The sequence below is a fragment of the Oncorhynchus gorbuscha genome, unplaced genomic scaffold, assembly GCF_021184085.1.
Source record: "Oncorhynchus gorbuscha isolate QuinsamMale2020 ecotype Even-year unplaced genomic scaffold, OgorEven_v1.0 Un_scaffold_2668, whole genome shotgun sequence".
In the NCBI taxonomy this organism is placed as follows: domain Eukaryota; kingdom Metazoa; phylum Chordata; class Actinopteri; order Salmoniformes; family Salmonidae; genus Oncorhynchus; species Oncorhynchus gorbuscha.
In genome coordinates, this window is record NW_025745127.1 from 592 (window position 1) to 69,377 (window position 68,786).

The window sequence follows — 68,786 nt, forward strand, 5'->3', positions numbered from 1 at the left end:
AGACATGGAAGACAGGATGGACGCGACGAAGATGTCGCGGAAGAAGCAGTCGCACAGCGACAGGATTGACGACCTGGGAGACACGGAACGGACCAATGAACCGCGGAGTCAACTTACGAGAAGCTGTCGTAAGAGGAAGGTTGCGAGTGGAAAGCCACACTCTCTGGCCGCAACAATACCTTGGACTCTTAATCCTGCGTTTATTGGCGGCTCTCACAGTCTGTGCCCTGTAACGGCAAAGTGCGGACCTCACCCTCCTCCAGGTGCGCTCACAACGTTGGACAAACGCTTGAGCGGAGGAACGCTGGACTCGGCAAGCTGGGATGAGAACAGAGGAGGCTGGTAACCCAGACTACTCTGAAACGGAGATAACCCGGTAGCAGACGAAGGAAGCGAATTGTGAGCGTATTCTGCCCAGGGGAGCTGTTCTGCCCAAGACGCAGGGTTTCTGAAAGAAAGGCTGCGTAGTATGCGACCAATCGTCTGATTGGCCCTCTCTGCTTGACCGTTAGACTGGGGATGAAACCCGGAAGAGAGACTGACGGACGCACCAATCAAACGACAGAACTCCCTCCAAAACTGTGACGTGAATTGCGGGCCTCTGTCTGAAACGGCGTCTAACGGAAGGCCATGAATTCTGAATACATTCTCGATAATGATTTGTGCCGTCTCCTTAGCGGAAGGAAGTTTAGCGAGGGGAATGAAATGTGCCGCCTTAGAGAACCTATCGACAACCGTAAGAATCACAGTCTTCCCCGCAGACAAAGGCAGACCGGTAATGAAGTCTAGGGCGATGTGAGACCATGGTCGAGAAGGAATGGGAGCGGTCTGAGACGACCGGCAGGAGGAGAGTTACCCGACTTAGTCTGCGCGCAGTCCGAACAAGCAGCCACGAAACGGCGCGTGTCACGCTCCTGAGTCGGCCACCAAAAGCGCTGGCGAATAGACGCAAGAGTGCCTCGAACACCGGGATGACCAGCTAACTTGGCAGAGTGAGCCCACTGAAGAACAGCCAGACGAGTGGAAACAGGAACGAAAAGGAGGTTACTAGGACAAGCGCGCGGCGACGCAGTGTGCGTGAGTGCTTGCTTAACCTGTCTTTCAATTCCCCAGACTGTTAACCCGACAACACGCCCATAAGGAAGAATCCCCTCGGGATCAGTAGAAGCCACAGAAGAACTAAACAGACGGGATAAGGCATCAGGCTTGGTGTTCTTGCTACCCGGACGGTAAGAAATCACAAACTCGAAACGAGCGAAAAACAACGCCCAACGAGCTTGACGGGCATTAAGTCGTTTGGCAGAACGGATGTACTCAAGGTTCTTATGGTCTGTCCAAACGACAAAGGAACGGTCGCCCCTCCAACCACTGTCGCCATTCGCCTAGGGCTAAGCGGATGGCGAGCAGTTCACGGTTACCCACATCATAGTTGCGCTCAGATGGCGACAGGCGATGAGAAAAATAAGCGCAAGGATGAACCTTATCGTCAGACTGGAAGCGCTGGGATAGAATGGCTCCCACGCCTACCTCTGAAGCGTCAACCTCGACAATGAATTGTCTAGTGACGTCAGGAGTAACGAGGATAGGAGCGGACGTAAAACGTTCTTTTAGAAGATCAAAAGCTCCCTGGGCGGAACCGGACCACTTAAAACACGTCTTGACAGAAGTAAGAGCTGTGAGAGGAGCAGCAACTTGACCGAAATTACGAATGAAACGCCGATAGAAATTAGCGAAACCTAAAAAGCGCTGCAACTCGACACGTGACCTTGGAACGGGCCAATCACTGACAGCTTGGACCTTAGCGGAATCCATCTGAATGCCTTCAGCGGAAATAACGGAACCGAGAAAAGTAACGGAGGAGACATGAAAAGAGCACTTCTCAGCCTTTACGTAGAGACAATTCTCTAAAAGGCGCTGTAGAACACGTCGAACGTGCTGAACATGAATCTCGAGTGACGGAGAAAAAATCAGGATATCGTCAAGATAGACAAAAACAAAGATGTTCAGCATGTCTCTCAGAACATCATTCACTAATGCCTGAAAAACAGCTGGCGCATTGGCGAGACCGAACGGCAGAACCCGGTACTCAAAATGCCCTAACGGAGTGTTAAACGCCGTTTTCCACTCGTCCCCCTCTCTGATGCGCACGAGATGGTAAGCGTTACGAAGGTCCAACTTAGTAAAGCACCTGGCTCCCTGCAGAATCTCGAAGGCTGATGACATAAGGGGAAGCGGATAACGATTCTTAACCGTTATGTCATTCAGCCTCGATAATCCACGCAGGGGCGCAGAGTACCGTCCTTCTTCTTAACAAAAAAGAACCCCGCCCCGGCCGGAGAGGAAGAAGGCACTATGGTACCGGCGTCAAGAGACACAGACAAATAATCCTCGAGAGCCTTACGTTCGGGAGCCGACAGAGAGTATAGTCTACCCCGAGGAGGAGTGGTCCCCGGAAGGAGATCAATACTACAATCATACGACCGGTGAGGAGGAAGGGAGTTGGCTCGGGACCGACTGAAGACCGTGCGCAGATCATGATATTCCTCCGGCACTCCTGTCAAATCGCCAGGTTCCTCCTGAGAAGTAGGGACAGAAGAAACGGGAGGGATGGCAGACATTAAACACTTCACATGACAAGAAACGTTCCAGGATAGGATAGAATTACTAGACCAATTAATAGAAGGATTATGACATACTAGCCAGGGATGACCCAAAACAACAGGTGTAAACGGTGAACGGAAAATCAAAAAAGAAATAGTCTCACTGTGGTTACCAGATACTGTGAGGGTTAAAGGTAGTGTCTCAAATCTGATACTGGGAAGATGACTACCATCTAAGGCGAACATGGGCGTAGGCTTCTCTAACTCTCTGAAAGGAATGTCATGTTTCCGAACCCATGCTTCGTCCATGAAACAACCCTCAGCCCCAGAGTCTATCAAGGCACTACATGTAGCACCGAACCGGTCCAGCGTAGATGGACCGACAAAGTAGTACAGGATTTTGATGGAGAGACTTGAGTAGTTGCGCTCACCTGTAGCCCTCCGCTTACAGATGAGCTCTGGCTTTTACTGGACATGAATTAACAAAATGTCCAGCAACTCCGCAATAGAGGCACAGGCGGTTGGTGATCCTCCGTTCCCTCTCCTTAGTCGAGATGCGAATCCCTCCCAGCTGCATGGGCTCAGTCTCTGAGCCAGAGGAGGGAGATGGTTGCGATGCGGAGCAGGGAAACACCGTTGATGCGAGCTCTCTTCCACGAGCCCGGTGACGAAGATCTACCCGTCGTTCTATGCGGATGGCGAGAGCAATCAAAGAGTCCACATCTGAAGGAACCCCCCGGGAGAGAATCTCATCCTTAACCACTGCGTGGAGTCCCTCCAGAAAACGAGCGAGCAGCGCCGGCTCGTTCCACTCACTAGAGGCAGCAAGAGTGCGAAACTCAATAGAATAATCCGTTATGGACCGTTCACCTTGGCATAAGGAAGCCAGGGCCCTAGAAGCCTCCCTACCAAAAACTGAACGGTCAAAAACCCGAATCATCTCCTCTTTAAAGTTCTGGAACTTGTTAGAGCAATCAGCCCTTGCCTCCCAGATAGCTGTGCCCCATTCTCGAGCCCGGCCAGTAAGGAGTGAAATGACGTAAGCAACCCGAGCTCTCTCTCTAGAGTATGTGTTGGGTTGGAGAGAGAACACAATCTCACACTGCGTGAGAAAGGAGCGGCACTCAGTGGGCTGCCCGGAGTAGCAAGGTGGGTTATTAACCCTAGGTTCTGGAGGCTCGGCAGGCCAGGAAGTAACAGGTGGCACGAGACGTAGACTCTGGAACTGTCCAGAGAGGTCGGAAACCTGAGCGGCCAGGTTCTCCACGGCATGGCGAGCAGCAGACAATTCCTGCTCGTGTCTGCCGAGCATGGCTCCTTGGATCTCGACGGCAGTGTAACGAGCGTCTGAAGTCGCTGGGTCCATTCCTTGGTCGGTTCCTTCTGTCATGCAGGTGAAAGAGGACCCAAAAGCGACTTGGCGAAAACAGAGTCTTTAATCCAGTAAAGTAAATACAATCAAAAAACACAACTTTCACTCGAAATGACGAGGACAAACTGGAGACTCGATCTTGAACAGCAGGTGAACAGCAGGTTGCCTCGGGAAGGCACTTGAACCAGACAGACTCAGACACCTGCTCACCACGCAGCATCTGAGGAAAACACGACACGACAGGGCGATACACAAACACAGCACGGTGCATTCTAGACAAGGAACCGACAGGGCAGAAACGGGAAACAAGGAGAGAAATAGGGACTCTAATCAGGGAAAAGGATCGGGAACAGGTGTGGGAAGGCTAAATGATGATTAGGGGAATAGGAACAGCTGGGAGCAGGAACGGAACGATAGAGAGAAGAGAGAGCGAGAGAGTGAGAGAGGGAGGGGGAGAGAGAGGGATAGAAAGAGGGAAAGAACCTAATAAGACCAGCAGAGGGAAACGAATACAATGGGGAGCACAGGGACAAGACATGATAATAAATGACAAAACATGACAGTTAGCTTTAGCGGTGCGGAGCGCCTCCGTGATACAGAGAAGAGCAGTCTCAGTTGAATGACTAGTCTTGAAACCTGACTGATTTGGATCAAGAAGGTCATTCTGAGAGAGATAGTGGGAGAGCTGACCAAGGACGGGACGTTCAAGAGTTTTGGAGAGAAAAGAAAGAAGGGATACTGGTCTGTAGTTTTTAACATCGGAGGGATCGAGTGTAGGTTTTTTCAGAAGGGGTGCAACTCTCGCTCTCTTGAAGACGGAAGGGATGTAGCCAGCGGTGAGGGATAAGTTGATGAGCGAGGTGAGGTAAGGGAGAAGGTCTCCGGAAATGGTCTGGAGAAGAGAGGAGGGGATAGGGTCGAGCGGGCAGGTTGTTGGGCGGCCGGCCGTCACAAGATGCGAGATTTCATCTGGAGAGAGAGGGGAGAAAGAGGTCAGAGCACAGGGTAGGGCAGTGTGAGCAGAACCAGCGGTGTCGTTTGACTTAGCAAACGAGGATCGGATGTCGTCGACCTTCTTTTCAAAATGGTTGACGAAGTCATCTGCAGAGAGGGAGGGGGGGGATCATGCTCAACTCTTTCCTGTGTGTGTCAAGAATGGTCCACCAACCAAAGGACATCCAGCCACTCTTGACACAGCTGTGGGAAGCATTGGAGTCAACATGGGCCAGCATCCCTGTGGAACACTTTCGACAACTTGTCGAGTCCATGCCCCAACGAATAGAGGCTGTTCTGAGGGCAGAAAGGGGGAGTGGGTGCACCTCAATATTAGGAAGGTGTTCCTAGTGTTTGGTATACTGTATCCAATGTATATTTTATGGAAAATGGATGTTGTATATGTTTCTGGACGATGCACAATGCTGCCTTGATGACAGCATGACCGAGTGGCACAGGTTACTGTTCCATTTGTGAAGGGTGCTCCTCCCTCAGCGCTTTTGCCCGCTCATCGCTTTTGCCCGCTCATGTCACGATTCATAGGCCGGAGTTAATAGCACTCCCTCACTGAGGCAAGACTTGCATGAATTCAGCCATGGCATTGGCCACATGGTTTTGCTTCATGAGGGGAAAGCTTTGCCTTACAGTTTCCATGACAACTGCTCTTCTACAGTAGGCAGGCAATGTGGGTCTCTGCATCTGAAAACAGTTTTCAGTGTCTCAAACCTTATACTATTGAACATAGCACACATACTCTTTTCACTGCCCATCTATCTGCCTACCTATAGCCAATGTTAAATTGCACCACAATACTATCTGCGAATTACGACTTAGTTTACATTTCAAATCTGTCTCTTGGGTCGTTCCACCTCAAAAAGACAAGAGGATTTCAGAGGATTTCGTCACCCACCATCTCAGATTGTTCTGAAATCATTTCTGTTGTTAGAAACAGATAAGATAAGCATTCCTGCAACATCATTTTGTTGAAAGACAATTTGAACAATTTGAGCTAATTGATTGCACCCAAATTTGCCATTTAAATTAATAGGATTCATATAATATTTAATAAATATAGTACGCAACAACCGATTTAGACCAAACCTCTTCTTAACAAGGATTAAGACGCGATGACACCAAGCCCACCCCAATGGCTAGTTGTACCAGTTCTCTATGTCTGACAAGTAGTATGAAGCTGCAGATAGGAGTATTGTTTCCTCATACAATGTAATCTATTCAGTGAATGAGATTATGGTTATTTTCCCCTGTTCAGAGAAATGCGTCATTGAAGTTGTTGGTTTATGTACCATCATACAACTTGATATTTCTAGGTTCTGATCACTAGAGGGTGCTGTTCCTGCTATTAGTGGGAAAAAGTGTGAAGAACCCCCCCCCCCTTCCTCAATGTTAATTCAAGATTGAACCTTCAAAAAATTTATAAATGTAGAGTGATGTGTTAAAGTCAGAACAATGTATTTTCCCAAATACATATCAAAGAAAAGTCATCAACAGAGCTGAGGACTACTCATATCTCATTTGATTATTTCACTTTCTTTTCCGTTCATGCATCTTCTATTGCAGTAATGTATCTACATCCCAAGTGATGTTGGCGACCAGTTGCAGGGGTCGTTGCATTAATGGTGAAGATGATGCTTGGTTTTGGTACATAAACATGTGTCCTTTATGTTTGGCCAAGAAAATGACCTTGCTGGATAACTTGGATGCATGAATTTCAACTTTACGTCCATGTTTTCATCATCCACAGCATCTGCAATTCCAATCCAGTACTCATCACAGCAGCAAGCTATAACACAAGAAATCTGCCAGGAACCCGCAACTTCCATCACTTTGTTCCACTCTCCAAAAGCCTCATAGGTGCAAAGAGAGTTTCCAGTGCACATATTATGCCATTAAGTTTGATATGGTCCTTGGGAAATCCATACATGAGCATACAGTGGTGGATGTGTGAGAATCTTATTTTCTAATCAGACTGATACTGTATAATGGCTGTTGGTGTCACGGTTCATGAATCCACTGCCTCCCTCTCTCTTTCTCTCTCTCTCTCTCTCTCTCTCTCTCTCTCTCTCTCTCTCTCTCTCTCTCTCTCTCTCTCTCTCTCCCGTGTTTGTGTGGGCATGGTTCCCAATCTCGGCCTGATTGTCTGCGCCAGCTGGAACCACTTATCTTCCCTTTATATGTTCTGTAACCAGTGTTTCCTGTTGTCAGATCGTTGTTACTTCCCTGAGGTTGTGTTGTTACTTCCCTGAGGTTGTGTCGTTACTTCCCTGAGGTTGTGTCGTGTGTCAGTGCTCATCTCTCGCCGCCCTTGTGTGGATTATCTGCTGTGCTCCTTCCTTCCCATCCGGACACACTCCCCTGGATTTCTCAGCACGCTATCACCAGAGGATGAGCCCTAGTCCCTGGGTTGGATTCCGTCTGAGTACAGTCTGTCTGTCCTGTTGCTGATATAAATTGTATTCATTAAACCATCGTTGCTTGCATCTTGCATCCGCCTCTGTATTGTCACAGAACGATCTGACCAGACCATGGATGCAGCGAGTTCAACGAGTCTGACCGAATTCATTTCCCGCAGTATCACGAGAATGGATCAACAAGAGGAGAACGTCTCCAGCACAGGTCGGGCAGTACAAGCCATTGCGACGCAGGTATCCCAGCTGACCCAACAATTACAACATCTGAGGGGTTCCGCTGCGCCACCTACACCGGCAGTTCATCCCGCCCCGCCAGAGCCGGATTCCCAGCTAGAGCCACGGCTACCGACACCAGAGGGTTATTCAGGTGATCCTGACTATTGCAGAGCTTTTCTTACAAGATGTTCCATGCATTTCTCGTTGCAGCCACGGACCTTCAACCGTGAACAGTCTAAGGTAGCATTCGTACTCACACTGCTATCAGGTAAAGCAGCTCTTTGGGGAACGGCGGTGTGGGCGAACCAGGACCCATGCTGCACCTCTTTCCAGACACTCTCCGAGGAGATGAGAAGGGTTTTCGATCGGGCCGTGGCGGGTAGAGAGGCGGCCAGACTACTCGCTGACCTTCGCCAAGGAGACCGTTCCGTATCGGAATACTCCATCCAATTCCGCACTCTGGCCGCAGAGTGTCAGTGGAACGAGGAGGCGCAGTGGGACATGTTCCTGCATGGGCTGGAGGACCGGATCCAGAAGGAGATTTATGTTCTGGACCTTCCCAGGAGTTTAAATGGACTAGTGGAACTAGCATTGAGGGTCGACGCTCGTCTGAGTCGTATTGGCCGCCGAACATGCCCTAACAGACCGTATAACGACACGGAGGGCTGGCATGCCAGCGGCGGGAACACGGCCAGTTCAGCCTCCACTCACGAACCCATGCAGCTGGGGAGAGCTCGCCTCTCTCGGGAAGAGAGGGAGAGGCGGAGATCCCAAGGACTCTGTCTCTACTGTGGTAGAGCGGGCCATTTTATCCACTCCTGCCCGGTAAAAGATCAGGCCCGGTAGTAAGCATGAGGCTACTATCGGGTGGTGTCATCACAGAGAAGACCTCATCATCTACTCTCCTCCTGGTAAGACTAAGATGGGCCACCCACACGCACGACACCCAAGCCTTACTGGACTCAGGAGCAGAGGGTAATTTCATGGACACCAAGCTCGCTCACAAACTCCAGATTCCTATCAACTCACTCACGCACAAGATATCCGTCAACGCTCTCAATGGTCAAGAACTCCCCAACATTTCTCACACCACTGAACCTATCACACTCATCACTTCTGGCAATCACACTGAGACACTATCATTTCTACTCATGGACTCACCCCTTGCACCATTAGTTCTCGGCCACCCTTGGCTCACCCAACACAACCCCAGAGTAGACTGGGTTCATAAATCTATATCCATGTGGAGTAACAAGTGTCTTGAGTCATGTTTAGTGTCTGCTTGTTCGTCTGTGTCTGATTCTGTGCTTCTAGAGGAGGCAGTGGATTTGTCTAACGTGCCCGTTGAATACCTTGACCTGAAGGAGGTGTTCAGTAAGTCCCGTGCTGCTTCTCTTCCTCCGCATCGTCCCTATGACTGTGCAATAGAATTATTGCCAGGTGAGTCTCCGCCTAAAGGCAAGTTATATTCACTCTCTGTTCCGGAGAGGGAGGCTATGGAGAGATACATCTCTGATTCTCTGGCATCTGGATTCATTCGTCCTTCCTCTTCTCCAGCGGGGGGCGGGGTTCTTCTTTGTGGGGAAGAAGGACGGATCTCTGCGTCCTTGCGTTGATTACCGTGGGTTGAATAACATCACAGTGAAGAATACCTATCCCTTACCGTTGATGTCCTCAGCCTTTGAAAGGTTACAGGGAGCATCCGTGTTCACTAAGTTGGATTTACGTAATGCATATCATTTGGTTCGCATAAGGGGGGGGGGACGAATGGAAGACCGCGTTTAACACCCCCAGAGGGCACTTCGAATATTTGGTCATGCCTTTTGGGCTATCCAACTCCCCAGCGGTTTTCCAGGCACTCGTCAATGACGTACTGAGAGATATGATTGATCAGTTCATATATGTTTACCTGGATGACATACTGATTTTTTCTTATTCTCTCCAGGAACACGTTCAGCACGTCAGACGAGTGCTTCAGAGGTTGTTGGAGAATGGACTTTTTGTCAAGGCGGGGAAATGCATTTTTCATGCACAATCCGTTCCATTCCTAGGTTACATCGTCTCGGCTGAAGGTATTCACATGGATCCTGACAAGGTTAAGGCTGTGGTGGATTGGCCTAGCCCAGATTCCCGTAAGGCCCTACAGAGGTTTCTGGGATTTGCCAATTTCTACCGGCGTTTCGTTCGCAACTTTAGTCAGATAGTCGCTCCTCTTACCGCCTTAACCTCCCCCAGAGTGACGTTCAGGTGGTCCGATACAGCCGAGGCTGCATTCGCCAAACTCAAGAGCCGCTTTGTTTTGGCTCCCATCCTCATAGCTCCCGATCCCTCGCGTCAGTTCGTGGTGGAGGTGGACGCTTCAGAGGTGGGGGTAGGTGCGGTACTTTCCCAACGTTCCTCTTCTGACGACAAGATGCACCCTTGCGCGTTCCTTTCCCATCGGTTATCACCCGCGGAACGCAACTACGACATTGGCAACAGAGAGTTGTTGGCAGTGAAGTTAGCACTGGAGGAGTGGCGCCATTGGTTAGAGGGGTCGGGGGTACCTTTTATAGTTTGGACCGATCACAAGAATTTGGAATATATCAGAACCGCTAAGCGACTCAACTCCAGGCAGGCGCGGTGGGCACTCTTTTTCGGACGTTTTGACTTCTCTCTCTCGTATCGCCCGGGTTCCAAGAATGTCAAACCCGATTCCCTTTCTCGCATTTTTTACCATTCCGAACGCCCATCCACTCCCGAGTGCATCCTACCCGGGACCCTAGTGGTCTCCACACTCACATGGGAGGTTGAATCGAGGGTCAAAACGGCCTTAGAAGGGGTAACGCCTCCGCCCGGTTGCCCGCCTAATCGGTTGTTTGTGCCGGAGGGGTGTCGGTCCGATGTTATTCGGTGGGGGCATTGCTCCAACGTAGCGTGTCATCCAGGAGTCAGCCGCACTAGCTTTTTGGTTAAGCAACGCTTTTGGTGGCCACTGATGGCTCGTGACATTCACAGTTTCGTCTTGGCTTGCTCGGTTTGTGCCACTGGGAAGATTTCTAATCGACCCCCAGATGGGTTACTCCAACCGCTGTCGGTCCCTTCGAGACCCTGGTCCCACATTGCGCTAGATTTTGTTACCGACCTTCCACCCTCCCAGGGCAAGACAGTTGTTTTGACCATGGTGGACCGGTTCTCGAAGGCGGCTCATTTTATTCCCTTGCCTAAATTACCATCTGCCAAGGAGACAGCGGTAACTGTCGTGGATCACGTCTTTCGCTTACATGGCCTGCCGATGGACGTAGTTTCTGACAGGGGGCCCCAATTTGTGTCCAAGTTTTGGAAAGAGTTTTGTAGGTTACTGGGAGCGAGTGTCAGCCTGTCTTCAGGGTTTCATCCCCAGAGCAACGGTCAAACGGAGAGGGCCAACCAAGATTTGGAGAGAGTGTTGCGATGTTTGGTTTCTAAGAATCCCTCTTCCTGGAGTCAACAACTCTCTATGGTTGAGTACGCTCACAATTCGTTGCCAGTGGCAGCCACGGGTCTCTCTCCGTTTGAGTGTAGTTTAGGTTACCAGCCACCTATCTTTCCCAGTACGGAGTCCGAGGTCACTGTTCCCTCCGCTCACACTTTCATCCAGAGGTGCCGTCACGCATGGAGCAGAGCCCGTGAGACTCTTCTCTGGGTGGGGGCGCGCACCAAGGCTAAGGCCGATCGCCACCGGTCGAAGCCTCCGGTATACGTCGTTGGCCAAAGAGTGTGGCTTTCTACTAAGAACATTCCACTCCGATCCGTTTCGAACAAGCTTGCCCCCAAATTCATCGGCCCGTTCAGAGTCACCAGGATCATTAGTCCGGTGGCGGTCCGGCTCAAGCTTCCTCCGGCATATAGGAGAATTCATCCTACCTTTCATGTGTCTAAAATAAAACCTGTGTTTCAGGCACGCATTAACCCGCCGGTCCCGGTTCCCCCGCCACCACGACTTGTTGATGGGGAACCCACCTTTTCTGTCAATCGTATTTTGGACTCTAGAAGGAGGGGACGCGGATTCCAGTACCTGGTGGACTGGGAGGGTTACGGCCCGGAGGAGAGAAGTTGGGTACCTGCTAGGGACATTCTGGATCACTCCCTTATCGATGATTTGAATCGACAGGTAAATTCGCCTGGGAACGCCAAGAGGCGTTCCTAGGGGGGGGTATTGTCACGGTTCATGAATCCACTGCCTCCCTCTCTCTTTCTCTTCTCTCTCTCTCTCTCTCTCTCTCTCTCTCTCTCTCTCTCTCTCTCTCTCTCTCTCTCTCTCTCTCTCTCTCCCGTGTTTGTGTGGGCGTGGTTCCCAATCTCGGCCTGATTGTCTGCGCCAGCTGGAACCACTTATCTTCCCTTTATATGTTCTGTAACCAGTGTTTCTTGTTGTCAGATCGTTGTTACTTCCCTGAGGTTGTGTTGTTACTTCCCTGAGGTTGTGTCGTGTGTCAGTGCTCATCTCTCGCCGCCCTTGTGTGGATTATCTGCTGTGCTCCTTCCTTCCCATCCGGACACACTCCCCTGGATTTCTCAGCACGCTATCACCAGAGGATGAGCCCTAGTCCCTGGGTTGGATTCCGTCTGAGTACAGTCTGTCTGTCCTGTTGCTGATATAAATTGTATTCATTAAACCATTGTTGCTTGCATCTTGCATCCGCCTCTGTATTGTCACAGTTGGGGTGAGCTTGGTGTGGGGTGTGGGGGGTCTGTGGGCAGGATAAAGTTTGGTACAACTCAGATGTTAGGTACTATATTTATTGAATATTATGTGAATCCTACAAATTAATAGGGCCAATTTGGGTGCAGTCAATTAGCTTAAGATCGAATTATATTTCAACCAAATAATGTTACAGGAAGGCTTCTCTTATCTCTTGCTAACTGCAGAAACCATTTCAGAACAATCTGAGATGGTGGGTGTCATGGCTTGCTGAAATGACATGGAATGACCCCCTTCTCACTTCTCTGAATGAGCATTGTACACTACATGTTGATGCTTTTGAAACGTATATTTCACAACCGTGAATCCCCATGGTGAATGATGAAACAGGACGTTAGTCATATTCCAGAATTGTACATTGTACACAAAAGTACCAAGTGTGTATGTGCGGTCTTCAGGGGAGGAACAACTTCTTTTTTTTCTCCAATCTTGTAAGAAATGACTTTAGGGTTTAGCCATGTGAGGTAAAAGCCGTGTGACCTACATATCATGCCTAAGATTCATTTTAGCTCTGCTGTTAGTTTGAAACCCTAGGGAGCTACTCGAGATGGTAGCTGGGGCATCAACAGAAGCAGTACTTCATGCAGGAAGATGCATGGACTGTGTACACATTGTACCTCTAATGTATGTGGCCAAACAAACATTTCTAATGTTGCCTTGACCACCGCCCACATAGCGACATCCTTTCGCCCCAGAGCAATTTCTCTTGTTTCCCTGGATGTGTTGTTTATTTAGCACCTCTGGTTACACATAACAATGTAGCTTGGCTTCCAGTATCAACATTCATTCCACTGCAGCACAGCCAGAGAGTGAGGCAGAGGGAGATGAGCACACCTGCTGCATTTCACATTCCTTTTTTTTCCTCTGCCTTCTGCATACAGTACTTATTATGCAGGCTGTGATCAGTGTGAAAGGGTGTGTGAACAACGTTACAATGCTACTGAGGAAGAAAAGGCAGCCACTAATGTTGGATAAGCAGCTGAATGATGAGAGGTTCTACCTACATCTGCAGGATGAAATAGATAAAAGCAGAGAGGACAGCAGCTGACAGCACAGACATTCCCTTGTGAGAAACACTCTGGGAGAATCGCATTTTCTCACTCCTCGCGTCCCCTCTTCTCGCCTCCTTCTCAAAACCTATTGGATGAGAAAGCCAAGGGTCCCGCCCTCTGACCTTCTCCTCCAATGGGTTTTGAGAAGGAGATGGGGAGAGAATAGAGACGACGCGAGGAGTATACAATTTAGATTCTCCCAACGTGGCGCTGAAAGGAGAGTGAGAGGGGGGAGAGAGAGAGAGAGGCTAGAATAAGCAGGTGAGGGAGCCGAGGGGGTTTCTCTACCTCTCAGACAGGTTCCTTCAAGTCTTCAGTAGAGGCAGCGGCAGCAACAGTGGAAGTTGTGGTGGTGTTTCTGTTAACAGCAGCCCGGAGTTCCTGTTTGTTTGTTTGTTTGTGTGTGTGTGTGTGTGTGTGTGTGTGTGTGTGTGTGTGTGTGTGTGTGTGTGTGTGTGTGTGTGTGTGTGTGTGTGTGTGTGTGTGTGTGTGTGTGTGTGTGTGTGTGTGTGTGTGTGTGATTGATGCAGAGTGAGCGTTAAAGCAGGAGGGAGTGTAGCGATCTGTTGCTCCGGGAGCATCGGTCCTCTGTTCTCTGTCTCTGGGAGTGCTTTAGCAGCATGGAGACCAAGTCCCTCTTCAGCCTTCACAAAGCCTTGGCTCAGCCAGTCAAGATGTGTATGTTTGACTTCCCTGTCAACATACTGGATGATCTGGTAAGAAAGAGCTCATATGTTGTTATTTGATTCAGTCGCAGTATTTTTGGCTGTATGTGTGTATGTGAGAGAAATAGTTTATGGGTGAGAGAGAGGGTGGTGATTCAGAGGAGGATGTGTTTGTCTGTTACAGTATGCTACCACCAGGGTGGTGGTTCAGCTGTTCAGTGTGTCTGGCACACATCCAAGAGCAGAGTTAGGGAACCATTCCCCTGTGGTGTGCGTTTACTTTGATATGTTTTTCTTGTGCATGTTTAGTCATGCCCACTATTGAATGTGGATGTGTTTTTATTGTTTATTACATAGTTATAAATATGGTATTACTTGCTACTTGGTGGGTCATTTTTTTTGTCTGTGTTGGAAATGATTTGGTTATGTGTTGTTGTTATTCACTGAGGTTGGAAATAGACTGTGACATTGGTCTCTAGTTCCTTCTCACTGTGACAAGTCCATCTCTGTGTGTTTCATTGTGTCAGCTGTTTTCCTCTAGTCGTGCTCTTCTTACTCAAACCCTCTTACACTTGATTCTAGAGGAAGTTGCTTTTGTTGTTCCCTATGGTAGCCGCTGGTCTATGATTCATTTCCAATTACATGTTGAACAAATAAGTTGGGAAACAGAATCTTTGCACTAGAGGCATTTCGTAAAACTTTCTGTTCCTGCTGGCAGTCTTGGCCCAAACTCAATCAGAAATACCCTTCTTTTCCCTGCTATTAGATAGGGTGTCTCCTTAAGGTATTGTAAAGCTGCCTCAGAAGGGTTGCAATCTCAAATGGTCCTCAGTTAGCTGCAGGGCAGTTGTCAAAAAGTTTTTAAATGCTAAGACCTACGAGCTAGGAGTGCCTCAGAATGGGCCTGCAGCTCCTTGAAATAATAGTGAGCAATAAATCCATCCGTTCATAAGAGCAGACACTTTCTGTCAGGTAGTTAGGAGGTCTGTGGTTCTCTGTTTGAATGGTACGTTTCGTAGCCCTTTCCTGCAGTAAATTGCCAGAGTGGCTTCATGGGTCGAATGTTATGAATATTTTAATTAATAAACGTTATTTTTTTAAACACACACAAAAAAAGTATGTTGCCCAGCAACAGCCCCAAAACATCACTGCTCTAGAGGAGATCTGCATGGAGGAATGGGCCAAAATACCAGCAACAGTGTGTGAAAACCTTGTGAAGACTTACAGAAAACCAATGACCTCTGTCATTGCCAACAAAGGGTATATAACAAAGTATTGAGATAAACTTTTGTTATTGTCCAAATACTTATTTTCCACCATAATTTGCAAATAAATTCATTAAAAAATCCTACAATGTGATTTTCTGGATTTTTTTTCTCTCATTTTGTCTGTCATAGTTGAAGTGTACCTATGATGAAAATTACAGGACTATTTCATCTTTTTAAGTGGGAGAACTTGCACAATTGATGGCTGACTAAATACTTTTTTGCCCCACTGTATATATATATATATATATATATATATATATGTTTAATGTAGTTCTGTCCTTGAGCTGTTCTCTACTAATGTTCTGTATTATGTCACGTTTCATGTTTTGTGTGGACCCCAGTGTCACGCCCTGATCTTAGTATTCTTTGTTTTCTTTATTATTTTGGTTCCTGATCTTAGTATTCTTTGTTTTCTCTATTATTTTGGTTAGGTCAGGGTGTGACATGGGTGATATGTGTGTTTTTGTCTCATCTAAGGTGTTTATACTGTCTAGGGGTTTTGTAGATTTATGGGGTTGTTTCCATCTAGGTGTTTATGTAGGTCTATGGTTGCCTAGATTAGTTCTCAATTAGAGGCAGGTGTTTATCATTGTCTCTGATTGGGAACCATATTTAGGCAGCCATTCTTCTTTGGGTATTTCGTGGGATATTGTCTATGTTATGTTGCACGTTAGCACATTGTTTATATAGCGTTCACGTTCGTCTTATATCGTTTTGTTGTTTTTGTTTAAGTGTTCTTCGTGTTCTTCATTAAATAAAGAAGAATGTATTCTAACCACGCTGCGCTTTGGTCCACTCCATACGACGATCGTGACAGAATAACCCACCAACCAAGGACCAAGCGTCGTGGTAACGGGCAGCAGCAGCAGCGAACAGAAGACTCCTGGACTTGGGAGGAGATATTAGACAGCAAGGGACCATGGGAACAGCCAGCTGAATATCGGCGTCCCAAGGCAGAGCTGGAGGAGGCGAAGGCAGAGAGCCGCTGGTATGAGGAGGCAGCGCGGCTGGAAGCCCGAGAGGCAGCCCCAAAAATGTATTGGGGGGCTCACACAGGGAGTGTGGCGAAGCCAGGTAGGAGACCTGCACACTGTGTCCCCGGTGCGTGTGCATAGCCCGGTTCGGTACATTTCAGCTCCTCGTATCGGCCGGGCTAGAGTGGGCATTGAGCCAAGTGCCATGAAGCCGGCTCTACGCATATGGTCTCCAGTGCGTCTCCTCGGGCCGGCATACATGGCACCAGCCTTACGCATGGTGTCCCCGGTTCGCCAGCACAGGCCAGTGTGGGCTATTCCACCTCGCCGCACTGGCCTGGCTACGGGGAGCATACAACCAGGTAAGGTTGGGCAGGCTCGGTGCTCACGAGCTCCAGTGCGCCTGCACGGTCCGGTCTGTCCGGTGCCACCTCCACGTACCAGCCCTCCGGTGGCAGCCCCCCGCACCAGGCTGCCTCTCCGTCTCATCCCTACAGGTGCTCCCGCCTGTCCAGAGCTGCCAGAGCATTCCTCCTGCCCAGCGCTGCCAGAGTCTCCCGTCTGTCCTGAGCCGCTAGAGTCTCCCGTCTGTCCTGAGCCGCTAGAGTCTCCCGTCTGTCCTGAGCCGCTAGAGTCTCCCGTCTGTCCTGAGCCGCTAGAGTCTCCCGTCTGTCCTGAGCCGCTAGAGTCTCCCGTCTGTCCTGAGCCGCTAGAGTCTCCCGTCTGTCCTGAGCCGCTAGAGTCTCCCGTCTGTCCTGAGCCGCTAGAGTCTCCCGTCTGTCCTGAGCCGCTAGAGTCTCCCGTCTGTCCTGAGCCGCTAGAGTCTCCCGTCTGTCCTGGGCCGTCAGCCAGCCAGGAGCTGCCAGAGCCGTCAGCCAGCCAGGAGCTGCCAGAGCTGTCAGCCAGCCAGGAGCTGCCAGAGCCATCAGCCAGCCAGGAGCTGCCAGAGCCGTCAGCCAGCCAGGAGCTGCCAGAGCAGTCAGTCCGGAGCTGCCCTTCAGTCCGTTGCTGCCGCTCAGTCCGGAGCTACCCCTCAGTTCGGAGCTACCCCTCAGTCCAGTGGGACCCTTTAGTAGGGTTGCCAGTCCTAGGTTGGCGGCGAGGGTGGCCGTTCCTAGGAGGCCACAAAAGCGGACTAAGACTATTGTGGAGTGGGGTCCACGTCCAGCACCCGAGCCGCCGTCGTGAAAGAGACCCACCCGGACCCTCCCCTTTAGATTAGGTTTTGCGGCCGGAGTCCGCACCTTTGTGGGGGGGTACTGTCACGCCCTGACCTTAGTATTCTTTGTTTTCTTTATTATTTTGGTTAGGTCAGGGTGTGACATGGGTGATATGTGTGTTTTTGTCTCATCTAGGGTGTTTGTACTGGGGTTTTGTAGATTTATGGGGTTGTTTCCATCTAGGTGTTTATGTAGGTCTATGGTTGCCTAGATTGGTTCTCAATTAGAGGCAGGTGTTTATCGTTGTCTCTGATTGGGAACCATATTTAGGCAGCCATCTTCTTTTGGGTATTTCATGGGATATTGTCTATGTAATGTTGCACGTTAGCACATTGTTTATATAGCGGTCACGGTCATCTTATATCGTTTTGTTGTTTTTGTTTAAGTGTTCTTCATTAAATAAAGAAGAATGTATTCTAACCACGTGTGTGAGGTGTATACTTTTGTTTCAAAGTAGATTTGTTTAAGACTACCAAGAAACACTCTTTGACCCTGATTTAGGCCACTGCAGTAAAAGGTTTTAAGGAGCCAACTCTCTGTCTGTCAGTGGGATTTTCCTTGGTGACTTTTTTTGTTCAGGTTGTTCGGCTTCTAGATCACATAACGCCCCATAAAACTAGGCTCTTATGTAACCTTTATAAGAGATGACATAAGAGATGACAACAACGCATGTAACTTATGGTGAACTCATTCACGTGTTTGTCTTGTTGTACTCCACCAAAAGGAAGCTGTGCTAGTGTTGGCACTGCTTTTGGTTTGACTGCCTATGCTCACCATGTTTGCTTTCGGTTTACATTTGTCAGTCCATTGGCTGATTAACTGATGAAAATATAGAATGTTCATAATCTATTTTTGTTAGGCCTTATATACATTTTGCCTCACAATTTCAGCTGAATAGGAATAACCCTGGGAATGTCAGGGTAACATGATGCCAGTGATTTCATTTTTATTTTCTGTTCAGAGAAATGCAGGGCCTTCAGAAAGTATTCATACCACATTTCTTATTCCACATTTTGTTTCGTTACAATCTGAATAAAAAAAAATGATTAAATATATATTTTTCTCTCTCACCCCTTTACACACACCATAATGACAAAGTGAAAATATGTTTTTAGAAATGTTGCAAATTTGACGGCCTCCCGAGTGGCGCGGTGGTCTAAGGCACTGCATCACAGTTGCTAGCTGTGCCACTAGAGATCCTGGTTAGAGTCCAGGCCCTGTCGCAGCTGGTTGCGCCCGGGAGATCCAGGGGACGGCACACAATTGGCCCAGCATTGTCCGGTTAGGGGATGGTTTGGCTGGCAGGGATGTCCTTGTGCTACAGAAACTCCTGTGGCGGGCCGGGCGCATGCACGCTGACATGGTCGCCAGGTGTACAGTGTTTCCTCCGACACATTGGTGTGGCTGGCTTCTGGGTTAAGCGGGCATTGTCTCAAGAAGCAGTGTGGCTTGGTTGGGTTGTGTTTCGGAGGATGCATGGCTCTTGACCTTCTCCTCCTGAGTCTGTACGAGAGTTGCAGCGAAATGTTTTATCCTGAAAAGCTCCCCAGTCCTTAAAAATTACAAGCATACCCATAACATAATGCAGCCACCACTATGCTTGAAAATATTGAGAATGGTACTCAGGGATATGTTGTGTTGGATTTGTCCCAAACATAACACTTGTATTCAGGACAAAAAGTTAATTGCTTTGCCACATTTTTTGCAGTATTGTTGCAAACAGGATGCATGTTTTGGAATCTTTTTTATTCTGTACAGGCTTCTCTCTTTTCCCTCTGTCAATTAGGTAAGTTTTGTGGAGTAACTACAATGTTGTTGATCCATTCTCAGTTTTCTCCTGTCACAGCCATTCAACTCTGTAACTTTTAAAGTCATCATTGGCCTCATGGTAAAATCCCTGAGCAGTTTCCTTCCTCTCCGGCAACTGAGTTAGGGTCTGTATCTTTGTAGTGGCTGGGTGTATTGATACACCATCCAAAGTGTAATTAATAAGTTCACCATGCACAAAGGGATATTCAATGTCAATGCCAATCTACCAATAGGTGCCCTTCTTTGGAGAGGCATTGGTAAACCTCTCTGTTCTTTATATGTGTGGGGTACAGAGATGAGGTAGTCATTCAAGACATTTCAGATATACATTTTTTTATTCATTTGTAAAAAAAATCTGAAAAAAATAATTCCACTTTCACATTATGAGGTAGTGTGTGTAGGCCAGTGACAACACATCTCAATGCAATTACTTTTAAATTCAGGCTGTAACACAACAAAATGTGGAAGAAGTCAAGGGGTGTGAATAAATTCTGAAGGCACTGTAAAGTACCATTTATAGTTGTAATTTGCAATTGAACAATGGGACAGTTTCTTCACTCTTACAAGCTATGAACAGGCTTTTTGGAATCCCTATCATTTTTTAGTAGAAGTTAATATTTTATTGTTCAGTTTCTTGCGTGTTGACACAACTGTTTAAGTAAACACCCACTGGAGTGAGCCTGAGGTGGTTACCCAATCTGTGACTGGGGAGGGGAGAGAAGGGACAGCCGTGCTTTTTGGTTCTCTGTCCCGGTCCGGTTTTATTCTCCAGTCTTATTCCTTGGTTCTGAGGGAAGCAGTGATGTGGTGGGCTCAGTGGACCTGTGGACTGCTGAGGGGTGGAGACTTCTGTAGGACTCAGTCTATGTGCCAGGCTGCCTTCATTACTGTGAAACGCAGAGAGGCAGACCGAAAGGTAGGTATCAACTCTGATACACTCAATATTATGCCGGAAGAAATGTGAGTTTCTTTGATAAATTATATATGCCTGAGCATGTGCGTGTGTGCATACAGTATGTGTGTGTTCCTCACATTTAGCAGTGGCATAATATCCAGTAGCTTGGCTTTGTTGTTTCTGTTCTAAGTGTGATATGATCATACTTCTGTATTTTGTTATAGGTTAGTTGTACAGTTAGTACATGAGCACTTACTGAGAGTAAACCATGTTGGGGTATCTGCCATAGCAGAACAACACTGTTTATTGATTCAAACAGGAAGCCTGACAAATAGAAGAGGGTGGACTGTGGTTCAATCATAGGAGGGCAAAAGGTAGCCAGCTGGTTGCACCTCCATGCTGACAACTCTCCCTCTCCCTACCCCATCCCTTTCACTCTCTCTCTCTCTCTCTCCTCTCTCTATCTGTATCTCCTCATCCCATACAGCTGTTCAGGGAGAGATTTGTGAATCTGAATCATAGCAGCACCAGTAATCTTTATCTTGTGCTGCTGAATGAGGGGACATGGGAGAACATGTGGGCTCAGGAATGTATTGGAGAAAACACCCCCTGTTGTTAAAGCAGATGTTTTCACAGTCACACCTGTTTTGCTCTTCTTTCTCACACTTAGAATAGTGTATGTTGTTGAATATTGTATTTTGCAATGTGCTGTAGTAATGTTTGGTTCTTAAGAGGTTGCAAGTGTGTTCCAATTCTGACCAGTAGAGGGAAGTGTCACTCAAGAGAAATACCATCAAAATTGTCTGTCCAGTCAATGTCGGAGATGACATGAGCACTCATCCACAGAACATACAATTATACCCCTAATGATACAATTATACCCCTAATGATACAATTATACCCCTAATGATACAATTATACCCCTAATGATACAATTATACCCCTAATGATACAATTATACCCCTAAATGATACAATTATACCCCTAATGATACAATTATACCCCTAATGATACAATTATACCCCTAAATGATACAATTATACCCCTAACGATACAATTATACCCCTAAATGATACAATTCCTTTGACCTGCAAACGTATCATCTTTTTTTTTAGATAACCAGCTGTTTTTCAAAAAAGGAGAAAAGTATTGAATGTTACTTGTAGTTGTTGCCTCACCTCAAGATAATCGCTTAGGAGTCATTGCACAATTGTAAAAATACCCCAGCACTAATTGAAGTTGTACTGTTATACTCACCCATTCCCTGGGGGTACATAACGTCTAAAGGATTCACTTGCCTTCAAAATGCTTCACTGACTATGGTCCATCCATTAGATTTATTCTAAGGTTTTGGTGGCCAATATGCTCTAGTTGTTTTCTATCCTTTTATATTTCTACCGAGGTATAATACCTCTGTTGTTGCGCGTTATGGATACATGCAGTGAATACATTTGAACCGGACGAATGTATCAATATACAATACATTCTTTGGAGACGGTTTCCACAGCGACATAATAGTAACAACGATTCCCCGAGGGACGGGTACCGTAAGAAAGGTGGAGCTATGAAGCACTTTCCGTAACTGAGTCATGCATTACCAAGTACAGTAGGTCGATGCGCTTGCCTTTAGTACAGAAGCATACTCCGTCTATGTACGTCCGTTTTTACTGTGTGGGTGGGTCCATGGTAAAAAATAATGTTATTGTAGCCTATCATACGAAGGAACTATGGATGTACGACCAAGATAGGTTGTCACAGCAGCGATTGACTGCCATAATCGTATCCTTTATCAATGGTCCACTTTATGGGGATGTACTCCGATGCGCAAAACATCAAATCAGGATTCCTCGATGAGATGTTTGATGCTGGAACATGGAAGGTGCGAAATATTTGGGATGGGGTAAAGCTGGAGGTTGGCGAGGACGAAAGCCCGGTGGTCCTTCACAGTTTTACCCATTTGGACCCTGACCTACCACTATTTGAGGTAAGCCAGTGAGCTGTGCGTAAAGAACTCTACATCAATACCGAATGAGTAATTCTAGGCTCGTGGCCTAGAGCTAGTGTCCCTAAACTGAACATTTGGGATGTGGTAGTATCCTATTGATTTAGAGTCTTATCAAAATGTATAAAATGTAGGCCTACTGAAGTTTCCAGTGATGTTTCACAGTTTTTATATGGTTGTTATCATGACATAAGTACTGAGTGTCCTGTACTACCCACATTTCAAAGGAAGATTCAAAAGTGGGCTATGTTCCTTCTAATTTAGGCTACTATCTGCTGATGCTCAATACTGGCCTTATAGGCAGATGGGGAACGTGTAAAGAAGTACATATACCTCAGCACATATTATACTATGGGTCTGTACGTTTAACAGTTGTTTTTCACTGAGAGGTTGCCGCAAATAAAGCATTGGGGATGACTAATCAATTTGGTTGGCCTTACATAATGCCTTCTTCGATCAGAGGAGATCAGATGAGGACGAGAGCGTAATTGATACAGTGACTTTGAATGTTGTTAGTTGTTACATCAGATCCAGAATTGGCAGGCAAAACATATGTAATTCTGGGAAAGTGCCTATACACACCGTGTGTGTGTACTTACTGTATGTTACCAGTAACACCACCGTCTGGCATGCATGTTTCTAAATATGTTCAATATCCTTCTGAAGAATAAATGCTGCCTTAAGAGTTTCAACAAGCTTGTGAAAGGAAAGGCTGGAACTCAAACGCTCCATTATTATTAAAGACAGTATGTTTCCTTCATTTGTCACAAGTGTAGAGGGCAATTCAGTCTCCACTCCTACATCTACTAACTCTCTCTCTCCTGTAATCTAATCCTCTCCAGTAACACAATTACCTAATGCTTAATCCCCCTCTTTCATTGGCCTAGGAGCTGCCTCTACAATCACAACCATTCTTCTCCTTCAGCTGAGTCGGCATGGTGAATGTACAGTATTGGAATTCAATAGTTCAGTTGTGTATAAATAAACTCAGTCCATTGAAATGAATTTGACACTTCAGCCAATGGCTGTTGATTGCTTTAGGGCCCCTATAGCCCCTGTAACCCATATGCAGTTATATATCCTTGAGCTGAAATGATGGTGTAGTGAGAGTCTGTAAATAACTCGGGTCTATCTCAGGAGTGCTGTGACACAGGCTTGGCATAAGATTGATACTGTTATGGTCACTCTGTCATCTGAAATATTACATTACTGATAGTGGTACAACCAAGGGTAGAGAGGAGGAGCCACTTTGTCTTGTGGATGATGTCCTCACCCTGTATATGTGTGTCCTTCCTTTGGCCCTTGTCCATTAGCCATGGTTCATAGTCATCTAGCCAATGTACTGTTATGATGATAAAGTACTGCACTTTATAGGTAATTGTTTATTTCGGGTTTTGAGTTTATTAGGTCAATCAAAGAGATTAAACTGGTGATACTGGCACAAATTCTCCTTGGTAAAAGATGGCGGACCGTCATTGAAAAGTGTTATTGTTAATCATGTAATAATTAAAATATGAGGGCTTAAGAATTTAAAGAGTATTTCCACATTATGTGGTAATGAACAAATTGGACATATAATTTGTCAAACAAATAAGTCAATAGCAAATCATACTCTCCCTCCGAAGAGTTAATTGCAGACTTTGTTGTTGTTTTGTGTGTGTGTGTGTGTGTGTGTGTGTGTGTGTGTGTGTGTGTGTGTGTGTGTGTGTGTGTGTGTGTGTGTGTGTGTGTGTGTGTGTGTGTGTGTGTGTGTGTGTGTGTGTGTGTTGAAATGCTCTAAAAATGTCCTTTTTGTGAAGGAGACCATTGTTTGTTGGATCTCATCCTGAAGACTGCAGGCGGAAGTTTGACTGAGTACTGTAATGAGAAACTGTAGGTGGATTTGTAGCTCATTTGAATGGAGACGGAAAGGGAGAGAAAGGGAAAGGGAGAGGAAGGGAGAGAAAGGGAAAGGGAGAGAAAGGGAAAGGGAGAGAAAGGGAAAGGGAGAGAAAGGGAAAGGGAGAGAAAGGGAGAGAAAGGGAAAGGGAGAGGGAGAGGAAGGGAGAGAAAGGGAAAGGGAGAGAAAGGGAAAGGGAGAGAAAGGGAGAGAAAGGGAAAGGGAGAGGGAGAGGAAGGGAGAGAAAGGGAAAGGGAGAGAAAGGGAAAGGGAGAGGAAGGGAGAGAAAGGGAAAGGGAGAGGGAGAGGAAGGGAGAGAAAGGGAAAGGGAGAGAAAGGGAAAGGGAGAGAAAGGGAAAGTGAGAGGGAGAGGAAGGGAAAGTGAGAGGGAGAGGAAGGGAAAGTGAGAGGGAGAGGAAGGGAGAGAAAGGGAAAGGGAGAGGGAGAGGGAGAGGAAGGGAGAGAAAGGGAAAGGGAGAGGAAGGGAAAGGGAGAGGGAGAGGAAGGGAGAGAAAGGGAAAGGGAGAGGAAGGGAGAGAAAGGGAAAGGGAGAGGGAGAGGAAGGGAAAGTGAGAGGGAGAGGGAGGGAGAGAAAGGGAAAGGGAGAGGAAGGGAAAGGGAGAGGGAGAGGAAGGGAGAGAAAGGGAAAGGGAGAGAAAGGGAAAGGGAAAGGGGGAGAAAGGGAAAGGGAGAGAAAGGGAAAGGGAGAGGGAGAGGAAGGGAAAGTGAGAGGGAGAGGAAGGGAAAGTGAGAGGGAGAGGAAGGGAGAGAAAGGGAAAGGGAGAGAAAGGGAAAGGGAGAGAAAGGGAAAGGGAGAGAAAGGGAAAGGGAGAGGAAGGGAAAGTGAGAGGGAGAGGAAGGGAGAGGGAGAGGAAGGGAGAGAAAGGGAAAGGGAGAGAAAGGGAAAGGGAGAGAAAGGGAAAGTGAGAGGAATGGAAAGTGAGAGGGAGAGGAAGGGAGAGGAAGAGGAAGGGAGAGGGAGTGGAAGGGAGAGAAAGGGAAAGGGAGAGAAAGGGAAAGGGAGAGGAAGGGAAAGTGAGAGGGAGAGGAAGGGAGAGGGAGAGGAAGGGAGAGAAAGGGAAAGGGAGAGAAAGGGAAAGGGAGAGAAAGGGAAAGGGAGAGAAAGGGAAAGTGAGAGGGAGAGGAAGGGAAAGTGAGAGGGAGAGGAAGGGAGAGAAAGGGAAAGGGAAAGGGAGAGGGAGAGGAAGGGAGAGAAAGGGAAAGGGAGAGAAAGGGAAAGGGAGAGAAAGGGAAAGGGAGAGAAAGGGAAAGTGAGAGGGAGCGGAAGGGAAAGTGAGAGGGAGAGGAAGGGAAAGGGAGAGGAAGGGAGAGAAAGGGAAAGGGAGAGGGAGAGGAAGGGAGAGAAAGGGAAAGGGAGAGGAAGGGAGAGAAAGGGAAAGGGAGAGGGAGAGGAAGGGAGAGAAAGGGAAAGGGAGAGAAAGGGAAAGGGAGAGGAGAGGAAGGGAAATGAGAGGGAGAGGGAGGGAGAGAAAGGGAAAGGAGAGGAAGGAAAGGAGAGGGAGAGGAAGGGAGAGAAAGGGAAAGGGAGAGAAAGGGAAAGGGAGAGAAAGGGAAAGGGGGAGAAAGGGAAAGGGAGAGAAAGGGAAAGGGAGAGGGAGAGGAAGGAAAGTGAGAGGGAGAGGAAGGGAGAGAAAGGGAAAGGGAGAGAAAGGGAAAGGGAAAGGAGAGAAAGGAAAGGGAGAGGGAGAGGAAGGGAAAGTGAGAGGGAGAGGAAGGAGAGGGAGAGGAAGGGAGAGAAAGGGAAAGGGAGAGAAAGGAAAGGAGAGAAAGGGAAAGTGAGAGGAATGGAAAGTGAGAGGAGAGGAAGGGAGAGGAAGGGAGAGGGAGTGGAAGGGAGAGAAAGGGAAAGGGAGAGGGAGAGGAAGGGGAAGTGAGAGGGAGAGGAAGGGAGAGGGAGAGGAAGGGAGAGAAAGGGAAAGGGAGAGAAAGGGAAAGGGAGAGAAAGGGAAAGGGAGAGAAAGGGAAAGTGAGAGGGAGAGGAAGGGAAAGTGAGAGGGAGAGGAAGGGAGAGGGAGAGGAAGGGAGAGAAAGGGAAAGGGAGAGGAAGGGAGAGAAAGGGAAAGGGAGAGAAGGGGAAAGGGAGAGAAAGGGAAAGGGAGAGAAAGGGAAAGGGAGAGGGAGAGGAAGGGAGAGGGAGAGGAAGGGAGAGAAAGGGAAAGGGAGAGAAAGGGAAAGTGAGAAGGAGAGGAAGGGAGAGAAAGGGAAAGGGAGAGAAAGGGAAAGGGAGAGAAAGGGAAAGGGAGAGAAAGGGAGAGGGAGAGGAAGGGAAAGTGAGAGGGAGAGAAAGGGAAAGGGAGAGAAAGGGAAAGGGAAAGGGAGAGGGAGAGAAAGGGAAAGGGAGAGGGAGAGAAAGGGAAAGGGAGAGGAAGGGAAAGGGAGAGAAAGGGAGAGGGAGAGAAAGGGAAAGGGAGAGGGAGAGAAAGGGAAAGGGAGAGAAAGGGAAAGGGAGAGAAAGGGAAAGGGAGAGAAAGGGAAAGGGAGAGAAAGGGAAAGGGAGAGAAAGGGAAAGGGAGAGGGAGAGAAAGGGAAAGGGAGAGGGAGAGGGAGAGAAAGGGAAAGGGAGAGAAAGGGAAAGGGAGAGAAAGGGAAAGGGAAAGGGAGAGAAAGGGAAAGGGAGAGGGAGAGAAAGGGAAAGGGAGAGGAAGGGAGAGAAAGGGAAAGGGAAAGGGAGAGAAAGGGAAAGGGAGAGAAAGGGAAAGGGAGAGGGAGAGGAAGGGAAAGGGAGAGGGAGAGGAAGGGAAAGTGAGAGGGAGAGGGAGAGAAAGGGAAAGGGAGAGAAAGGGAAAGGGAGAGAAAGGGAAAGGGAAAGGGAGAGAAAGGGAAAGGGAGAGGGAGAGAAAGGGAAAGGGAGAGGAAGGGAGAGAAAGGGAAAGGGAGAGAAAGGGAAAGGGAGAGAAAGGGAGAGGGAGAGGAAGGGAAAGTGAGAGGGAGAGAAAGGGAAAGGGAGAGAAAGGGAAAGGGAGAGGGAGAGGAAGGGAAAGGGAGAGAAAGTGAAAGGGAGAGAAAGGGAAAGTGAGAGGGAGAGGAAGGGAAAGTGAGAGGGAGAGGAAGGGAAAGTGAGAGGGAGAGGAAGGGAGAGAGAGACGAAGGGAAAGGAAGGGAGAGAAAGGGAAAGGGAGAGGAAGGGAGAGAAAGGGAGAGAAAGGGAAAGGAAGAGGGACAGCGAGTGAAAGAGAGGGAGAGTGGCACTGAGGTTCAGGAAGGTGGAATGAAAGAAACAGACAGTGTCTGGAATGTTTAGGCCTGCATCCTGGAAAATAACTTTATTCCAAGTTTTTGAAACTTAATACCAAGTAAGTAGTTGTCTTTGACTTACTTCCAAACATGAATTCCTACTTATGTCCCAAACCGTAAGCTACTAATGTTATAGCAAGGATGTCGGCCTTGTTCTTGTCTGACAATTCCAAATATAATTTTTGTGGATACAGCTCCTGATATGAATTCACATAAAACAAAGAACATTCTGAACATTCAACTCTTTTTGTGCTCACAGGCCCTCTCTTAAAGAACAGCACTCAAAAGAAAATGAGTAAGACAAGCAGGTAATACACACTCGCATTTTACCCTTGCACACTAAGTTTTGTAAATCATAAACTGATGTCTACGGGACATTTTCTGCACAGTTTGTGTAATTTGTGTGTATATTTGTGTTTATAGTTGAGATTTTGCTCTAGAAAAAGTGATCCTAAGCTGTACATGATCTCATTGGCTTTCAACAGTCATTGTGTGTGAACGGAAGCTGCTGCCTGTGCTAGAGGGTCTCTGTTGGACTGCACTATTGTTTGTGTTGTGTATTTGTTTACTTTATTTCGGAGTAGATCTCTTTCTGGTGTGAGCTTTCTATGTGTCAGTTCCCTGAACAACTGTAGGAGAGGATGATTATGAAACCAGCTGTGGATTTGCCAACAATTTCCCAATAGCCAACACTATCAACAAACTACCGAAATACAATTATAAAAGTCGATTGTTATAGCGATGCTATGTGCATTAGCTGTAATAGTGCCATGTGACAATGTGTAATCAGGCACATGTAAAGAACGGATTATCTGCAACTGTTGGCTGAAGGATGGAGGTCTCTGTTGGCACTAGCTCAGAGTCCAAAGATCAATGCTTTGTTTATGTTGTCATTGTGGCTACAGCCTCGCTACATGCTATTCATAAGGTTTCTAAATGACTGAAGCTAACACATCCAGATAGATTTCTTTTTTTATAGATGGGATACATGGTACACACTGTAGGTGAGACCATGAATATGACCACTCATTGTCAACTTGCATTGACAGAGGAAGTTCCCCATTGATGTTTTCATTCGGACACAGTCTTGCATAAAAAGCGAGCTTGCAAAACAGAACCCATTCAAATGTTGCAGTTGTCGTGGTTACAGTGAGGTTCCTGGCCTGTCAAGTCAAGACTAGTTTTCATTCTTTCATTTTTGATGGACTTTCCAGTTAGAATTCGCTTTCCGATAAACTGATGACTTGTTTAAAAGGAGACTCTTCCCCACGTGAGTTTCATTTCCTTTCTTCCCTATTAGAGATTCACACCACTGTCTAGTATCTAGTCATCATCACACCCTTGTGACAGCAGCACCTGTTTGTCATAATGAGGAAGTTTACTTCAGAATGCATGGTGCCACTCTATTAGTGTGTGCTCAAGTACAACACTTGATCAAATCAACTCCAGATCCAACACTTAATTCAAAATTAACTCAAGTAGGCCTATCAACACTTGATTTAAAAAAATCAGCACTAATCAAATTATCATATGAACGAGTACTCACAGAATAATGAAAATCTGTCAATGAGATGGTGCGTGACAAAGGTCTTCGTAGTTTATTTGAATCTGATGGTGAACAGATGTAGGATCTTAATGTGATCACCTTGTTGCAGGATAACTTTATGGCAATGCAGGACATTTAAAAGGTGTAATGCATTTGAGATTTAAACATTTCCACTTTGAAATTTCAGGCTTGATTTTTCCTTACAAAACTGTATCTACGCATACAAAAAACTGTCCATTCATTATAATCCACATAATAATGAACATTTGTTGCTGCAGGATTATTTTCATGCTGTAGCAAACTGGCCTCGGATTATGATCCTACATCTATATATTGTATGTTTGTTATGGTGGCTCCTTTTGTGTTAGAACAACAGAAAGTGGAATTGAGACCCAAGGCACACGACTAGGGCTACCCATGACACCTCTTTCGCTGACTAAGCTATGAGTCAGGCAGAGAGGGAATATGACTGGTTAAGGCTAAATGGGGGAAGCTGTTTTCACTTACGTATATGTCTGTTTCCTGACCCTACTTATGCCCAGTTCCTGTGGCTCTTTGGGAGTTTCCTCTGGTTTCCATGGAAACCCGGTCTCTGGAGAGTCCCCTGACTTTTCTGCAGTTGTAAATAGGTCCTGTGTGGCACAGCCATACCACAGGCAGCCACAGTTCATCACTGTATACACATACACAGACTACACAAATAGAGTTTTTCACACAAACCTAATCTTATTTGAACCCTTTAATCTACATTTACATTAGGATTATGGTTTCTTTCTCCTTTTCATTCTTTCATTATTCAAGACCTGGTGAATCTGAATAGCACTGATTTGAGGCCTTGCTCCATGAACCTAGAGAGGTTGCCATTATGTTAATTAAGAGCAGGGCTGTGTTCCATTGGGTATAGATTGATAGGCCAGCAGCATATCTGTATGGCTCAGATGATAAGGGCTACTCTCACTGACAAGTCCAGTGCTGGTGTGCTCAGCCTCTGCCATACAAGGGAAAGGAGGATACCTAGTCAGTTGTACAACTGAAGGCATTCAACTGAAATGTGTCTTCCCATTTAACACAACCCTCTGAATCAGAGAGGTATGGAGGGCTGCCTTAATCGACATCCACATCATCGGCGCCTGGGGAACAGTGGGTTAAGTGCCTTGCTCAGGGGCAGAGCAACAGATTTATACCTTGTCATCTCGGGGATTCGATCCAGCAAACTTTCGGTTACTGGCCCAACGCTCTAACCACTAGGCTACAAACATGTAAAAAAAATAAAAAGATTTGTAACAACACTTCTGTTCACAAATAGGTTGCATCATTGATAGTATGAATATAGCACTTGAAATGGAAATGCAGCTGCTCCACTCCATGAAAACAGAGTAGTACAGAGTAGGCTACGACAAACAGCAGATGTCCTGAGGGAGAAGCTGCAGTATACCCAGCTACTGAAAGGTTCTAATATATGCCATTTAGCAGACACTTTTATCCAAAGCGACTTACAGTCATGTGTGCATACATTCTACGTATGGGTGGTCGCAGGAATCGAACCCACTACCCTGGCGTTACAACCGCCATGCTCTACCAACTGAGCTACAGAAGGACCATAGTGAATAGTGTGTGACAGATACACAAGTAAAGGTATGACTGATGTCTGTGGCGTGCTAGATTACTGTACATACCAGTCCGCCATAGAGGTCGGAAGCCAAAAAGTGATTCAACCGATGTTGCTTGGCTACCTGGGCCAAGTGCCTGGGATGCTCACTGTAAAGTCCTGTAATGTAAATGTAAATGTATTCTGCTACATGTACTGGTTATGTCAGACTGTGTGCGTTTAAATGACCGTTACTGTTTACAACATTCTGTGTTGGAGAGCTGGAGAGAAAAAAACAAATGGTGACAACAATCAACGACAGTGAACTGTTTTATGGCCTATTTCATTGGGCTTCTACACCTGCATTGCTGGCTGTTTGGGCTTTGAGGCTGGGTTTCTATACAGCACTTTGTGACATCAGCTGATGTAAGAAGGGAGTGGAGGCTGCTGAGGGGAGGACGGCTCATAATACTGGCAGGAATGGAGTTAATGGAATGGTATCAAACACATCAAACTGGTGGTTTCTATGTGGTTGATGCCATTCCATGGACTCCATTCCAGCCAGTATTATGAGCCGACCTCTCCTCGGCAGCCTCCACTGTGAGTGATAGAGAGATAGAGCAAAGGCCCGATCTCAAACGTTGCTTGTGTATTTCCAACATTTTGCTGTCTTTTTTCCCCCTGTAGAGCTCGACACAGGAGATCGGAGAGGAGGTGGAGGAGGGGGCAGTCTTCACCATCACCCTGAGGAAAGTGCAGCTGCACCAGTCGGCCAGTAAAGGGCAGCGATGGCTGGGCGTGGAGACAGACTCTGCTCTCAGCCTGTATGAGACATGTAAAGTACGCACCATTAAGGCTGGTACGCTGGAGAGGCTGGTGGAATACATGGTGTCTGCGTTCAGGGGCAAGGACTCCACCTACGTCACCATCTTCCTCTGCACCTACCGCTCCTTCGCCACCACCCGGCAGGTGCTGGGCCTCCTACTCAACAGGTACAGAGACTGTCGGCTATGAAGCTAAAACCACACCTGCAGGTGTACACACAAACACACACAAACTAACACAGTGTACGTGTCAGTCCCCTCTGTAGAACGTTGACAGATGTTGTCCTTCATGTCTTAGGTATGCCAAGTTTCAGAACCAGCCTGGTATAGACTTACACAGACACACTCAGGAGGACCACACAGAGATCAGACAGTAAGTGTCTGGGGAGACCAGCGTGTTCAAACAGTTTGATCTTTCAGAATTCTAATGTACCACTGGTGCTCTTCCCTCTCTGTCATCTGCACGTCTCCTCATTCCCTGCCTCTTCCCATCCGGGTTGTGTCTTGCAGCAATGTGTCGTCCATCCTGGGGGCGTGGCTGGACCAGTACTCAGAGGACTTCTGGAGTCCTCCACAGTATAGCTGTCTACACCACCTGATGTCCTACCTGCACCAACACTTCCCTGGCTCCGACCTGGAGCGCCGTGCACTCAACCTGCTGGCCCTCTTCCATCGCAGGCATCGGTGTGAGCCGGACCTTAACGGTGAGAGCCAGGATCGGGTTAAACTGGTCTGTGTCTCAGAGATATCAGGGATGATGGGGATGCTGATGCTTATTAAGGGCCTGTGGTGAACTGGTCAAATAGACGGTCATTTAGGCAGTCTGATTATTATCTCAGCTGTGTTTTCTTTACAGTGGAGCAGGTTGGCTGTCCGTTCGCCACGCAGGAAGAGAGTGTCTTTGAGGACGAGCTTCCTGCCCTGAACTTACTGTCCTTTGACCCCATCATGGTTGCTGAGCAGTTCACACTCATGGATGCGGTGAGACATTCCCCTCTTAATTTGAACTTGCTGCTCGAGTTCAAGTTACTTCAATTTCGTCTTCTTTGTGCTCACCCTTACTTACCCTTCTCTCTCCCTCCCCCCTGACATCACCCTGTAGGATCTGTTCCAGAAGGTGGTCCCCTACCACTGCCTGGGGGGCATCTGGTCCCAGCGGGATAAGAAGGGGGAAGGAGCACCTGGCCCCACCATTCGGGCCACTGTGGCCCAGTTCAACAGTGTCACCAACTGTGTCATCACCACCTGCCTCAGCAACCCCCGTCTGAAGCCCACCCAGCGGGCCAGACTGGTGGAGCGCTGGATAGAGGTGGCCAGGGTAAGGCATTAGACCCACTCTCTGGTTCAATCACTCAACAGTTAGTTTCATGTGTAGGTCATTGGGTCATGTCTGTTTTTGTCACTCCATGGGTTCTTTCTGTTGTGTTTAGGAATGTCGGATCCTCAAGAACTTCTCATCTCTGAGAGCTATCCTCTCTGCTCTGCAGTGTAACTCTCTCCACCGACTCAAGAAGACCTGGGATGAGGTGTCCAGGTGAGACAGGGGATCAGCGACAGAGGGATAACAGTTGGGTTGGAGGGTGTACTATTAGATTATGAATTGAACCAGGGGGGTTTCATGGTCAAGTTCCCCAACCACCAAAGAAAGCATCATTAGTGACATGGGTTTATGGTTGGGTTGATGGTAGAAGTTAAAATGTCATTTTATGTTGTTTTTTTTGCAGTGGTGGTTTAGGTGTGTCTTTGCCACTGAGATATCAGGTTCCTCTTTTGACCTATTTGACTTATTCTGCCAACAGAGAGAATTTCCGCACCTTCCGTGAGCTGTCAGAAATCTTCTCGGATGACAACAACCTCTCTCTAAGCCGAGAGCTGCTGGTCAAGGTGGGTCAATGATCAGAGGGAGAAGCGTGGATGTCGAAACGATTGTGTGCATAAATGACCCAAATGTTACACAGCACCTAGTAGATCTTTTAGGATAGGGACTGCATCAACAGCATGTGGTTGTGTCAAAAGTGGGGGTTGACAACTCAGTAGTTGACAGGAAATGTGGCTGGCTGACCCATTAATGCTTTATTGGCCCTCATCTCTATCTGTACAGCTGGGTCTCCATAGCAACCTGAACAAACTAGCTGAGACAAACTAGCTAACACCTTGTCTCCTCTCAGTTGCTCGCTCATTTATCAGTCATCATGAGTTGTACAACACTGTATAGAATCTTACCTTGTAGTGTTCCCTCTAAAGTGTATCAGATCCACCAGTGCAAGTGTCAGTGTGTTTGTGTTTTTCGAGAGGACTTGATATGCCTAACTGACCGCATGCCTGCAGAAGAAGAGCGTGTCACCAGTAGTCGTTCATATTTTACTCTTTCAACACGAGCTCAGTGCTTCTACCAGGACTAGAGGCAGGTCATATTCTCTTTGATGAAGATCACAGAGGATTAGAGAGCAGACAACGTATTCAGTTATATCTGAATCCTCCAAGATAAACATATTTAGTCTGCTCACCTGAATACATTCCTACACAAAGAAATAGACGTGCCCTCGTCGTTGTTATGCCTATTTAGCATAAGTTACTCTTTAACTGCCAGCATATTCTTTCACTGGTGAAATGGGGAAATTGCTTTGATGTCATACAAAGCCATTATGATTGGAAAAAGCAGAGTGTTTCTCCAACAGGTATTCCTATCCACATTCCTAGGCTATTAGGCGTGTAAATGAATTGGCCCTAACATTGAAACCTGGAGTCTTGTTGACGTACTTGTACATTGGCTGTGAATTGACAGAGGAAACCTGTGCTTGCTCAGAGGGAATCCCAGCTGACGTCATAGGCAGTTGGCAAGTACAGATAAGAGCACCACCCTAATGAGGCATGAGCCTGTAAGGGATATCCCAAGGCGTTGTCCTGCTTACCTCTGCTCCCACTTACCACTACTACTCTATCTATCTCGGCCAGCCCAACCAGGCCTGTGTAGGATTGCAAGCTCTCATTACCTGGGGGTGAAGAATCACTCTGGTTTGCACCATTCACAGAAACGTGAGAGTTAACTCGACAGTGCCCATACTGCACCCTCTCATATATTTGTGAATTAGTTAAGCCTGTCCGTCTACTCTTCTGAAATTGAATCATGGCCAATACCAGTTGTTTCCCATTTGGTTTTTGCACTGTTCTAGGCAGTTTTGTAAAACCAGATTCTCCTCCCTCTCTCTGCAGGGAGGGCACCTCCAAATTTGCCACCCTGGAGATGAACCCTAAACGAGCACAGAGGAGACACCAGCAGCAGAGACTTGGTGAGTCGAGATGTTTTTTTTTACATGGAATACCAAAGTCAACCACTTTATGCTGTTATTGTGTTCATAACCATCTAGTGGTTAGATGAGTGTTATTGCTCCTGTGGTCACTGCTCTCTCTGGACAACTCCCTCTCTGACTCTGTCTGTCCCAGGGGTGATGCAGGGGACCATTCCTTACCTGGGCACCTTCTCACTGACCTGGTCATGATGGACACGGCTATGAAAGACTTCACAGAGGTGAGAGTCTATCTCTATCTATCTCTGGATCCTGTAGCCTCTTCAGTCCACTTGTTAAGTCTCTGTTTATAGCAACATGAATAGTGCCCACATCTAATTGTTCTTTGTTCTCTATTCCAGAGTGGACTTATCAACTTTGAGAAGCGTGAGTAAATTAAATTCATATGTACCTATGATAAATAGGTGTTGGTAAACAGGAGACGCCCTGGTATTATGGTTGTGGCCCACCAGAGGTGACTGGCAGAGACTCACCTCCTGTCTCTCTCTGTCTCTCTCTCTGTCTCTCTCTCTCTGTCTCTCTCTGTCTCTCTCTCTGTCTCTCTCTCTGTCTCTCTCTCTGTCTCTCTGTCTCTGTCTCTGTGTCTGTGTGCAGGAGTTTGAGGTAATAGCTCAGATTAAGTCAGTAGTTGGCATCCAACAAACACAGTTTCACCCAGGACAGCCTCTTCAGGGATTGGTTCTCAGTAGTGGAGAGACTCAGTGAGACAGAGAGGTGAGGAGAGGGGCCTAAGTTTTTTAATGAAATGTAAATAATGAATAGAATCAAGTCTATGGTCATACAGTGTTGTCATTTCCATTCCTTTTCTCCACAGCTACACTCTGTCCTGTGAGATTGAACCGCTGTCTGAGTGTGCCAGCAACACTCTCAGGAGCCAAGAAGAACGGGGGCATCATGGAAAACGCTGAGCGAGTAAGTCCCATATAGTATAGACAACTTTTCACACTATCCCTAAATGTATTATACACTGAACAAAAATATGAACGCAACATGCAAAGTGTTGGTTCCATGTTTCATGAGCTGAAATAAAAGATTACAGAAATGTTCCATACATGGTAGTGAGCATTTCTCCTTTGCCAAGATAATCCATCCACCTGACAGGTGTGATGTATCAAGAAGCAGATGAAACAACATGATCAGTACACAGGTGCTCCTTGTGCTGTACACAACACAAGGCCACTCTAAAATGTGCAGTTTTGTCACACAACACAATGCAATTGGAATGCTGAATGCAGGAATGTCCACCAAAGCTGTTGCCAGATAATTTAATGTTAATTTCTCTACCATAAGCCGCCTCCAACGTGGTTTTAGATAATTTTACAGTTTGTCAAACTAGCCTCCACAATGTCCCAGTTCCTCCATGGCCTGCATACTCACCAGACATGTCACCAATTGAGCATGTGTGGGATGCTCTGGACGACATGTACAACAGCGTGTTCCAGTTGCATAAAAATCCAGCAACTTCACATAGCCATTGAAGAGGACTGAGACAACATTCCACAGGCCACAGGCCACAATCAACAGCCTAATCAACTCTCAACTCTAAGAGATGTCACACTGCATGAGCAAATGGTGGTCACACCAGATACTGATCATTTACTGATCCACTCTACCTTTCTTTTAAAGTATTGGTGACTAACAAATATTTTATTCCCAGCTGTGAAATCCAGAGATTAGGCCTAATTTATTTATTTCAATTGACAGATTTGCATGAACTGTAACTCAGTAAAAATCTTTTCAATTGTTGCATGTCGCGTTAATATTTTTGTTCAGTGTAGTTGAAAATTAGTATTGACATTTTTAGCGTACATCCTTACCCTGTGTTTTCCATTGTGTACAGTCTGATCTTTTTAGAGGTCCGGTTCTTATACGTCTCTGTGTTTTCCTCCATCTCAGTCGCCAGTTAACTGGAGGCCAGCTGCAGCAGTGCAGGAAGCTCCCACTCAAGTCGTTTTGACCAGTCTCACTTCAGACTGTACCAGGGAGGGGGAGTTGATAGTGGGGACACCCTCAGCGTCACCTCAGCCGGTTCCAGCGGCTCTGGACCTGGAGGATGTCAACTCCAACTTCCTGTCGGACTCACCGGACGCCCAAGAGAGAAAGGTGAGGAGGCGGACCATGGTCACATATGGGGAGGAGAACACCCACCAGATGCAGAGGCATTTCATTAGCTCACACATCCATCTTGATTTTTCTGAGATACTGAAATTACAGCATCACTGCAGCAATTTCAGTCCTGACATCGTCATGTCTTTGAATGAATGTTCTATAATGATTAAGGGCCATGTGAATTGACACCGACCCATGTACTTACTTTACCGGGCAGACTTTTGGCTAACTGTGGCTGTGATTTCTCTATAGAGCTCTACATCCTCAGTAGGCTTATTCAGCCTCTGCTTTGGGGAAAGAGTGGCAGACTCCTGATAACTTCACGGCATTTCTCCACTCAGCAACCTTTTCTTTCTAATCCTCTCACTCTAACACGAGGGGGTTTCTTCTTTCTAACCCTCTCACTCTAACATGAGGGGGGTTTCTTCTGTCTAACACTCTCACACAAGGGGGTTTCTTCTTTCTAACCCTCTCACTCTAACATTAGGGGGATTTCTTCTTTCTAACCCTCTCACTCTAACATGAGGGGGTTTCTTCTTTCTAACCCTCTCACTCTAACATTAGGGGGGTTTCTTCTTTCTAACCCTCTCACTCTAACATGAGGGGGTTTCTTCTTTCAACCCTCTCACTCTCACACTAGGGGTTTCTTCTTCTAACCTCTCACTCTAACATGAGGGGGTTTCTTCTTTAACCTCTCACTCTAACATGAGGGGTTTTCTAACCTCTTACTCTAACATTAGGGGGTTTCTTCTTTCTAACCATCTCTCACTCTAACATTAGGGGGTTTCTTCTTTCCTAACCCTCACTCTAACATTAGGGGGTTTCTTCTTTTAACCCTCTCACTCTAACATGAGGGGTTTCTTCTTTCTAACCCTCTCACTCTCAACATTAGGGGTTTCTTCTTTTTAACCCTCTCACTCTAACATTAGGGGGTTTCTTCTTTCTAACCCTCTCACTCTAACATTAGGGGGGTTTCTTCTTTCTAACCCTCTCACTCTAACATGAGGGGGTTTCTTCTTTCTAACCCTCTCACTCTAATATTAGGGGGTTTCTTCTTTCTAACCCTTTCACTTTAACATGAGGGGGTTTCTTCTTTCTAAACATCTCACTCTAACACGAGGGGGTTTCTTCTTTTCTAACCCTCTCACTCTAACACTAGGGGGTTTCTTCTTTTAACCTCTCACTCTAACATGAGGGGTTTCTTCTTTCTAACCTCTCACTAACATTAGGGGGGTTTCTTCTTTCTAACCCTCTCACTCTAACACGAGGGGGTTTCTTCTTTCTAACCCTTTCTTTTACACAGGGGTTTCTTCTCTAACCCTTTCACTCTCTCACAGGAGGGGGTTTCTTCTTTCACTTTTACACGAGGGGGTTTCTTTTTCTTTCTAACCCTTTCACTTTTACACGAGGGGGTTTCTTCTTTCTAACCCTTTCACTTTTACACGAGGGGGTTTCTTCTTTCTTTCTTCTTTCACTAACCCTTCACTCTCACATGAGGAGGTTTCTTCTTTCTAACCCTTCACTCTCACATTAGGGGTTTCTTCTTTCTAACCCTCTCCTCTAACACTCAATCTAACATGAGGGGGTTTCTTCTTTCTTCTCACTCTAACATGAGGGGGTTTCTTCTTTCTAACCCTCTCACTCTAACATTAGGGGGGTTTCTTCTTTCTAACCCTCTCACTCTAACATGAGGGGGTATCTTCTTTCGAACACTCTCACACGAGGGGGTTTCTTCTTTCTAACCCTTTCACTCTAACACTAGGGGGGTTTCTTCTTTCTAACCCTCTCACTCTAATACGAGGGGGTTTCTTCTTTCTAACCCTCTCACTCTAACACGAGGGGGTTTCTTCTTTCTAACCCTCTCACTCTCACACTAGGGGGTTTCTTCTTTCTAACCCCTCTCACTCTAACACGAGGGGGTTTCTTCTTTTCTAACCCTTCACTTAACACGAGGGGTTTCTTCTTCTAACCCTCTCACTCTCACACTAGGGGGTTTCTTCTTTCTAACCCTCTCACTCTAACATGAGGGGGTTTCTTCTTTCTAACCCTCTCACTCTAACATTAGGGGGTTTCTTCTTTCTAACCTCTCACTCTAACATTAGGGGTTTCTTCTTTCTAACCCTCTCACTCTAACATGAGGGGTTTCTTCTTTCTAAACATCACACTCTAACACGAGGGGGTTTCTTCTTCTAACCCTTCACTCTAACACTACCCTAACCCTCTCACTCTAACATATGAGGGTTTCTTCTTTCTAACCCTACTCTAACACTAGGGGGTTTCCTTTCTAACCTCTCACTCTCACACGAGGGGTTTCTTCTTTTCTAACCCTTTCACTCTTTAACACGGAGAGGTTTCTTCTTTCTAACCCTTTCACTTTTACACGAGGGGGTTTCTTTTCTTCACACGAGGGGGTTTCTTCTTTCTAACCCTTTCACTTTTACACGAGGGGGTTTCTTCTTTCTAACCCTTTCACTTTTACACGAGGGGGTTTCTTCTTTCTAACCCTTTCACTTTTACACCAGGGGTTTCTTCTTCTAACCCTTTCACTTTTACACGAGGGGTTTCTTCTTTCTAACCCTTTCACTTTCACACGAGGGGTTTCTTCTTTCTAACCCTTTCACTTCTAACACGAGGAGGTTTCTTCTTTCTAACCCTTTCACTTTTACACGAGGGGGTTTCTTCTTTCTAACTTTTTAACACTCTCACACGAGGGGGTTTCTTATTTCTAACCCTTTCCCCACTCTAACACGAGGAGGTTTCTTTCTAACCCTCTCACTTTTACACGAGGGGGGGTTTCTTCTTTCTAACACTCTCACACTAGGGGGTTTCTTCTTTCTAACCCTTTCACTCTAACATGAGGGGGTTTCTTCTTTCTAACCCTTTCACTTTTACATTAGGGGGTTTCTTCTTTCTAACCCTCTCACTTCATTACTTTCTCTAACCCTCTCACGAGGGGGTTTCTTCTTTCTAACCCTTTCACTTTTACACGGGGGGTTTCTTCTTTCTAACAAGGGGGTTTCCTTTCACTTTTACACGAGGGGGTTTCTTCTTTCTAACCCTTTCACTCTCACACGAGGGGGTTTCTTCTTTCTAACCCTTCACTCTAACATTAGGGAGGTTTCTTCTTTCTAACCCTTTCACTCTAACACGAGGAGGTTTCTTCTTCTAACCCTTTCACTTTTACACGAGGGGGGTTTCTTCTTTCTAACCCTTTCACTCTCACACGAGGGGGTTTCTTCTCACTTAACTAACCCTCTCACTCTAACACGAGGGGGTTTCTTCTTTCTAACCCCTCACTCTAACACGAGGAGTTTCTTCTTCTTTCTAACACTCACACGAGGGGGTTTCTTCTTTCTAACCCTCTCACTCTAACATTAGGGGGGTTTCTTCTTTTCTAACCCTCTCACTCTACAACACTAGTGGTTTCTTCTTTCTAACCCTCTCACTCTAACACTAGGGGGTTTCTTTCTAACCCTCTTAACACTAGGGGGTTTCTTCTTTCTAACCCTCTCACTAGGGGTTTCTTTCAACCCTCTTCTAACCTCTCACTCTCACTCTAACACGAGGGGGTTTCTTCTTTCTAACCTCACTCTCACATTAGGGGGGCTTCTTCTAACCCTTTCACTTCACTTTAAGACTAGGGGTTTCTTCTTCTAACCATCTCACTCTAACACTAGGGGGTTTCTTCTTCTAACCCTCTCACTCTAACATTAGGGGTTTCTTCTTCTAACCCTCTCACTCTAACATGGAGGGGGTTTCTTCTTTCTAAAGCTCTCACTCTAACATTGGGGGTTTCTTCTTTCTTACTTCTCTCACTCTAACATGAGGGGTTTCTTCTTTTCTAACACTCTCACACGAGGGGTTTCTTCTTTCTAACCCTCTCACTCTAACACGAGGGGGTTTCTTCTTTCTAACCCTCTCACTCTAACACTAGGGGGTTTCTTCTTTCTAACCTCCTCATTACCGTCCTCATCACAGACATTACTTCTCAGCTTCTCACCCTCATTATCTTTATACTGACGACTCATACTTTCACATTTCACATTTTATTTGTTTATTGCAGCATGCCACTCTGCAACAGAAGCTTGTTCTGTGGACTGTAAATGGTTGTAATCAATCTCTCTTTTTCTCTAGTTTTGGGAGTCCACCTCCCTGTCATCTCTCGACACCTCAGGGATGGGTTCCGGTTCCAGCAGTGCTTCGTCCTCCTCGGTGTCCTCCTCCACTCCTCTCCCAGGCGCCTCCCACTCCCACAAGCGCTCAGTCTCAGCCGTATCCTGCTACTTCCACCCTTTCCCTGCCCCGCTACAACCAGCAGGTGGATGACTGCTGCATCATCAGAGTCAGCCTGGAGGTGGACAACGGCAACATGTACAAGAGCATCCTGGTAAGACCAAGGAGGAGGAGCAGGAGAGAGTTATTTGATATTGATAGATTCATTTCTTGTGAAATGTTTTCCTTTGTGGAAAATGTTAATTGTTAGCAGAGGGCGGTTGATTCAATTAACAATGTCTGAGCCAGAGAAGAGATTTCAGGCACATCAGTTTTATATGTCAACTAAAAATGTGTTCTTATCTCCTGGTGCAGGTGACCAGTCAGGACAAGACGCCAGCAGTCATCAGGAAAGCCATGGTGAAACACAACCTGGAGCGAGAGAAAGCTGAGGACTATGAGCTGATGCAGAAAATCTCTGAAGAAAAAGGTAATATGATAATTTACCAAAGATATGTTAAAGGCCCCAAAACTTGATTTCCTGTGCTTTATATTTCCACAATATGAGGTTGGAATAATACTGTGAAATTATGAAAATGATAATAATGCCCATTTAGTGTAAGAGCTGGTTGGAGTTTTGGCCTGCCTGGTGACATCACCAGGGGGTAAATTAGTTAATGGACCAATAAAAAGAGTTCCAAACTGCTCTGCCAATAACAGCTGGTTTACTGTTTTCCCCTCCCCACTCAGACCAAGCAGTTACAAGCATTTTGCTACACCCTGCAATAACATCTGCTAAACACGTGTATGTGACCAATAAAATTAGATTTGAACCCTCCCAGACAGTCCTAGCAAAATTCTTCCTTGAGAAATGTCTCTTTGCTAATAAGCTATTTTTGTTTCTCTTTGACCATTTTAATTGAAAACTAGGTAACCGATTTAGATTGCGATCTAGGAGCAAATGGCAATTATGTTAGCATATTTCTTACAGAGACTACCGTTCTAAAACATGTTCTTGGGTTTAAAATAATCAATACTGAAACTTTCAGATGAAGTTTGTGAGTGAATGTTAAAGCAATTTTTCAACACCGGTTTGAAAAAACACTGAAGATTCATTGTCGTTGATCATGTGATGATGTTACTTTGAAAATAGTGCCACAGATAGAACAATGAGACAGATAATTCACTGGATGTATACATGTGGTAGTGATGGTAGTGAGAGGAACCCCGGTGGCCAGCAGTGTGATGATAGTGAGAGGAATCCCAGTGGCCGGCAGTGCGATGGTAGTGAGAGGAACCCCAGTGGCCAGCAGTGTGATGATAGTGAGAGGAATCCCAGTGGCCGGCAGTGCGATGGTAGTGAGAGGAACCCCAGTGGCCAGCAGTGTGATGATAGTGAGAGGAATCCCAGTGGCCGGCAGTGCGATGGTAGTGAGAGGAACCCCAGTGGCCAGCAGTGTGATGATAGTGAGAGGAATCCCAGTGGCCGGCAGTGTGATGATAGTGAGAGGAACCCCAGTGGCCAGCAGTGTGATGATAGTGAGAGGAATCCCAGTGGCCGGCAGTGTGATGGTAGTGAGAGGAACCCCAGTGGCCGGCAGTGCGACGGTAGTGAGAGGAATCCCAGTGGCCGGCAGTGCAACGATAGTGAGAGGAATCCCAGTGGCCGGCAGTGCGAAGGTAGTGAGAGGAACCCCAGTGGCCGGCAGTGCGACGATAGTGAGAGGAATCCCAGTGGCCGGCAGTGCGAAGGTAGTGAGAGGAACCCCAGTGGCCGGCAGTGCGATGGTAGTGAGAGGAACCCTAGTGTCCGGCAGTGCGATGGTAGTGAGAGGAACCCCAGTGGCCGGCAGTGTGATGGTAGTGAGAGGAATCCCAGCGGCCGGCAGTGTGATGGTAGTGAGAGGAACCCCAGCGGCCGGCAGTGTGATGGTAGTGAGAGGAACCCAGCGGCAGTGCGATGTAGTGAGAGGCAGTGCAGTGAGATGGTAGTGAGAGGAACCCCAGTGGCCGGCAGTGAGATGGTAGTGAGAGGAACCAGTGGCCGGCAGTGTGAGTGGTAGTGAGAGGAATCCCGGCCGGCAGTGAGATGGTAGTGAGAGGAATCCATGGCCGGCAGTGGCCGGCAGTGTGATGGTAGTGAGAGGAATCCCAGTGGCCGGCAGTGAGATGGTAGTGAGAGGAATCCCAGTGGCCGGCAGTGTGATGGTAGTGAGAGGAATCCCAGTGGCCGGCAGTGGGATGGATAGTGAGAGGAATCCCAGTGGCCCAGTGGCCGGAAGTGGTAGTGAGAGGAATCCCAGTGGCCGGCAGTGTGACGATAGTTAGAGGAATCCCAGTGGCCGGAAGTGCGATGGTAGTGAGAGGAATCCCAGTGGCCGGCAGTGCGACGATAGTGAGAGGAATCCCAGTGGCCGGCAGTACGACGATAGTGAGAGGAATCCCAGTGGCCGGCAGTGCGATGGTAGTGAGAGGAATCCCAGTGGCCGGCAGTGAGACGGTAGTGAGAGGAATCCCAGTGGCCGGCAGTGTGATGGTAGTGAGAGGAATCCCAGTGGCCGGCAGTGAGATGGTAGTGAGAGGAATCCCAGTGGCCAGCAGTGTGATGGTAGTGAGAGGAATCCCAGTGGCCGGCAGTGTGATGGTAGTGAGGAGGAACCCTGGTGGCCGGCAGTGGGATGATAGTGAGAGGAATCCCGGTGGCCGGAAGTGCGATGGTAGTGAGAGGAATCCCAGTGGCCGGCAGTGCGATGGTAGTGAGAGGAATCCCAGTGGCCGGCAGTGAGATGGTAGTGAGAGGAATCCCAGTGGCCGGCAGTGTGATGGTAGTGAGAGGAATCCCAGTGGCCGGCAGTGAGATGGTAGTGAGAGGAATCCCAGTGGCCAGCAGTGTGATGGTAGTGAGAGGAATCCCAGTGGCCGGCAGTGAGATGGTAGTGAGAGGAATCCCAGTGGCCAGCAGTGTGATGGTAGTGAGAGGAATCCCAGTGGCCGGCAGTGTGATGGTAGTGAGAGGAACCCTGGTGGCCGGCAGTGGGATGATAGTGAGAGGAATCCCGGTGGCCGGAAGTGCGATGGTAGTGAGAGGAACCCAGTGGCCGGCAGTGCAATGGTAGTGAGAGGAATCCCAGTGGCCGGCAGTGAGATGGTAGTGAGAGGAATCCCAGTGGCCGGCAGTGTGATGGTAGTGAGAGGAATCCCAGTGGCCGGCAGTGAGATGGTAGTGAGAGGAATCCCAGTGGCCGGCAGTGTGATGGTAGTGAGAGTAATCCCAGTGGCCGGCAGTGAGATGGTAGTGAGAGGAATCCCAGTGGCCAGCAGTGTGATGGTAGTGAGAGGAATCCCAGTGGCCGGCAGTGTGATGGTAGTGAGAGGAACCCTAGTGGCCGGCAGTGAGATGGTAGTGAGAGGAATCCCAGTGGCCGGAAGTGCGATGGTAGTGAGAGGAATCCCAGTGGCCGGCAGTGTGACGATAGTGAGAGGAATCCCAGTGGCCGGAAGTGCGATGGTAGTGAGAGGAATCCCAGTGGCCGGCAGTGCGACGATAGTGAGAGGAATCCCAGTGGCCGGCAGTACGACGATAGTGAGAGGAATCCCAGTGGCCGGCAGTGCGATGGTAGTGAGAGGAATCCCAGTGGCCGGCAGTGAGACGGTAGTGAGAGGAATCCCAGTGGCCGGCAGTGTGATGGTAGTGAGAGGAATCCCAGTGGCCGGCAGTGAGATGGTAGTGAGAGGAATCCCAGTGGCCAGCAGTGTGATGGTAGTGAGAGGAATCCCAGTGGCCGGCAGTGTGATGGTAGTGAGAGGAACCCCAGTGGCCGGCAGTGGGATGATAGTGAGAGGAATCCCAGTGGCCGGAAGTGCGATGGTAGTGAGAGGAATCCCAGTGGCCGGCAGTGCGATGGTAGTGAGAGGAATCCCAGTGGCCGGCAGTGAGATGGTAGTGAGAGGAATCCCAGTGGCCGGCAGTGTGATGGTAGTGAGAGGAATCCCAGTGGCCGGCAGTGAGATGGTAGTGAGAGGAATCCCAGTGGCCAGCAGTGTGATGGTAGTGAGAGGAATCCCAGTGGCCGGCAGTGAGATGGTAGTGAGAGGAATCCCAGTGGCCAGCAGTGTGATGGTAGTGAGAGGAATCCCAGTGGCGGCAGTGTGATGGTAGTGAGAGGAACCAGTGGCGGCAGTGGGATGGTAGTGAGAGGAATCCCAGTGGCCGGAAGTGAGATGGTAGTGAGGAATCCCAGTGGCCGGCAGTGCAATGGTAGTGAGAGGAATCCCAGTGGCCGGCAGTGAGATGGTAGTGAGAGGAATCCCAGTGGCCGGCAGTGTGATGGTAGTGAGAGGAATCCCAGTGGCCGGCAGTGAGATGGTAGTGAGAGGAATCCCAGTGGCCAGCAGTGTGATGGTAGTGAGAGGAATCCCAGTGGCCGGCAGTGGAATCCCAGTGGCCAGCAGTGTGATGGTAGTGAGAGGAATCCCAGTGGCAGTGGATGGTAGTGAGAGGAATCCCAGTGGCCGGCAGTGCGATGGTAGTGAGAGGAATCCCAGTGGCCGGAAGTGCGATGGTAGTGAGAGGAATCCCAGTGGCCGGCAGTGCGACGATAGTGAGAGGAATCCCAGTGGCCGGCAGTGTGATGGTAGTGAGAGGAATCCCAGTGGCCGGCAGTGCGACGATAGTGAGAGGAATCCCAGTGGCCGGCAGTGCGACGATAGTGAGAGGAATCCCAGTGGCCGGCAGTGTGATGGTAGTGAGAGGAATCCTAGTGGCCGGCAGTGAGATGGTAGTGAGAGGAACCCCAGTGGCCGGCAGGGAGAAGATGGAACGAGATGGATTTTGGACGACATTCTGCAAATTTTCTCATCGATTAAACATTTAATCTCAATGCAGTTTTCAATTCCCAAAACAAAAATACGTAACGAACAGAGTGGACTAAGTTTTGTAGACTTTACCCTTTGCCAAAGTTTTAAAAATTGCGTTGTTTAGGAGTGCAAATGCGAATTGAGTTATTGCACACGCGCACTTCAAAGTAAGCGTTCCCTAACGGAAATATGCAAATGATATTGAGATAAAAATGGCTGCATTGGACCTTTCGTTTTCACCCATATAATACTTTTCATTATCAATCAAACAGATTGTCATTAATAGTATATCAATTTGTTGTACTTACCACCGACACTTATCTCCATCCATCTTGCATAGTGTCCTAATTTATGAATTACTTACCTGGAAAACAAATGTTTTTACTAACAGTATATACACCTCTCCTCTCACCCTACAGAGCTGCGGATCCCAGACAATGCCAACGTTTTCTATGCCATGAACTCTACCGCCAACTATAACTTCGTGCTGAAGAAACGTACCTCATCCAAGACAGGCCGGGCCAAGAGTGTAGCCAGCTCTACGCTGCCCCGCATGAAGCAGAAGGGCCTGAAAATTGCCAAAGGGATCTTCTGAGGGCGAGTGCCCCACCTCTCTGTCAGTCTTCTGGATTAAGGCCCTCTAAATCCACCTACACTAAAGTATCTGAGAACTATACTAGAGATGGAGCCTAGTGAAAAACAAGAACTGTCTGCATGTATCATAAACAGGCAGCAAAGCAGGAGAAGCAATTACCGGTATCAACACAATTGTGTCCAGACCAGGACTCTCCAGACAAGCCTGAAGAGACTGGTGTCTTCTTGGCTCAGGCCTTGATTATTGGGAGCTTAACAATGTGCTGTCCCTAACCCTCCGTGCCTGAGTTTGTGTCAATGGTGTTTACAGATATTTGGAATATCTGGTCATGTTAAATACTCTCTCTGACTCTGTGATGATAAGAGGGGTGTTAGTAAATATAGTAAAACAGGAGCACAAGGAACGTACAGAAAACTAAAGTGACCTGGTGTGATTAGATAGAGATGTGCTCCTTTGTAAGTTTGAAGAGTTTACTGCAGATGCTGCCATATTGAATATAGGTTCAAGTCTGTGCCCATTTCAGAGCAAACAAGGTGTGAATAGTGTACTCTCTACTTAGAGCAGCCAAGAGACACATCTTGTTATATTAAATTATAACCACTACAAGGAAGAAGGATGTAGCAATGGAGCTCAATATGCTCAAACAAAAAAACATTAGAAAGATTACAGAGAGTTAGGTGTAAAATAAGAGAAAAGCGTGATAGAGATACAGTATTATGGTATTTAAGAAATACCCAACTTCACAGCATAATATCAGCATTACTTTGCAATGGACCTTTATGTTTGACGATGTTCCCATTACAGTTAGGCTATTGCTTTAGTTGTTTTTGCCACCATTTCCTTTGCTATGGGGCTGCTGCTAAATATACATTTTCTCAAGGTCAATAATTCACCGTCATTTATTTTTGGGGGGTGAGGTCAGGCATGACTTTGGGACTTTCATACGACTGCATGGTATTGAGTATCACTGAGTGATTCAGGGGCTCAGAGGACAGCATCTCTATATGGAAAACTATCTCTGTATGGAAAACAACGGTTTACATCCCAGTACTGACAGTGGGATAGTGGTATCATGTATAATCTGTAACTGCCTGATGATTCCCCTTATGGCTGCCCAACCATATGCAAGAGGAGTTAACAATCCTCGCCTCAAAAGAAAGCAGTGCATCAAACCCCAGACAGGCTTCTTCTTACTTACAAGCAGACAAGAGTGAGATGAATGACACCAACTCTGAAATTATTACAAGCATGATAGTGGTCTTTTCATGTCATGGAATAGACAACCAAAAAGTTGTCATTTCACTGACATTACATGCCTTTATTGCTCAGTGCTGTATGCTGGTCCCAACCCCTTCAGTTGCTTTTTAAATGTGTGTCCTTTCCTTGATGACCATGGTAGGACCATAGAGATGAGTAATAGCAGCATGGTAGAGACTGCCCCGTGATGTTAAGAGTTCTTTTTGGGGGGACATACATAGCATACTGATCGGTTATCTCTTCTGGGCTGTGTCACTGAGGGTATTCAATTAACGCTCCGGACTTCCCCGGGTGAACTGGGTTAGCTTTAATTGCATTAGTTTTGTAACCGGGTTGCCTCCTAGGAGTGAGCCATGTACCCCGTTTTGGCCGATGGCGAAGTTGGCTCTAAACAAAAGTGACGTAGGTTAAGCACATGGTTTAATGACTATGATTCTGTGTTTTCACATGCAGAAGTGATTGCTTTTGATTTTTAAAAAGGCTTTAACTGCCTTCCCAATGAAAACTAATTTGAAGATTCAAACATATTTTATGGAAAAAGAGATGTATGTTTCTGAACGATTCAGGATGCTGCCTTGTTGACAACATGACCGAGCAGCACAAATTACAATTCGATTTGAGAAGGGTACTCCTCCCTCACCGCTTTGGCCCAGTCACGTCATGGGCCATAGCCTGGTGCACTTAATCGAACTCCCTCACTGTGATTTGCTCCCTTACACTGTGATTGGGTCTTTGCCGATTGCTCCGATTGGCTCTCTTCTATGCAGAGCACTGTGAACACACATTCTCTCTCTGTCTCTCTCTCCATTACGACACAATTAAATGGGGAAAACGCAACCCTGATGGAGAATAGATAGAGGTCCATGTGGTGGTAGAAAATATTTCAGGCCATGGAGAAAGGTGGCTGGTTTACCCCTTCCTATATGTACCAAAGAGATGAGTAGAGGGAGGGAGGGAGGGAGGGGGAGGGAGGGAGGGAGGGAGGGAGGGGGTCTGTTACTCTCAAAATACAATGTTTGTTTCATTTCTCTATCACTTGCTTTTTCTCGGGGAGATTGCCATTTCTGAGTGTTATGTTCTGAACACTACAACAACAAGAAGCTCAGATACACTGTTCAAGCCTAGGTGGCAGTGTGGTTACTACTGGTTACCCTTGGAGAAACTGAACCACTTAGCAACAGGAACTCATTTGACTCTTGACATTTGAAATGGTTCAGTATGTTTTATGCTTTACCTAACTGTGTGTTTACTACCACTTGACTGATCACTGATTGTTTTGTGGTGTTATTCATTATTTACTGGAGTCTGCTTTGCTTTACCTGGAATGACTGGTCCTACTCTGCATATTACTTTGGCAGTATCTGTTGCCGTTGCCATTATCATAGAGTTAAAAAACCTTTATATGTATTTGCAGTGTCTTGTCTCATGAAAATATTAAGATGTCATATGGAATTGTCTTTGTTTCTATATTTGTTGACCTGGCGTTATTTATTGGTTTGTACAGAGATTTTGCTATGCATTGTACATGATTTCCTCTTATGTAATTATAGATTCATATATATACTCATGTATATACAAATAAACACTTATGTTTACAAAAGTCAATACTCAATCATTTCAATCGTTGTTTTGGTGTTCAATCAGATGAGACGATGGCTACTTCCTTGGCAGATGTGATAGTAATGCTCACCCCTGGTATAAACAGATCAACAGTTTGATACCCTCATACACAATAAATTACAGCAATTGAAGAATATTCACAGGAAAACATCTATGATGAACATAGGCTACAGTATATTATCCCTGGGATTTCCCTACTCCATTGAAGTTGAATTTGCAATGATTCAGTTAAGGGTTAGGGGTTAAGGGTAGAGACGTCCCAAGGATCCGTATCCAGGGGCGACCCTGAGAGAGCGTTTGTTTGAAATTGAAAAGTGTTGCGGTAGCTTCTGATAAAGAATAACATGGGATCCCGAGGGGTTCGTGCTGATTGTACAAAGATTGTGACAGCCGGTTAAATGCCGTCCCTTGAGAAGGCAAGAACAAGATGTATGTCAGGAGAAGTGCAGTATTATCATAAGGAGACATATACTTGGAATACGGAGGAGGAATGCAGGGCAAAAGAGAGGCAGAGGAGGTCTAAGAGGGAGAGGGAGGAAGATGGTGAGCTTGAGTCGGTTAAAAAAATGGTAGAAAAAAGGGAGATGGTTTGTTGAAGAAGAATGGTAGAAACTGTAAGCAGAGTGAGCTGAAGACAGGAGGAGAAATGGAAGTGAATGAGGGCGAAGTATTGGAGGTGGCAGTTGTGGTGAAGTTCTCGGAGCCCGAGAACTGCACATTTTCCTGAGTTTTCCCCGCATTCCCAGCATAAGGCGCTTGTAGATTCAGGCGCAGCCGGGAACTTTATTGACAGATCACTTGCCCATAGTTTAGGGATCCCTATTGTTCCAGTGGATATGCCCTTCCCAGTTCACGCCCTAGATAGTCAACCATTAAGGTCAAGGCTAATTAGGGAGGCCACCGCTCCACTGGGCATGGTGACGCAGGAGGGTCACAAGGAGAGAATCAGTCTCTTCCTTATTGATTCTCCTGCATTTCCGTGGTGCTGAGCTTACCCTGGTTGGCTTGTCATGACCCCACTATTTCGTGGCAACAGAGGGCTCTCACGGGGTGGTCACGAAAGTGCTTGGGTAGGTGTTTAGGGGTTTCCGTCGGTGCGACTACGGTGGAAAGTCCAGACCAGGTCTCCACCGTGCACATCCCCTCTGGATATGACGATTTGGCAATCGCCTTCTGTAAAAAGAAGGCAACTCAATTACCACCCCATCGACGGGGGGGATTGTGCGATAAATCTCCTAGTAGACGCAGCACTTCCCAGGAGTCAAGTGTATCCCCTGTCGCAAGAGGAGACGGCGGCTATGGAAACATATGTCTCCGAATCCCTGGGGCAGGGGTACATTCAAATTCGGCCCTCCACTTCACCTGCCTCTTCAAGTTCAGTTTTTGCGAAGAAGAAGAATGGAGGTCTGCGCCCATGTATTGACTATAGAGGCATCAACCAGATCACGGTGAGGTACAGTTACCCACTACCTCTCATAGCCAGTGCGATTGAGTCAATGCACGGGGCGCACTTCTTCACAATATTGGATCTCAGGAGCACTTACAACCTGGTGCCGATCCGGGAGGGAGACGAGTGGAAGACTTTCAGTAACACCTCAGGGCACTATGAGTACCTCGTCATGCCATACGGGTTGATGAATGCTCCATCAGTCTTCCAGGCCTTTGTAGACAAGATTTTCATGGACCTGCACGGGCAGGGTGTAGTGGTGCGTATTGATGACATCCTGATATTCTCCGCTACACGCGCCGAGCATGTGTCCCTGGTGTGCAGGGTGCTTGGTCGACTGTTGGAGCATGACCTGTACATTAAGGATGAGAAATGTCTGTTCTTCCAACAGTCCGTCTCCTTCCTAGGGTACCGCATTTGCACATCAGCGGCGGAGATGGAGAAAAAACAGCATTTCAGCCGTGCGTAATTGGCCGACTCCCACCACGGTAAAGGAAGTGTAGCGGTTTCAAGGGTTTGCCAACTAATACCAGAGGTTTATCTGGGGCTTTGGTCAGGTAGCAGCTCCCATTACCTCACTGCTGAAGGCGGGACTGGTGTGGTTGCAGTGGTCGGCTGAGGCGGACAAGTCCTGACAAGTTCTTCTAAGTCCTGTCATCTCATCCCTTTGCCCTACGTCCCTACAGAGTGCAGAGGCCTTGTTTACCCACGTCTTCCGGCACTACGGGATGCGTGAGGATATAGTGTCTGCTCAGGGTCCCCAGTTTACGTCGAGGGTCTGGAGGGCGTTCATGGAACATCTGGGGGTCTCGGTTAGCCTTAACTCAGGTTTTCACCCCGAGAGTAATGGGCAGGCGGAGAGAGTTAACCAGGATGTGGGTAGGTATCTGAGGTCCTATTGCCAGGACCGGCCGGGGGAGTGGGCAGCGTCCGTGCCCTGGGCAGAGATGGCCCAGAACTCACTCCGCCACTCCTCCACTAACCTTTCTTCCGTCCAGTGTGTATTGGGGTATCAGCCGGTTCTGGCTCCTTGGCATCAGAGTCAGACCGAGGTTCCTGCGGTGGACGACTGGTTCCGGCGCGCGAAGGAAAAATGGGACGCCACCCATGTTCACCTTCAGCGCGCCGTGCTGCACCACAAAGTTGGCGCAGACCGTCACCACAGTGAGGCCCCGGTCTGGCTCTCGACCCGAAACCTGCCGCTCCGCATGCCCTGACGGAAGCTGGGTCCGTGGTTTATGGGGCCATTTAAAGTCCTGAGGAGAGTAAACAAGGTTTGTTACAGGTTACAGCTTCCCCCTGATTACAGCATTAACCTCTCTTTCCATGTGTCTCTCCTCAGGCCAGGTGGGGGAGGTTACTCCACCCCCTCTGGACATCGAGGGGGCACCGGCATACTCCGTTCGTTCCATACTGGAATCGAGACGTCGGGCCAGGGACCTTCAGTACCTCGTGGACTGGGAGGGGTATGGTCCGGAGGAGAGATGCTGGGTTCCGGTGGAGGATGTGTTGGATCCTTCAATGCTGTGAGAGTTCCACCGCCTCCATCCGGATCGCCCTGCGCCCGAGGCTGGTGTCGACGCGCAGCTGGAGCCGCGCTTCAAGAGGTGGGGTACTGTCACGACTTCGGCCAAAGTTGATGCCGCTCCTTGTTCGTGTGGTTTTCGGCGGTCGACATCACCGGTCTTCTAGCCATCGACGATCCATTTGTCATTTTCCATTTGTTTTTTCTCGTTTTTCCACACACCTGGTTTTCATTTCCCAATTACTGGTCATGTATTTAACCCTCTGTTTCCCCCATGTCTTTGTGTGATTATTATTTGTTCAGGTCGGTATGATCCAGCTGGTTTGTACCGGGTGCTGTTTATCACCCATGTTTTGTGGCAACAGTTCTTTTTGCACTTTGTAAATGGTTTACTTTGTTCTGTCGAGTAAAGTGCGTTGTTTCACTCATCTCTGCTCATCTCTGCTCTACTGCGCCTGACTTTCTACACCAGCTACACCCACCAGCCTGACAATAAGCCTAGGTAAAAGGCAATTATCTTACTTGTCTATTATTATAATGTTACATGCCTCATGCTTAACAATTATTTTACCATTTTGTCCAAGACAACATTTCTTTCCCCTTTCATTTAATGGCGTGACCCCATTGGACATTATGTCACACTGAATGACAATACACAACAGGCAGTCAAATTTTACTGTTTTAACATAGTGACACTTTCGGAAGTTTCTTACCACTGTAAAAATGCTTCTAAACATCAGTTCTGAACATCATTAATGGATCATCATGAAATAATTTGAAGTGTACTTATTGCAATTACAGGGACTCGAAAGTCCTGCATAGTTACTTTTCATCACTTCCTCCCGAAATCGGGAGTGGATCATTTGCTTGCCTGCTGCCTTCCTTGGATGTGGTAGCCATTTCTCAGGCTCCCTCTCCTGAATCGAACCCTGATTCCTTGTTTCCAGTGGTAACCATGGTAGGCACAGAAACTACCATAAAAAGTTGATAGGTCAGACATTCGAATGAGACTACAGGGCCACCAAAAGCGTCCAGGGCACCCGACAGCACTCCGTATGGGTTTTGGGTCTGATAAATGCACCTGTCCCCAAAGATCAGAACTTGTTTGCATATCTTAGCACTAGAATTGCCAGTAATCCAAGTAACATTGGAGTGATAAATGGAACAATAACTGATTTAATGAACCATTCACCGTTTCAATGTACCGGCCATGTGTAATTGCTTAATCTTTGGGACAAGAATATCAACCACGTAGGGGTCTCCAAAAGAGGCACGGCTGATGGGGGCCCTCCCAGGGTGGATCACGTATGCCAAACTGGTAGGACAGACAGAGGGACCAATGTGATTGATGGTCTAATGCAGGGAGTGAGAACCAGGAATGGGAGCACCGCAGCCAGCCCCCAATATCTGCCTGCACCATCCCTAGGGCCAAGTAAATTAACAAGACACTCCCAGAGGGCAGAGACAGACCCAGAGGTTGCTAGAGCAATGTTCACCTGCTAAAAGTGTGAAACCATGCATGGGAGGATGAATACATAAATATTGCATTCAAAATCACTTAAATTAATCAAAATTGCAACAGGATACAAAAAGGTCTAACGTGAATACGTCTTAAAAGGTAATTATAGAAGTCTATTAAAACTTCTTCAGAATCAGTGTCCCTTCCACGGGATGGTTGACCAAACGTAGTCTAATGCGGTTAGCATGAGGTTCTAAGTAACAAGAACATTTCCCAGGACATAAACATATCTGATATTGGCAGCAAGCTTAAATTCTTGTTATTCTAACGGCACTGTCCAATTTACAGTAGCTATTACAGTGAAATAATATCATCCTATTGTTTGAGGAGAGTGCACAATTAGGAATATAAAAATATAAAATATATAATAGAAAAAACTTTATTTTGTACCATCATCTTTGAAATGCACCAGCCCAGGTGTATATTTTGGCCACTTGATAGCAGTAGCGTATGTGCAAAGTTTTAGACGGATCCAATGAACCATTGTATTTCTGTTTAAAAAATAGTATCAAGACTGCCCAAATATGCCTAATTTGTTTATTAATAGGTTAATGGGATGTACCATATTCATATCACACCAAGGGAAAAAAGGCCCGGCCAATCAGAATGAGTTTTTGCCCACAAAAGTTCTTTATTACAGAGAGAAATACTCCTCAGCACCCAGCATCCACCAACTCCCCCTCCCTCAGACAATCCTGCAGGTGAAGAAGCCAGATATGGAGGTCCTAGGCTTGCGTGGTTACACGTGGTCTGCGGTTGTGAGGCCGGTTGGACGTACTGCCAAATTCTCTAAAACAACATTGCAGTCAGCATACCAATTGCACGCTCTCTCAAAACTTGAGACATCTGTGTCATTGCACATTTTAGAGGGTACCTGTATAATGATCATGCAGTTTAATCAGCTTATTGATATGCCACACCTTTCAGGTGGATGAATTATCTTGGCAAAGCAAAAAATGCTCACTAACAGGGATGTAAACAAATTTGTGCACAACATTTTTGAGAAATAAGCTTTTTGTGCGTATGGAACATTTCTGGGATCTTTAAGTTCAACTCATGAAACATGGGACATGTTTCATTTCATATTCATCCATCTATCTATTTATCTATTGGATTCATAAAAATGGACAATGTACTCAGGCTGAAATATTTTATTTGTACCAAAACACAGTACAGAATTCATATATTTGTATTTACATAGTAAATGTGACATTTGAGTAGAAAAACATGTTAATATGTAATTAGAACCGATATAATGGCTCTTTTAATTAAAGATCAATTATGTCCTGAAATACTTCTGAGCTCTATAGTCAACACTCGAAATGTTAGAAGAGACAGACTAAAAACAAGTTATCCACCAGGCTGCAGCTATTGGCTGTGAAACACAAAATATCCCAAATACATACACTACCGGTCAAAAGTTTTAGAACACCTACTCTTTATTTGTACTATTTTGTACATGGTAGAATAATAGTGAAGACATCAAAACTATGAAATAACATATATGGAATCATGTAGTAACCAAAAAGTGTTAAACAAATCTAAATATATATTTATGATGTGGAAACTCCTTCAAGGCTGTTGGAAAATAATTCCAGGTGAAGCTGGTTGAGAGAATGCCAAGAGTGTGCAAAGTTGTCATCAAGGCAAAGAGTGGCTATTTGAAGAATCTCAAATATAAAATATATTTTGATTTGTTTAACACTACATTTGTTTTTGGTTACTACATGATTCCATACAGTATGTGCTATTTCATGGTTTAGATGTCTTCACTATTATCCTACAGTGTAGAAAATAGTCTAAATAAATAAAAACCCTTGAATGAGTAGGTGTTCTAAAACTTTAGACCGGTAGTGTATTTTACAGTAAAGCAGATATATCAGTGTCCTGCACTGACAAACTGCAGTCATCCAAAAAGTAACTTATCCTCATGGCTTAGATCCACATAATGCAGTACCAAGTTCACCCCATCCCTTTGCACTGACTGAGAGCACCATGGATGGAACATTATTGAATTAAGTATATTCATCTTAGAGAGAAATTAAAAGTGACGAGATAATGTACTTGATGTCATACATATAAGACTGTGAGTAAGTGTTCAAAACATTTGAGAACAAACGGTGTCCCTGATTGTCAGTGATTAACAGATTTAGCACCTTAATTGCAGTGCTTTAGACATATTTCCCTTTAAGAATAAAGCAAACATGTTTATGCTGCAACATCTCTGGAGTAAATTATACATCATAATATAGTTAAAAAGAACCTCCTGCAATTGGTTGGTACTGGACTGTAGATGGCACTGTACTGTCAGTCCATGGGTCTTGAACAATGCAACTTCTGACCATAGAACCGAACCCAGTAACAAATAAATACAAGTACATAGCTGCACATGAAGTCCAACCTCTGAGGAAACATTTGAATTTGTGTTTCCCTGAGAAGAAAAAGGGATCTAGTCCGTTCAAAGTGTTAAGATCATGATTAAACAAAAACATATTTGAGGAAGAACACACATTTTTTGGAACTCACTCAAGTAAAAGAAATAAAGTCTCTTTCTAAATAGTTTGTTTCTTCAACATTTGGAAGAAGATGAAGAAGCCTCTGTCGATGCAATGGTCTTGTTCCCCAAAAAATGCACAACATTACAATGTTGTATTTGAAGAAAACATCAGTACGAGAGCATAGTTGGACTAAACCTGGACTTGGGTTTGATCTTGAGACAGCGGCATCACTTAATACTGATTATTCATGCATTTAGGCAGCCAAAGAAGTCCATTCCAATATAGCGAGGATACCCCTGTAGTAAATTCATCTCCACAGGATCAAACTTCCAGTACTGCCTCCTCGGATAAAGTGGGCATAGCCTGTCGATATAAAAAATCATCTATTAGCTCCTTACACTCGTGGGAATTGGCCTATAAGGACTGGGCTACATTTAAATGTTTCTTACAGAAAACATATGCATAACCATGGTAGCAATTAAAAGGGAACAGTTTGGAGATTACGGAAAAATGATTAGACTAAAGGTGAGGACACAACAGTTCACTTGACGCAAGACTGAATCCAAACATTACCCTGATTTTGAATGATTTTCTGTGCATTTTACATTTACTGTACTATTTGCTGCATTTATTGCTAAAGAAATCTGAAAATATCCTGGATGCATTCAGTAACATGCTAAGAATATTCCTGAAAATGTGGGGTAGGTGAAATATAAGACAAAACAAATGATAAGGGTTTGAGTGAGAGGACGAATTGGTGTCTCCAGGTGGAGACAGTTCCCAAGTAATGTACTTTTATGACTCAAAGAAGAGTCTTCAACTTATTTGATCTCTCCTAGCTGTGCCGTTGAGGAACTAGAGCAAGCACACTTGTATTTGTTTTGTTTGATCGCAGCCCTGCATCCCCGCCTTTCCATAATTACTGTTGTTGTTTACGCAATACAAAAACGGTCCATTATAAATGACAATCTAGGTCAGGTGGGCATAATTTGAAAGTTGGTTCTATTGCCAACATCACTAGCTAAATTATCAAGTACGATCTTACAGTGTAAGTCTTTCACAGGGCAGTTCAGAGAAGCAGATAGTCATTTTGGTGATCATAGAATGGAGTCATGAGTGCATTCAGATGAGTGGTCCACAGCTCATTTTCTACACAATAGAGAAACATAGAAACACATTCTGTTCTGAACAACTCAGGGTATGACGCCATGTCATCTTGTAACTGTACATCAAAAATAGTGATGTTTGCACACACTCGACATCCCAACTGCCACTTGTCAATATTCCTAGTGGTTAGAGCGTTGGACTAGTAACCGAAGGTTGCAGGTTCAAACCCCCGAGCTGACAAGGTACAAATCTGTCATTCTGCCCCTGAACAGGCAGTTAACCCACTGTTCCTAGGCTGTCATTGAAAATAAGATTTTTTTCTTAACTGACTTGCCTAGTTAAATAAAGGTTAAAAAAATAATAATTTTAAACTATTCCAAAATTCTAAATCTTGTTGCAAGCACGTAAGTTCAGAATTCCAACTGTATATTACATGAGTGTTATGATATGGAAATGTGAAGTGCACATTTGGACTCACAGGGGTTTGGCTTGTTTGTATGACATCAAAGTGGTATTTATTATAATCCTCAACGTCTCATCTTTCAAAATACACAGAGCACTAAAGTTGCACAATTAGCGGGAGGGATGGATGTCACGCGGTGCTCAAGTTCAGAGCGGCTGTCGGTCAAAACCCACACAGCTCTGTGAAGCAGAGACCCTGGGCTCTGGCAGTGACTGCACTGCGTTCCAATTAAGGTGCTTATCCTTAGCAGAATATGCTATTTTCAACCCGTGTACGTACGGGTCTGAGTGAAAAGGACTACTCATTTCAGTGTAGGACTCACCTCAAAACTGAAAGCTGATTGGGTGATTCATTCATAAGATATATTACCGTGTTGGTCCTTGAAGGCTGCGTCTACATCACTGGGGATGCCGCTCCAGTCCTGCATGTTGCGAGGGTAGACAGAGTGGGACGCGGTTCTCCTTGGGGCTGAACCTCCAGTAGCTGCCTGACTTGAAGAAGTAGGTGTTGTAACTGCTGTCCTGGCCCAGAGCAGGGCTGCCTGGATGTGGGAGACTGACAGGCCGAGCCTCCGCACAGGTTCTGGCCCTGTGATCTGTCTCTCTGCATCAAACACCCAGTAGCTTTGACCTTTGAGAGAGAGAGAGAGAGAGAGAGAGAGAGAGAGAGAGAGAGAGAGAGAGAGAGAGAGAGAGAGAGAGAGAGAGAGAGAGAGAGAGAGAGAGAGAGAGAGAGAGAGAGAGAGAGAGAGATACAGTTGATGCCACTGCTGTGGCCCTGCAAAGATCTGGGCTTTCATAGTTTACATAACTATTGGCTATTCAACACCCTTGTTACTCTTGACATGCCCTACTTAAGGTTGCTGAATTTGGTCTTGGACCAACACTTTTCTGGGTAACCAAAAAAGGCATAACGCTATAATGCAGTCATTTTACTGCTTGTCTACCTACATGTATATTTACCTGTCTGTTTTTCAACTTGGGGATTATCTATACTCATAAGACATGACTAACCAAAGCACAGACAGCCAACATCTCTGTCACACACCTTGAAAGAACCAGATACTCCCTGATTGGTCTTCAAAGGCAGCATCAATGCTCTCTGGAATCCCCTCCCAATGGCGGGGCCAGCCGGGCAGCCGCCTCAGCCGCCCTCCCGAATGCGCCACACATAGCTTGATTTAAAGAAAAACAGCTCCCCACGGATCATAGACACAGCATCAAAGTCTGTCTGGCAGACGTCAGGCTGGGAGACAGAAGAGGATCAATAGTGCATCTCCATACTGTCATATTATGTGTATTCTTGTGTGGCTCGTATCTTAGTTGTATTTGATGTCTTATGTTATTATTATTTTCCTGTGTAGTAACTCAAAACATATGAATGGCAAGATGTAACACTCACGATACTACTAATGATCTCATTGGTCTCTGTGGTGATTTGTAGGCGGTGGTGATAGTGGAGATGGGGGCGGGATATGTGGACGATGGCCGTACAGGTATTGGATCCCCAGCTTGTCATCCTCGCTCAGCTCTAGGGGATAGGAGAAGCTGTAATAAGGGGACATCACTGCACCCGGTTCGGGAGTGCTGCAGGTAGAACATGCCCAAACTCATGAGCAGCCACTTGGAGGAGGTCTGTGCCTGCAGTGGAATCAGGGAGAGGGTCACACCTACGGGGGATACACAGTACAACCACATAGCTGACAACTACTTCCTGACTGTCCTCATTTTACATAGAGCTCTATGTAAATCAACTCTTCATAATTCTTGCATGTTCCCTGCCAAGCAAACACTCACCCATGTAGTTGCCAAGGGTCCATGCTTCATCATAGTCAAAATGGATGTCGCCCTCCCTGTGGGTCTGGGGGAAGAAGGCATGGGCTAGAATGCCCCCAGGCCCATCAAAGGGCAGGTTATCTCCATGCCAGTACCTACAGTAGAGCTCCATATCAGGAAGGGACTTAGTAACTCAGTAACTTGAAATCGAACATTTGAATACACATGACTGTACTGACATTTGAATACACTTACTGTACCACATTCATACCTGGTGAAGTCGATGACAATGTCAGCCTTTCCACTGTTACATATCTATAACCTCCCTCTCATGACCTCAGTGAAGGTGACAAAATTAAACAACTTCTTTGCTCGCTTTGAGGATAATCAGTGCCCTGACACCTCCACACTCCTCATGTGTAAAACATTTAAACTTAACCTGCAAGGTTGCCGGCCCAGGACACGCCGCACCTTGTCCTCACTCATCTGCCATGGGTTCCCAAGAAAGCTAAGGTAATTGAACCACTATCACCCCTGGGAAGGAAGAGATATAGATATATACATGCAGAGACTGTAAACTCGACACACCATCGAATCTGACTACAGTCAGAAACACATCATAGACCACCAGCCTTGTTACATATCTATAACCTCCCTCTCATCAGTCAATGGCCATGCACGTATAAATAAACATTTTTAAAAACTGCCCTGTCATGTTTTGCAGACATTGACGTATTGCTCCCAGACAAATTAAACAACTCTCCTTGTTTTGCTCGCTTTGAGGATAATCAGTGCCACTGACACCGCCCGAGGCAACCTACCAAACTAGTGGGTTCTCCTTCTCCATGGCCAATGTGAGTCCACCAAGGAAAAAACATTTAAACGTGTTAACCCTCGCGAGCAGGTTGCCGGCCCAGACGGCATCCCTAGTCTTCGCTCGTGCCAGCTGGTCCTCAGAGCATCCACGGAGTGCCGACCAGATGACTGAAAGAGTGCTTTGTTTACGGACATATTCAATCAATCCCTATCCCAGTCTGTTGTCCCCATATGCGATTCAAGATAGAGTTTCGCACCATTGTTCCTGTTCCCTGGAAAGCTAAGGTAATTGAACTAAATGACTATCTGTCATGATTTTTGTTCCTTATATGTGGTCTTGTCATTTGCTTTTCCTTCTGTTCGTTTCCCTGCTGGTCTTTTTAGAGCTCGTTCCCCTTTTTCCCTGCTCCTCTTCTCTCTATCGTTCCTCTGGCCAGAGACTCCCAGCTGTTCGCATCTCCCAAAGAGGGATCGAGGATCACCAACCACCTGTTCCCTATCTTTTCCCCTGATTGAGTCCCTATTTCTCCCCTTTTTTCGTTTCATGTCCTGCCAGGATCCTTGTATATTGTTCACCGTGCTGTGTCTCTTCATCTAGCCCTGTACTATGTCGTGTTTCCCTCAGGTGCTGCAGTGCCTTGATTGACTCTTGGGGCTGAGGGTTGTCTGAGTCTGCTACGGTCAAGTGCCTTCCCGAGGCAACCTGCAGTTTGCCTTAGATGGTAGTCTTCCCAGTCAGATTTGAGACACTACCTTTAATTCACAGTATCTGTAAAACATAGTTTTTATGCTTTCTTTTACACCTGTTGTTTTGTCATCCCTGGTTATTGTCATAATTTCTATTAATTGGTCTAGTAATTCTATCCTCTGGTTTTCTGTCCAAGTGTTTAATGTCTGCCATCCCTCCCATTTCTTTGGGTCCCCACTTTCACCTGCATTTAACACTGATCACCCAGTCGGTCCCGAGCCAACTCCCTTCCCTGTCATCATGAAGTGCTTTCAGGGACCAGTCAAGGGTAGACTATACTCTCTGTCGGCTCCCAACCTACCTGATTATTTACCTCTTGACCCGGTACCATAGTGCCTTCTTCCTCCGCCCCAATAGGTCCACTGTTAAGAAGAAGGACGCCATCACACTACCTAACCCATCTGGACATAAGAGGAATATCTTATGTACGAATGCTATTAATTGACTACAGCTCAGCATTTAACACCATAGTACCCTCAAACTCGTCATTAAGCATTTTGAGACTGCCTGGGTCTCCAATGCACCAGCTGTTTTTGCAATTGATGGTCCTGCTGAACATCTTTGTTTTTGTTATCTTGACTGATTTTTTTCACCGTCACCCCCAGGTGGTGTTCTAAGATAGAGAATTTGCCTCTACGTGAAGGCTGAGAAGTCTCCATGTCTCCCCCACTGATCCGTTATTTCCACTGGAAGGCCCCACAAGGTGCGTTCTCAGTGACTCTTCTGTACTCCCTGTTTCACCCATGACTGCTGTCACAGCCATTCTGTCAAGACGTAATAAGTGGTCCGGTTCAGGGAGCTCTCTAAAAGAACGTTTTATCCGCTCCCTATCCTCGCAGCCCCTTGACGTCACTAGACAATTATCAAGTTTGCTTCCAGTCTGACGACACTACATCGCCTGTCGTGAGGTATGCTTGATTACTAGGCAATGGCGACAGTGGCTGAGGGGGCGATCGTCTTTGTCGTTTGGACGACCATAAGAACCTTGAGTACATCCGTCTCTGGAGGAGGTTTGAGGGCCCGTCCAGTCACCAAGTGGTGTCTGTTTAGTTCTCTGTGGGAAATCTTTCCTTATGGGCGTGTTGTCGGGTTGACACCTCTCACTCAACACTGGTGCCGGCTTTGCGCGCTTGTCCTAGTAACCCTTTTCGTCCCTGTTTCCAAAACAAGCTGGTCAGTTCGAGGCAATGTTTGTGGACTTGACACGCGCCGCTTCGTGGCTGCTTGTTCGGACTGCGCCGCAGACTAAGTCGGCAACTCCCTCTCCTGCCGGTCGTCTCAGGCTCCCCATTCCTTCCTCGACCATGGTCTCACATCGCCTCTAGACTTCATTACCGGTCTGCCTTTGTTCAAGGGACTGTGATTCTTACGGTTGTCGATAGGTTCTCTAAGGCGGATTTCATTCCCCTCGCTAAACTTCCTTCCGTGGCACAAATCATCATCGAGAATGTGTTCAGAATTCATGGTTTAAGTTCCTCTGTGTCAGTCTCTCTTCCGGGTTTCCACATCACGTCAGACGAATACTACGCAGCCTTTCTTTCTTGAAACGCAGAACAGCTCCCCTGGGCAGCGCCTCTTCAATCTCCTCAGGAGGCTGAACGAGTCCAGTTTGGCTTGTCCAATCTAAAACACTCTGTGAGAGCCGCCAAACTTTTACAGAGTGTGGCTTTGCACGACAGCTTCTCGTAGTTGACTCCGCGGTTCATTGGTCTTGTCCCGGGCTGTATCACCACCTGGTCCATCCTGTATGTCTCCTGTGCAAGCCCTTCTTCGCACCCCCGTTCGCCTCCCCTCCCCCCTCCCGTCCTGTCGAGAGCGCCCATTTACAAGGTACGTAGGATCACAAGGCTACGGTCCTGAGGAGAGGAGGTCCCGGGACGTGCTGGCCTCACTTATTGATGACAAGTGCGCCAGGATCACCATGTTTTGTCTTAGATTGTCTTGTCATTTTGCTTTTCCCTCTGTTCATTTTCCCCTGCTGGTCTTTTTAGCTATCTGCCTGCTCCAGAACATCCCCTAATCAATCACCCACACCTGTTCCCGATCCTTTCCCTGGAAGGCCAAAATGATCAGCAGGTGGACAACAACCACCCGAGCCACTGCCTAAAGTTACTTTACTGGATTAAAGACTCTGTTTTCGCCAAGTCCTTGGGTCCTCATTCACCTGCATAACAACATCAACAAAACAAAGGAAATGTTTGGGACTTCAGAAACAGAGGGAGAACCCCCCCCCCCCCCATCCATATCGACGGACAGTAGTGGAGTGCATCAAAGCTGAAAACGGGACAGGAGGCGAGAGTCATCTAAAACACTCACAAACTTTTACAGATGCACAATCGAGAGCATCTTGTTCTATCTGGCAACTGGCCTACAACCACAATCAGACTGGTTAAACAGCAGAACATCACCCTAACAAAAAGATGATCAAGGACAACAACCACCCGAGCCACTGGTTCACTGCTGTCATCCAGAAGGTGAGGTCAGCACATACAGACTCGAGAAAATCTATCTCAAGGCCATCAGACTGTTAAACAGCCATCACTAAATAAATGGACTTAATAAAGGTATCAGTCGTCACTTTAAATAACACCACTTTAATCATGTTTACATACCCTACATTAAACATCTCATAGAGTATACTGTATTCTTTACCATCTACTACGTCTTGCCTATTCCGCACGACCTTCGCTCATCCATATGTTTATATGTACATATTCTTATTCATCCCTTTAAATTTGTCTGTATAATGTAGTTGTGAATTTGTTAAGATTACTTGTTAGATATTACTGCATGGTAGGAACTAGAAGCACAAGCATTTCACTACACTCTCGCATTACTGTGGCAATTGTGATTAAATCAACGCAATATTAGCCACTTTCAATGCAACATACCAAAAGAAATTTTGTTAGAGGCAGAACGCATCAGAGTAGGATTCTATTGCATTGACACGCACCACTCCACCCATACTCTAGTGTACACAGACCGGTGCGGCATAGACAATCTGAACTGCAGTAGGCCTTTATGCAAGTAGAACATATGGATCTGTGCCATTTACTTTGAACTGGACTGTGTTTACAGCATGAGTGGTCATGAGTGGATGAGCTTGTTTTGAGATTTAAAGCGTAGCTGCATGTAGCCACGTGTGCAATATTCAAATCATATCAAATCATCCAACACAACCGACTCCAATCATTCTGTTCAAATCCTTTGCTAGTTAGTGAGTTATTAGCCCAGATCCATGATTTCAGTCTAATAGTGGAGTGATTGCTTCTTACAAGGGCACAAACGTATACATTTCTAGACCACTTTGAAAAGTGAGTCAGGTAAAGAGATTTTGAAACCGGCTTGAATAAGCTAAGTAGAGGCAGAGGGTAGCATCATTTGTCTGATTCTCTGTTATAATGGTATGGGAATAATGCATTTTATTTTGTAAAGTGTTTTCTTGCATCAAGCACAACATTTTCAGTCACATCTTGTCTGAAGGACAGCCGACAGAGGGCCCAGCCCAGACACTCCATGCCGTGAGTCTCCGGAGGGAGGCAAAGAAATAACATCATAGGTTCCTCCTTTTCAGAGACACACTTTGTTTTTTGAGGCAAACGTGATGAGTGCACCTCCTGCTTGCCTTGTTGAGTTAGGAATATAAGAGCTATGACCAAAACAGGGGACTTAAAAAAGAAAACAAATGATGGATAGAAGTAACACTGGATTCTGGGCATACTGTACCTTTATAACCAGTTGTACTGGCAACTATCCACCAAGACATGTCATATATAAAATTATATTTCCTTGGTTGGGTCCACGTCTATCTCTAAATGCACACAAGCCGTTCAACAGCGTGGTTATACTATGATAATAATAATATCTCCTTACTTGTAGAGGTCAGTCTTCTCCAAGCGCCCCCCGAACAGGACAAAGCGTTTCTGCCTGTGTTCCCCCTGTAGAGGACATCTTTCAGCATGGGGTAGTCAGGGACGCCACAGCGGGGCGGTTAGACACCTCAGTGCTGTTAGTTACCAGGGCTGCTCTTATAGGGTCTCCTCTGGTCAAGGCTGTGTCTTTGAGTGTGTCCCTGAGGATGGGCTCTTCCTCTCTTCTTCAGGTTGTGGAATCAGACCTTTGGAGCCATCCCTTTGAAAAAGCAGGAACATGAGCAACATTTATTAGAATTTTTTTTTTGTTGGTAGAAATATGTATCCAAATGCATGACTCTTTATTATAATCCATGCATACATTGACATTGGAGCGGCAGGTAGCCTAGTGGTTAGAGCGTTGGACTAGTAACCGAAAGGTTGCAAGATTGAATCCCCGAGCTGACAAGGTAAAAATCTGTCATTCTGCCCATGAACAAGGCAGTTAACCCACTGTTCCTAGGCCGTCATTGAAAATAAGAATTTGTTCATAACTGACTTGCCTAGTTAAATAACGTAAAATATCAAATAAAAACATTGCCTAAACATGATTGCTTGTAAATGTTTCTGAAGGTGGGAGTATGAGAGGTCAAAAATAACTGAAAATCTTGTGGGCTTGGAGCTTACTGTACTGTCAGTTATCATTACACATAGGAACTAGTACAGTAAATATCCTTGCAGAACCCAGAGGAAATGGCTCTGCTCATTAACTCATACCTCGAGTGTAAATGACAAAAAGGAGGAATTCTGTCAGGCACAGCGTCTCCATTACTTTTTAAGTTGCCTGACCACAGTTTTGCATTTACAGCTCTGGCACTTCATTCAAAGGGCTCCGTGCGGAAACGTTTCAGGATCCAGCAGTTTCGTTACATTTCTCTGTGCCATACTACAAAACTTTGCAGTATAGGCACTACTGACACACTAAGAACATGAGATGGTAGTGTACTGCAGTGTCTTCTAAATGAAGAACAGATACCAGGTAATCATTCTGTCATTGGGTTAAGATACCATGTTGCTGAAATGACCACCCTCCCTCTGGTAGCTAACTTCTGCTCTGTGAGGCAATAGTGTTGTGGAGTTGTGAGGTGACCGATAGCTGCAAAAATGTGTTGTGCATTTTTGTGGTGGAAAATGTGGCACCGGTGTAGATTGATGTACCCTGAAAACATTTAGATATGGAGCCACCACAGATTTGGCCACTGTGGGCGTGGAAGGATTTTTCTAAATGGGCACCAACAGTAAAACTTTTTGGGAATTCAGAAGGACCGTTTCAAGATAAAGGCTCCACATTTGGCACAGGGGTAGATTTATGAACACTGAATACATTTAGCTATGGATCCACCCCAGATTTGGCCCCTGGAGGGCATGGCAGCCATTTTACAAAATGGCTACTGTCAATAATACAATGTTAAGAGTTTTTGGAGGACTTTATTTGAGATAAACACCAAGTTTGACACATATACCCTGAAACAATTTAAAACGAAGCCCGCACAGATTTGACCTCTGAGGTCGTGGCAGTCAACTTATGAAATGGATGCAGATGGTAATAAAATTTACATTTCAGAAGGCCTATTTTAGTTACACATCAAATTTGGCACAGAGGTAGATTGAGGTATGCTGAAAAGATTAAGATATGGAGCCACAATCATTTTACTAAAAAGGCTGCAGACTGTGCCACTATTTTTACAAACCTTTAATCTACAAAGGTAATTGCATATACTAAGTCCTATTTCTGGGCTTTACTTCTTGCTCTGGATATCCTCAAAAACCAAAATATTTAACAGTCACACACAGCATATTACAGCAGTACAGAAGGAAACACAGCAGTCATGTAGGTCTTTTTTAAATTAGTGTAGCGGAGATGAGGTAGAATGTGTGAGGTACTGAATTCAACTTAAATCACCCTAGGACAAGCACAGAATATTTATTTTGGTTCTGACATTTGGTTCTGGAGGTGGAGACTGGGGTTCACATCCCTACCAGGTACATACGCATGTAAACAAATGTCTACTAAAGCTACTTTGCGATGCCCATATCAGAAGCAAATTCAGATGGCTGCCTTGGCCCCTTTGGGCCAAATCATTGTGGCTCCATATATATCTTGTCCAGGGTACATAAATCTACCTCTGTGCCAAATTTGGTGTGTTTACAAAATAAATTGTTTAGAATTGTAACATTGTATTACCAACGTGGCCATTTTGTTAGATGGCCACCACGGCCCACGGGGACAAATCTGTGGTGGCTCATATCTTAATCTTTTTCAGGCTACAAATCTACCTCTGTGTCAAATGTGGTGTGCTTGCCTCAATATAGTCCTTCTGAATATTGAAATAGTATTACCCTATGCGGCCATTTAGAAAAATGGGCCAAATCTGAGGTGGCTTCATATCTAAATATTTTCAGGGTCTATAAATCTACCTATGTGCAAATGTTGTGCTTTATTCTACAAAACGTGCATAGCTGCCCCACTATAGCAGGAACAATGCCCAGCAGGATTTGTGGAATGTGCTCCAGACCTCAAAACAGAGGGCCTTACCCTGAGTTATGTGCCCTAAACAAGGGGAGGAACACTACGCAGAACTCTCAGTCTTTCACCTGCATTTCACTTTGTAGAGTTTGCAAACTGGAATTCAACTCAATATATGGATGTTAGGGTTGCATGCGAAAGGGAAGTGTGGGTTATCTACAGTATGTTGTAAATCATGGCTAACAGGCAGTAGACATGTGCACTCAACATGTTTCAAAGAGAAAAATGAGAAGAGAAAGCAGTGTTGTTGTTGGCAAGTTATCCCCCTCATCAATCAAATGAACCAGTCTAGCCACTGAGGTGAGAGAAAGCGCAGTTCCTCTTCTCCTCAGATTCCCAACAGGTTAAAGGTAAGTTCACTTCCATGGTGTCACTGGTTGAACCAGAAACTTTGCCTTTATTTACATTTACAGCATGTTTTGTATATGGTGTTCTGTGTGTATACCCACTGAGCGTACAGGCTGGACACATATGTAATGATGTACATATGTAGTGTATACCCAGTACACAGTGGTGTTGTGCTTTCACTGCTTTGGCTGCCACTCAGTCAGTCCATCATCTTCTGTTCTGCTGACTATGCAAATAGCCCATTTTTGAAGTAGTACACCCGAAAGTGAACCAACGTGTTTTAGGAGGGGGATTCATTACATGTATGGACACGTCTAGCTTCTGGTAACAGTGATGACAAGATCTCTGAGCCAATGCAGTGGAGGGGATCTGGCAGAGTGGTATTCAAAAAGTACAACTCAACATGTCTGTACAAGGCGCCTCTGAAAAGTTTCTCTATATATACTAAAGCCCTGACATTATAACATGTGGACATTCTGTCAGATCTCACTATGTCTTGTAAGAACTTAGAAGGAGGATACTAAAACCCGTTCCTATTAGAACAATACTAGAGGGTATTTTCTGCAAACTGAGAAACTTGGTAAGCATTCTGGAGTGAATCTAGTTATGAAGATAGAGGCTGGTCTTCTTGAGTGAATGTTTACATGCTGTCATGTTTTGTCTTATATTGTCTTGTCATTTTGCTTTCCCTTCTGTTCGTTTTCCCCCTGCTGGTCTTTTTAGGTTCGTTCCCTTTTTTCTCTCTTCCTCCCTCTCTCTCTTCTCTCTATCGTTCCGTTCCTGCTCCCAGCTGTTCCTATTCCCCTAATCAATCATTTAGTCTTTCCACACCTG

At 46.3% G+C, this 68,786-nt stretch overlaps 2 pseudogenes; one reads left to right on the plus strand and one right to left on the minus strand.

The window, feature by feature from the left end:
* Positions 1 to 21,520: 21,520 nt before the first annotated feature.
* LOC124017523 lies at positions 21,521 to 47,503 on the plus strand (annotated as a pseudogene).
* An 8,926-nt stretch (positions 47,504 to 56,429) lies between these two features.
* Positions 56,430 to 60,088, minus strand: LOC124017524 (annotated as a pseudogene).
* Between the last annotated feature and the right edge of the window lie 8,698 nt (positions 60,089 to 68,786).